Below are 71,090 nucleotides of genomic sequence, written 5' to 3'. Positions count from 1 at the left end.
ACCACTTTAGCTGCCAGGGCTATGGAATCCTGGGATTTGCAGTTTGGTGAGACATCTAACCTTTCTATCAGAGAGCCCGGGTGCGCCAACAAATTGCAAATCCTAGGATCCCATAGCATTGAGACATGGCAGTTAAAGCAGCACCGACTTACATTGTTTCTGCAGTGCAGATGCAGCCAAGGAGAGAGAAATTGGGACATTTATAAAGAGCTTAAAAAGAGGGACGATGAAAGATGAAGCCTTCAAATCGGAACAGTTGGAGGGTCTGCAAGTATAACAGGGTTCCAGGTAGTATTTCTTTACGTTTACCCTTGCATTGGATGTTGATAGAAACTCAGTATACCTGTGGGCAGCTTCCATTTGGTCTGATGCACCATTCAGTATTTCACATTTCCCTCGGTCATATTATTTTGTCAGTTTTAAGGATCATTTCCCGCGTTGAGCCCTTAGGATAGGGCAGATTAAGCATGTCATGGGGAGCTATAAATCCACCTTCTCCTGCTTGGATTGCACAAATGCATTCCCTATCACAGCCACTGTTTTCGCCTTTACGGCACACACTTTGTGGCTTGTGCGCCTCCTCTTTGCATGACCTGAGCATGCTACCAAGGCAACAAAACGGTGTTCGCTCGCAGCTGAGTTGTTCCAGGTTCTCTTGTGCATCCGACCGACTGATAAAGCCACATCTCCCTTGATCCGTCCTCTTAAAAGCAAAGTTGTTCGGCGCACCTCCTGGCCACCGTGGGTCAATGGTCTTTCTGCAGAAATGGGAGCAAGCAGCAAGCAAATCCCAACAGCAATTGTGCAGCGGCACAAACACACACAACACACATTTCCAAAGCATCTAATGCTAAAGGCGCAGTGCCGGATTGCAAAAATAGCAAGCCCCATGCTTCGCCTCCATGCTTCCAAAGGTCATTGCATGAAATACTGTTAGTGCACCACACTAGAGTAACTGTGTCCTATCCATCTGATGGAGACGGAAGCAGAGTTGTGCATGTGGGACGACTGCATGTTGTGTGGTAACGCAATAAAGTACACAGAGTAGCATGCAAACAGCTGTTCTGCGTGCCATGGTTAGCAAGCAAACATCTTGCGTACCGTGACACGAAAGGCATTGCATCCCATTCTCTCCAGACCAGACAATTATTCAGTAATGCAGTTTGATAATACTTGTAACTGCCATGGAATTCTGGGATTTGGGATTTGTCATTTGTTGTGGCACCAGAGCGCTCCAACAGGGAAGGCTAAATGTCTCACAAAATTACAAATCCCAGAATTCCATAGCATTGAGCCATGGCAGTGTCAAACTGTATGATTTCTGCAATGCAGAAGTAGCCACGTTTTTCTCCTCTGGTGTGATGGAAACTCTTTTGGCGGCCCATTGAAATACTCTTACCCCATACTAGACCTATATAGGAAAAGTAACTTTTTCAAGATCCTAGCTAAGGCCTACAGCTGTCAATTCAAAGGTCCAACTGTAGTTGGGAATCCCAAGGGAATCCACGGCATTTTCTATGGTACGAAGATCGGTCTTGCCATTACTTCTTGGGGGAATTCATTTTAGGGAACAACACCTCCCAGAATCCCCATCCAGAGGAGGAAGCAGGATTCTGGAAGTTATAGTCCAAGCATAATATTCTTGGGACTTTCTCTTAGGATAGATAAATGTGACTATGCCGATTATGTGCGTTTTGTTGTTCTTCCTTTACTGGGTTATAAAATGTTTTATATTTTTAATGAGGAAGCAGTTAAGCTTTGAATGATGGCTACATTTTTGCCCCCATTTAATGTCATCGCAACATCATTATTGTTGTTGCGAGGAATTGTTGTTTTTCTTTTCTTCTTAAAAAAAAGTACCCCCCTCTCCCCGAAATATGCGTGCAAATAAACGCCAATTCATTTATGGAGCGACATCAAATTAAACAGCTTGGTTAATGACTTAACACCGATTATCGCCGCCTCGCATAATATCCACTTAGACACACCACTTTGGGAATCAAAAGCGCAACGGAAAACAAAACGTCGCTTTCTGGGCCTTGCGGTGGAGCATCCTTGCCTTTCCCAATTGCAGACCCATTTTGGGAACCAAGTTTTTCTTTGCAAAAAATCCTTCCGCTGTTTTCATGCGTTTTAATCCTATTGTTAGTCCCGGTTATGGCTGCATCCGCACTGCAGATGTAACCCAGGTTGACATCGCTTTAACCACCATGGCTCAATGCTATGAGATTCTGGAAACCCGGGACTTTGGCATTTTATCTGTCAGTCCTGCTGGCATGCGCGCTCGCATGTTTAGCCGCAGCTATTTAACCAGTTTGGAAAGCTGCAAAAACAACACGGAGAGAGGTGCAAAATCATGCATTAGCAAGCGAGACCAAATTCCTCCATGAAGCCCAAGGGAAATGCTAGTAAAAGCACCAGCCAGACTCTTCTGCAGTCCTTTGCTTCTTCTAAAGAAGGAAATCCTACATTAGCATGGTTTCCTCTAGCATTGACATATATGACTTTATCACAGAATTGGAAGTATAAACAGGGAGTATCCTGTGAAAACCGCGCACCCGCAATTAAGATTTTCACACAACGTCCATCCTATACATGCTATACTATACTATAAAGTCCATCCTATACTTCTTGTGCAGGGTTCCCTTGCATTCAGCCATGGCAGTTAAAATGGTGCCAAACTGCGTTATTTCTGCAGTGCAGATGCAAGTGATGCTCAATGCCATAAAGCTTCTTGGGTTTTATACAGAGTCGGACAAATCCACTCCAATGGGTTTTATAACCCTGGCCATTTTCTACTTTCCTCTTTTCAGAACCTGTGAGTTTTATGGGTTGGAAGACCTTGCGGAGGTCAAGGAAATGGCAATGTCTATTATAGGAAGAAAGTTTACAACCGTGGAAGTTTACGGAGATGAAAAGCAAAGGCCAAACAACAAAGACTAGGAAATATCAGTCTTTTTTTTGGGGGGGGGACTGTGACTCCCAGAATCCCCCAGCCAGATGTGGTTGTATTTAAACACAGAACATGGGAAATATGCATCTTTTTATTAATTGCAACTCCCAGTATCCCCAGCCAACACCACCAAATGGGACGCCTTGATGTTTAAACACAGAATTGGCAATGTTTGTTGCTTCTGTTTTTCCATGGAGGCTCAGTTTTCTTCTCCATGTTTCTTCAGAGGAGGCTTGCTATGGCTTTAACCTGAGGCTGAGAGAGTGTGCCTTGGCCAAGGTCTCCCTATGGGTTTTTAGGATCGAGCGAGGAATCGATCCCTGGTCTCCAGAGTCATACATAGTTCAACTCTCCAACCATTATACCATACTTATATATTATACCATAATATATTATACAATGTATAGTATATATATATCTAATATATAAAATGTTATTATTTATTATTATTATTATTATTATTATTATTATTATTATTATTAAGCCCGCAGGAGGTGTACATTTGAGAATCAATCATTGCAAATTACAGCCGTCCGTCCTTATCCACTGATTTTTTTATCCACGGATTCAAACATCCACGGCTTGAAAATATTCAAAAGAAACATAAATTCCAAAGAGCAAACCTTGATTTCCCATTTTATATCAGGGACACTCTCCCATTACATTCAATGAGACTTGAGCATCCACGGATTTTGTTATCCTTGCAGGGATCCTGGAACCAAACCCAGCGGATAACAAGGGTCCACTGCAATACAATTTCAATTGAAATAATAACTATAAAACATTAGACAAAATCCCAAATAGGCTAGAATCAAGCACAGCTGTCCAATATACACAAGGTCAAAACTTGCAATGCAAAAGTCACAAAAGCAAAGCTTTGTCAATTCTTAAGGGGGACCGTCCATCTTTCCTGGCTGGGTTTCTCTTGGCTTTTTGCTCATTCATTTATTTCTGCCACCGCTTCTTGTTCTTTCTCTCTTTCCATTCTCCACTTCGCCTTCTTCTCTGCGTTCCTCTTTAACAAGGTGTCGTCTCTTTTCGCGGCCTGTTAGAGGAAAAGGAAAAGGTCATGTTTTTTAGCAACAGGAGTTTGCAAACATTTGTGGGTTGGATTACAAAGCCCAGCATCCCCCAGACAGTGGCCATGTTTGCTAAGGGGTTTGGGGACTTGTTTTAGAGGACATCTTTTGGGGGTCACTTTAACAGCCCACAGTTCAATCCTAGAAAAATGTCACAGTTTATAACTTGGTGGAACAACTGTGCATCTCTGCTCACAAAAACAATGCATCCTAGGATCCTCTAGGATGGTGCCACAGCAGTTCAAAGTGGTGCCAAGCAGCATTATTTCGACAGCGTAGATGCACCGACAGTCTGGGAAATGAAGGACGCCAACCTCGTACCCTTTTGCCGGAGACGACCATGGCCACGCATCCCAGCAGAGTCAGGGCGATCATGAAGTAGCAAACCCAGATCCGCAACTGGCTGTGAGCCGCCTTCAGCACTTCCACTCTGCAAAAGACATAAGGGCATAAACACCAGAACCAACGTTTAGGGAAATCCATGGTTTTGGACCACAGAAACAAGCATTCTAGGGATTTTGGGAGCTGTGATCCAAAACAAGATGTAAGATTTTTACCTAAGCTTTGCAACACTGGACAGAACACTGGTTTTATTCAGTCCCATACGGGGAAGGTTTGGTTTGATTGATGACCCAAAACACTGGAGATCATTTGGGAAGAGACCCAAAGGATAGTCATCTCAAATCTCTTCCAGAGCTGGTGGTGCACGGCTGTCCAAAAAAGTGGAAGGATGGTGATAAAATTGCCCCCAAGCAAGGTTGCGTCTGCATTGCAGAAATAATGCCACTTGCTTTTAACTCAGTGCTATGCAATCTTGGGATTTGTAGTTTAATGGCACCGGAGCTTTCTGAGAGAGGGCCGAAACACACTGCAGGAATAACCCAGTTTGAGACTGCTTTAACTGCCCCGGCTCAGTGCTAGAGAACCCTGGAAATTGTAGTTTATTTATCTGCCAGAGCTCTCTGACAGAGAAGGCTCACAAAACCACAAATCTCAAAATTTCACAGCATTGAGCCCTAGCATTTAAAGCATCAATTCTGCAGTGCAGATGCAGCCCAAGAAGCAGTAATAGGAGCAGCTGGGTATTAATGACCCAAAGAATTTGCAAAGCTTTGCTCCAAAGAAGCAGCACAGAGGGAAGGATTAATCTTTCCAGATTAGTTTGCTTTATTTTGGGGGGCAGAGAGACAATGTCCCACACCTACACACTTCACTTCTGATATCTCACAGCTCCGGCGAAGTTCCTGGGGAGAAATCCAGCTTGCCACTGAAATGTATTTCGGGTGACAAGGGGGGAATAACAGTTGTGTAGGTGGGCAGACAATTGCAAAGGAAGGAGGGAGACGCACAAAAAGAGAGAGAAAGTCAGGGAGGCGCTGGGTGTTTGGTTCCTTCCGGCCGGAGAGAAACAGGGACCCCGTTCCTATATCCCAATTGTACAGAGAAAAATGATAAAGATATCCAAAGGAGTGATGGGAAATGGTTCTGGCAAGTGTTGGGAAACCCTGACAAGGAGAACAACAACAGAGGGACAAAAACCTTCAAAGTTCACAACTTATTATCCATGGAGGGAAAATGCACATGGGGGTTTTGGGCAGCAAATGTGATTTTTCTGCAAAGAATATCTCTGAGCAGAAAGGCGCATCTGCGTTGCGCAAAGCAAATGGTCATTTCCACACTGGAAGTTAAAGCACTTCTCCAGGCAAAACCGTCCTCCATGGATATGTCTCTTGCGTGTTGTGTATGTCAACCAACACAATTTTGGCCTGTGTGCACAATGCTGCTCCCAGAACCTGAAATGTTGATGTTGCGTACTGGACAAAAGCGTTCAAACACTTCCATAGAGGAATGTAACCTATTTTAACAGTATTCTTTTTGAAACCAATAATGCTGTGAGCTGCTTTGTTTGGGAGCAAGGAAAGATATAAGATATGCCATAAAGAGGCAAAACATGGCTTCATTGAGTCTCCACTAAGCAAATACTAGTTCCGGATCTGCCGGTTTTCTGTCTTTCTTTCCAAAAGATCGAATTAAATGAGCGGCACACTTCCGCAAGGCTACTTACGACAAAAGCGGAGGGATGTCCTCTTCTTTTTGAAACCGTTTGGTCCAGAGCAGGATCTTTTTGTCAAACTCAGTTGGCCTCCTCTCATTTCGGAAGGCACGGTGTCCTTTAAAATGTAAACAGAGGTCAACTGCAGCAAGGCCTCGTTTTATCCAGGGCAGTTTGCATTAGTTCAAGAGGGGGGATGCATGCCATTGCACAGGCCACGGGACACAGGCTGCTGGGGGATTCTGGGTGTTATCATTCCAAAAAATAGCTTTCTCAACCTCTGATTGCTTCTGAGCGCTCCAGCCAAACACCCAACTGGGGGATTCTGGATGTTGTAGTTCCAAAAACATAACTTTCTCAACCTCTGATTGGCTCTGAGTGCTTCAACCAAACACTCAACTTGGGGATTATGGATATTGTAGTTCCAAAAAGATAACTGTCTCAACTTCTGATTGGCTCTGAACACTCCAGCCAAACACCCAACTGGGGGATTCTGGATGTTGTAGTCCCCAAAATATAACTTCTGATTGACTCCAAGCACTCCAACCAAACACCATATGAAACAGAAGCCTTGGAGTATCATTCAGGAGGAAGAGGAAATGCCAAGTTTATTTCAAAGTGAAATTATTATGATTTTCCCTCCTTTCCTGTAAACTTAAAGGTTGGTGGCAGAGTTCTTCCTTTCCAACCTTTTCCCTCCGATCACATTTTCTTTAAAGCAAAAACCTATCCCCAAATGGAAACGGCAAACATCTCGTCTCCCCGTAGTAATTCCCTTCCCCAAAATCAATAAAGCGCCTTGCTCTCCGAACAAACTTTGCAATGAAAATGGTCTCTAAATGATTTATCGTTTCTGGGCAGAAAGCACTGAGAATAAATTGCCGAGGCTGGAAGTTATAACAATGTTTCAGCAGCACCATAGACACCTTTAGGAAATAGATTATTTAAAAGCAAATACACAGACACAGACACACACCGACGCAAACACACAGAGGCCTTGCTCTCTCTTTCTGTCTCAGACTACTTTTTGCAAGGAGATCAGAGAAAAACCCACATGAAACCCTTTGAAATATTGTGTTGTAAAGGGCATTGCTTTTCAGAAGGCGTTAATAATTGCAGCTTGTAGTAAAACAGGGCAAATGTGGTATAAATTGCAGGCGGAAGGTAATCTGGACAAGCATTTGATGAATGACTATATAAGGTCCTTCTCATATAAGCAATGCACTGAATCAGGCTAATTCTATTATATGTGTGTGTGTATAATGATCTGACTTAATAAGAAATCATGCGCTCTGACACTGCTTTAACTGCCATGACTTAATGCTATGGAACCCTGGGATTTGTAGTTTGTAGTGCCACCAGAGATCTCTGACCAAGACGGCTACATATGTCACAAAAATCCAGATCCCAGGATCCTATAGCACTGAGCCAGGGCAGTTAAAGCAAGGTCAAACTGCATTAACTCTCCAGTGCAGATTAGACCCCAATTGTTTGGCAAGAGCAACGAAAAGCTTATAACGCAGGTTTGGGCAGGGAGACCTTTGCACTAAAATAAGACGGCGGTTTTGGTCATGCGCATTTTGCCTTTGACCACACCAATTTATGGAAAGTGGGCCCCAAAAGGAAATTTGACCCTGAAACCGAACAAAATTCCAGCCTTAGGGACGCCATGCCGAAACCAAAGCACAGAAATGCCACTTCTACCCACCGGAAAAAGCTCTCCAAACCGCAGAGTTGAGTTTCAGGTTTACAAAGCCCTTTTTCTTGGTGGAAGGTGTGATGAACTCAATGCAGGGCTTCCTATAATGGGCCACACAGACCCACTTTTCAGCCATGGGCCTGAAGTATCCAACCAGCCGTGGCAACATGGCACAATTTTGGATGCCCAGGTGCTCCTTTGTGAGTCCAGTCCTGGCAAAAGGTCACAGCTTGGCTTGCCAGCCACTCCTTCCAAAATGACGGAGGCAAAAAGAGAGAGGCGTGAGCCCATAAATTGTGGCCATTTCCTGTAGAAACACCAGCAAACATGGCATTATCACAAGCCACGCACCAATAAAACCTGCTACTGTACGTCTTTCCACTCCTTTCCTTAATCTCTCCTTTGTGCTTTCCCTTTGTCTCTTTGGCACTTTCGATTGCAACCCTTTTCCAAAAAGGAAAAGGAAAAGACTTTTAATACAGCCCTGGTTTTGCTTTTATTAGCCGCCTCGATCTTAATGGAGAGCCGGGGTAATAATAATAATAATAATAATAATAATAATAATAATAATAATAATAATTGCTGATATTATATTGTGCTGGTTCTTCTTCTTGTTGTTGTTATCTCAGTGTACTTTATCACACAGGGACCATTGGAAGTATAAACGGGGATTATCCTGCAAAAACCACACATTCGCAATTAGGATTTTTACACGGCGTAGCGATTAAATGGCCATTATCCTGGGAATATCACACACTTACGATAAAGCTTTTCACACGACGTTGCGTTGAAAAGCAATTAAAGTGCCATTAACCCATAAATAACCAGACAATAAACAGCAACTTTCTTGCTGTTTATTTCCTGGTTATTCCTGGGATAACGGCTCTTTTATTGCACTGTGTCTAAAAACCTTAATAGCAATTGCACAATTTTCATGGGATAAACCCTGTTTAAACATCCAATTTTCCTCCATGTGATAAAGTCCTTTAGTCTACCAGATGTAAATGTTTTGGACCAGTCAGTAGTTCGAATTCCATCCAAGGATTTTGGAATCAGTGAGACATTATTATTATTATTATTATTATTATTATTATTATTATTATTATTTTTTTTATATAGCGCTGATGTAGGCATGTGTATTTCATGCTATGCATGCAGGATGAATTACTTAAGATATATTCTGCTGAAGGCAGCAGAGGTTGAGCTGCGCATAGAGAAATGTTGTGTGTTGCACTCCTAGATTTTGGTTGTGCATTGCTGTTGCTGCGCATTGCCAGTGTGACCTAGTGGTTTGAGTGTTGGACTATGATTCTGGAGACCAGGGTTTGAGTCCTCACTTGACCATTGAAACCCAATGGATGAACTCCATTGAGTCACATCCTCTCAGCCCCAGAAAACCCCATGCCTTAGGGTTGCCATAAATTGGAAATGACCTGAAGGCACACAATAACAACCGGAACTAATTTTTAACCATAAAGACTTAGGCACTTATATTTTGTTATTGTACCACGGCGTATTGGTGGACAGTTAGGCTAGGACCCTGGGAGTCCAGGGTTCGAATCCCGGCTCAGCCATGGAAACTTACTGGGTGAACATGGGCAAAGCACACTCTCAGCCCCAAGGGAAGGCCATGGCAAACCTCCTCTGTGCAAACCTTGCCAAGAAAATCCCAGGATAGGTTTGCCTAAGGGTCGCCATAAGTCGGAAATGATTTGAAGGCACCCAAAATGGATTGGTGTGTTGAAGTTGCTCAGTTTGGACACTCCACCGAACTTTTCCAACTTTGTTTCCTGACAATAGGGCAAATGATGCAGCTAGCTCCATCTGTCCCTCAGTGTTTCCTTGAAGAGCATCCCCATTCTCATCACAATTCATTGTGTTCTTGTGCAATTCCCACTTCCTCCCACAAATGCCGACAGTGGCTTTGATTGTCTTTTTCACAGCAGCGGTGATTGCTTCTTGCAGTTCTTAAGGCTCTGCCTTGGAATGAAAAAGAAAAATCTCTTCCCTTTGAATGGGGATGTCAGCCCAGTGATGAGGGAGGAAAAGCGCTCTCTGTCTCTCTGTTTCAAACACACAACACGCACAACACAGAGACGCACCAGCCATGCACATCTAAACATCTTGATTTCCATGCTCCAAAAACCGTGTTGCATCCAGAGCCAAGAGGGAAATAGATCCATTCTATCAAACCAAGGCTTTCATGTTTCGGCGCAGAAATGTGCAAAGACAGAAAGGTAAGATCAAAACCTCTCAGATGTGAGTGGAAGGCCAGCATCTTTACAGGGTTTTCACACAAGTGTAACCAGGTGGGCAATTGATGTGGATCCATGCACCAAGTTTCTCCCCCAAGACTGTCCAAGAGCCTAAATATCTCCCAAATAAATAAATTGGTGCATTTGGGATGTTTCCGACTAATGGCAACCCTAAGGCAAGCCTATCATGGGGTTGTTTTTGTGGGTTTTTCAGGCTATGTGTCCATGTTCTGGAAGGGTTTCTCTGAAGATGCCAGCCACAGATGCTAGTGAAACGTCAGGAATAAACTCTTCCAGAACATGGCCACTTAGCCATAAAAACCCACAAGAAAACTATGGATGCCGGCCATGAAAGCCTTCAACTTCATATCATTGGGTTTCCTTGGCAAGAGTTGGTCAGAGAAGATTTGCTAATGCCTTCCCTGAGGCTGAGAGTGTGTGACTTGCCTAAGGTCTTGCCCAATGGGTTTCAGTGCTGAGCAGGGACTCGAACCCTGGTCTCCAAAATCATAGTCCAATGCTCAAACCAATATGCCACGTTGGTTCTATAGGACCTAAAAGGCTACCCAAAAATGCCACCACAAACCCAACTCCACACCCTAGAACGGATCCCAGGACTGGCTGGCATTGGCATCTTCATCATCATCATCATCATCATCATCATCATCATCATCATCATCACCACCACCACCACCACCACCACCATTATTATTATTATTATTATTATTATTATTATTATTATTATTTCTACTACTACTACTTTCAGCTCACAAAATCCTCCCCAGCCAACTTGGCCATTGGTGCAAAACATTAAACATACCTTTTCCAAGTTCTTGGCGGACATAAATTTCCATGTAGCCCCGAGATCACACCTGTCTCCACACTGCAGAATTAATGCACTTTGACTCCGCTTTAACTGTCATGGCTCCATCTTCTGGAATCCTGGGATTTGCAGTTTGTTGCGACACCAGAGCTCTCTGAGAAGGCCAAATATCTCACAAAACTGCAAATCCCAGGGTTTCATAGCCTTGAGCCACGGCAATTAAAGCAGTGTCAAAATGCATTAATTCTGCATTGCGGATGCTGAGTTGTGGCAATCTTGCATGGATAGGTTTATAGTAAGACTGAATCCAGATCGGGTATGGATCTATAGCTCTAGTTTATGAGTTTGCAACTGCAATACTCAATACCAGCCATTATCCTTTTCCTTCCATCAAGGTAAGCAAGCGAAGTTTTAAAAACTGAACTTATCAAAGGCATTTCCCACTTTTAGCCTGTAGAAATGTATATAATCCCAGGTAAACCCTTAATTGACCCAGAGATGCCACTAGGCATGTGCCTTGCAAAACCAGTCCAATCCCTCCTTGCAATAAACTGGGTTTTGAGCAATAGTTCCCCTTAAGAGACTTGTCATGCTTCGAATAAACCTCTGCCCTCTTGGAGACCCCTAAAAACTTCAGCGGCTTTCCCCCGTTTAACAGAAGCCGGGCTCCCGCTTTTAATTAATACGAGATGCTCGTTTGGAATCAAACTAATTGAACATTTTGAAGCGAAAGGTTTGCTTTGCAGACATCCATTAGCTGGCATTTTAGTCAAAGTGGAGCAAACTTGACCCGCAAAGAGCTGAGGTTTCCAGATGGATATACGCTCCACTCCAGAAATTCTGCTGAAGTCGATGCAGGAGATTAATGCAGTTAGGGAGCATATACGTCATTTCTTACTTTATTCTTGTTGGAAGAATTTGCATTTTCTTTCCTCCTCCTTAGATAGATAGGGATTTCCTGCATGCAAACTCCTCTCTCTCTCATTCAAAGGAACCATGTGAGTTAGGTCACTCTTCCTTCAGGACTAACATACATTCTCTCTCAAAGGAGTATATCACACTGAGCTTTGGGGGGGATATTCCGGCTCACTTCCGAAATGATTGCACTTCCAACGATGCGGTTTCACATCGTAAAGTGAAAGTGTTATCAGACACCATTGATTTCTATGGGAGCCCCTTGCGAATTGCTTCAGCAGTGTTTCTGAAGTCACCCCTCATTTTGGTTAAAGCGGGGGAAAAGTGGCTTCAGAGAATTCGCTTCCTGGCTGCCTTCGATTGCACTGCAATTTGGTCTGGTGTGGAAAAGCACTCCGATGCCACCCCCTTGGCCCCTGCGTCCTGCTCCGTCATTCCCCTCCTCCTCCTTCTTGCCATCTCCTCTCTGCCAACGAGCCAATCCCATCATCCCCTGCATCCCCTGCGTCTTCCTAGACCCTGATCTGCTCCCCTCCTTCAGCCTCCCACCAATCCCATCATCCTTGCCTTCTCCTAGACCTGGATGAAGGATGACAGCTAAGGAGAGGGCAGGGAAGGATGGCAGCATCCAGAGCCCCACTGAGCATGTGCAAAGGTGCCGATTCCAATAGTTGACCCCTCAAAGTATGCTCTGGCATGGTAATACAATGTGCACTCACCCCCCTTTGCTTGAATCCACATCACGTGAGTTGCTTGGAATCGAACTGACTTCGCTTCCCCCTCAATTCGAAAGGGCAACAGAAAGGCAACCAGGTGTGGAAAAACATCACATTTTAACCTTAATTCGCATTGCTAGACAGGAGTGACTCTGGATCTGGTGTGGAAAAACATCACACTTTGCTTTGCTAGAACAGGAGTGACTGCGGATCTGAGCTGCAACCCCCCCCAACCCATGTGTGATAAGGTCCAAAGATTCTCTCCTGAACCGTCGGTCCTCCATCGTCCTCTTCTCTCAACTTAATTTGAAAAGACGGTGCGATAAATATTTCTTCTCAACCTGAACTAGTTGCTCCCTAGATTAGGATATAGCTTTTATGTATATATATCAGCCCTCCTTATCCAAAGATTTTTAATCCATGGATTCAAGCATCCACGGCTTGGAAATATTCCAAAAAAGTATGAATTCCAAATGCAAACCTTGATTTTCCATTTTATATATGGGACACCATTTTGTTGCGCCGTTGGATTTAATGGGACTTGACCATCCATGGATTTCATTATCTTGGAACCAAACCCCAGCAGATAACAAGGTCCCACTGTATAGATGGATGGATGGATGGATGGATGGATGGATGGATGGATGGATGGACGGACAGATAGATAGATAGATAGATAGATAGATAGATAGATAGATAGATAGACAGACAGACAGATATTAGCACATAGCCCCTTATGTATATATAGATTAAAGCCATTAGTAAACTTTTGTTTGAACTACAAGCTACTTGCGTTGTTTTTGGAGCCAGTCTCAGTTCTTAGGGAAGCATAGCTAGACAAAGTTGGACATTTCTGCTACTCTGATTATTTAAAGCTAGACCCTAATAGGCTTGGCTTTGGTATTTTTGATATTTAAATATTTTTGTTTCCTTACCAAATGCTGAAGCTTTAGGGAACTTAAATTACTCTACAATTCTCCCTATAAGGAGAGTTGGGCTTGTGTTCCTTGCAGTCCTGTGCACTAGTGGAAATCCACATTTGCAACTTTTGTGGATGTGATTATTTGTGGATTTGGTTAATATCTCCTCTCTAGGAATCTCTAGATCCTCCTGTGCAACTCTGCTGGAAATCGACCATAGAGTTGTGCTGGAGGACCTAGAAGTTCCTAGAGAAAATACTTCTGTAGGCATTTGTGGCGCCTCCAGCATGATTCTATGGTCAGCCTCTGGCAGACGTTGACCATAGAGTTGCACCGGAGGACCTAGAGATTCCTAGAGATGTAAAAATACTGGGTTCTTTTTTTAATCTGTGGTTTTTCCACATTCGTGGGGGTCCTCTGCCCTGAACTCCAGTGAATGTGAAGGGAGCACTGTATTTCTGGGGGAAATGTCGCAAAAACATGCCAACAATCATTGCAAGGAATAAACCTTTTAAGCAGGGAAAAAAAGTCTGACATGATTTCCTCCCCGTCTTCGTTTAAATGTGAGAATGAAGCCAAAATTCCCATTTCTAAATTGAATGGGATAATTCTCCCGGGAGATCTGTGTTCGAATGCTAAGAAAGCATGAGAAAACAGCTGTAAGTGGAGGCTGCCCTCTAGTGGTCACTTGCAGCATTCCTTTGTCTTCAAGGAACAAGTTGGGACTGCCTTATCTGGAACAACTGGGATCAGAAGTGTATTGTTATTGTTGTTGTTATTATTATTATTGATTTTGGACTTTCCCCCCAGGTTTTGGAATATCTGCATATGCGTAATGGCATGTCTTGGAGATGGGACCCAAGTCTAAAAAGGAAATCCATTTATCTTGCACATGCCCCTTATAAACATATCTGGAAGGTAATGTTATAATAGTGTTTTTAGTAATTTTGTGCATGGAAGTTTGCGTCCACTGAACCATCGGAAAGCAAAAGTGTCACACTCTCAGCCACCGATGTGGGCAATTTTTGATTTTGGAGTGTTTCAGATTCAGGCTTCCAGATAAAGGAGACTCAACCTATATATATGTAGATGATATCTTGGGGATGAGGCCCACGTCTTGGCACAACATCCATGTATGTATCCTATACACCTTGAGATGGCCATCCAGCCTCTGTTTAAAGACTCCCAAAGAAGGAGAGTCAACCTGTACTACATTGGTGCAACTACTAATATTCCATTGGCACTCCATTCTGAAGTGTCACCCAACGTGGTCCATACCCCTTGCACACCCTTGCAAAAAGAAATACACACACAATTAAAAACTCCATGTTTTATTGATTTCGGAGAGCGGCATATTAATTTAAATAATAAACAAAACATCCCTGTATAAAAATTAGGTAGACAGGCACACCAGGGTCGCCCCCCCGTCACCAAGCATCCGAGACCCCCGTCTCTGCCATGGCAGCCATTTTGTGTGCAAGACAACGCACATTGCGGAATAATGGTCAGTGAGGTGGAAAGGTCTGTTCTCACTCATTGTGCTCCGCAATGCCCAAGCGCTCATTTGAGAAAGCTGGACTTCTGTGCCTTGCAACCTCTGTACGACGGAAAATTGTCAAGAGAGGCAAGGCACCTTTAGCTGAAGCAGCCATCCTCATCACTACTAGAACATGCACGTTGTAAGGGACCACTGGGAAATGTGGTTGTCGTAGCTTTTTTGTGGGTCTTTCAGGCTATGTGGCCATGCTCTGGAAGAGATTCTCTGAAGATGCCAAAGCCACAGATGCAGGCGAAACGTCAGGAATAAACTCTTCGAGAACATGGCTTCCTAGTCCGAAACACTCACAAAAATACTATGGATGCCAGTTGTGAAAGGCTTTGACTTCGCAGTGGTTTTCCTATCCTGCCAAGTCATAAGCAGAGGGATTTTATAAAACAGAACAAAAGATATACCTGCCTTTCATAAGAAATCTGGAAAGCAGACTATTTGTATGAAGGCGTTGTGTGAGGAGCTCATACGGTATTCCTCCAGAAGGATGGAATAATACTACGTACTTTCTTTCTCTTGTTTTGATGACTCAAAACTTTCCATAGGAGTTTATCACACAAAGGAGACCAGGAGTTTATCCCATGAATATTGAAGAAAAATCACCTAATGACGTGCAACGATTTCACATGACGTCGCACAAAACCTGCCGTCAAAGTGGTCAGAAAGAAGCATCAACGCGCATCTTTTTACTTTTGGGATTTCAGCAACAACGCATTTCCGATATCGCTTCATTTGCACAATTGCACGTGATAGTCATTCGCGCAGTTGCTTGCCATTTCTGCTTCATTTGCAGGATGCTTTAAATGTGCCTTAATCTCTCTGTAATGCCGAAACCAGTCCCAGTGTGATAAACTCCATAGACTCACAGCTCTGACCATCAGAAAGTTCTTCCTAAGGTTTCAGTGGGATCTTCTTTTCTCTTCATATAACTACAAGCCGGGGTTAAAATGAGAGTGTTTCCAGACTCCCAGCATCAAGTATCATCTGGCAGTTTTAGAAAACATGGCACCAAACCTTGCAAAGCAACAATTCCAAGGCCTAAACATCCCCAAAGACCTACTAAAAAGGCCAAAGAATGTGGACTCTAGCCAGCATTATCTGTGGGTTTCAAGGAGAAAACTGCATACTGAGTGCTGGCCCTTTGGGGCAATGCTTTTAAGAGGAGGAAACATCCCCCTTTCACCCATCAATCCTCCAGTTTTCTTGATGAAGCTGCAGTAATGGCAACAAAAGAGGAAGCTCTCTCTTGCAAGAACCTGTGGCCACCTTTGCCAAACTCATGCTAAGATGTACACAGAAATACAAAGTCAATGCAAGACTGAAGCATAGCAAAAGTTAGTTCTTGGCTGGCCAGCCAGCCACCCAGCACCTTTTAAGAATATGCTTATTAATTTTGTTAACATGTATATCTCCCTCCCTGTTTTCCAATGAATTCAAGGTGACAGACACATCTCTCCCTATCCTTACAGCAACCTTGCAAAGTAGGACAGGCTGAGAAAGAGTGCAACCAGTCCATGTTTCATGGCTCAGTCTAACATCATAACCATTACACTACACAGCCCAGATTCACAACAAAGATTCTTCAGAAATGAATTTTTAAAATAATAATAATAAAAAATCCAAGTTGTCCCTCCTTACGAAGACGAAGCTACTCCTGAGCAATGCCAGCTAACTTCTCCAAACAGTAGGATTTCCAGGGTTTCAGGCCCTTTGCCTTTTTCCCCAGAAGAGGAAATACAAAATAAATTATGCAATCTAAATTTTCCAACAAAGAACAGAAATAAATTATGCTTGATAAAATAAATCCACGGATGCAAAAGTATTCCCAAGCATGTCCGCTCAGGCCTGAGTCCCACTGAATTCGTCGATGCACAGAATCACAGCCTCACATGGTTTTTAATCACCCTCAAAGTATTCCTTGGAAGTGCATTACACATTGCAACACCCCTGCGAGGTAGGGCAGGACTCCTGGGGAGGTCCTTATTTTTCGAGGCAGAGAGTTAAAGCACTGACAGTGTGGGATGGAGGGAGGGTTTGCTCAGGTTCCTTTCTCTGAAGGGAACTTGGCTGAGCAAAGACTGTCCTAGAGACCGACTGGGAACTAAATTGGGAACCGAAGGTCTGGACATCCTCCATCCAATGCACACCTCAATTTTCCTTCATGCACAGCATGGATCTTGTTCAAGCACCATGGAAGAGGACAGGAGACGGACTGCACCTCACAGCATCCTGCAATGGTACAGGCTGATAGATCCGTGAGCATCTGGAGAACCTGTCTCCAGGATCCATGGAGAGCCATTGCTTTGTAGTGGAATGGTTCAAGGTTCTCAGAATAAATAGCGCGGCTTCCATTTACAAAGCCATTTCCCCCCCAAGGTTTCCCAATGGATAAGACTTCTTCTCGCTTGGCGTGGCTCTTCAGTCCATCTTGTGTACATAGCTATCCACGGTCGGGATCTCCATGTCCCGTTCCTTGACTGGATCGACCATGTCCTGGTACCTTTCACCACGATGGCAGGCCAAGGATGGACCCCAATTCGGCTGCGGTTTGCAACAGGTGACAAGGCGCTGAAAAGGGAACATATGTTCAGGTTTTATCAGAAAATGGAAAATAGGACACAGTTAAGAGGCACCAAAGTACAGTAGTTGGTTAAAGACTATATTGTTCAGGGAAGCATTTCCAGGTAGCGTGTGACTGTTTTTGTTTGACATCTGATATTTGGCCTGATGTCTGTCATCTGATGTTTTTAACCTGTTGTTTGCTTATTTTATTCTAGCTTGTATTACTATCTACTATTATATGCATTTGTTATTTTTTTTTAGATTGTATGCCACTGACAGGTTTTATTATTCTTATCGATTTTATCCATTCTGTGTACAGCACTGGGCAAATTTATAGCGCTTTATAAATAAAATGTAATAATAATAATAATAATAATAATAATAATAATAATAATAGGTCTGGTGTAACTCTGGGGTGATACAGACTGGCACTTTATGCTGGCCTGTACACACGGTAAGGGCTGAGCATCTGTACACTCAAAGCCCTTACCGTGCAGCCCGTCCACATAGTGCACACCATGATGACGCACGTCGGGCGCAATGCCCAAACGGCACTATGCGCAAGGGGGCTTTATGATGCCACGCCGCGGTGCTTATGACAGCCCTTCCAGGATGCAAAAAGAAGCCCCTTTTTGGGACTTCTTTTTGCTCCTTCCGGCAACTGTGCCATGTAGTTGCCATGGCCTCCATCCGGGGCTCGAAGGGGCGGTGTTGAGCCACCCGTCTGTAGAGGCCTTCTGTGCCACAAAGTGTGGTGGCAACAACCATAGATCAGTAATTCCCAAATTTGGTCCTCCTAGTGTTTTGGACTTCAACTCCCAGAAGCCACAGACTGGATGCCACCAATTGCCATGGGTGTTACACATTTTGATCAGGTCACACGCATGTTCCTTGGACACTTACCTGCCACAGGCTGCCTTGTGCTTTCACTATCTTGTAAACCGCAACCACGGGGATCCAAATGAGGCAGAACATGATCATGCACCAGCCGACCGCTGATCCCCAGCCGGGATACTTCACGCTGCCGTACATTGGAGGCGAAAAGGTGACCAAAGACCAAACCAAGATTGCCTGTTGGGGAGAGGGAAGAAGACACAAGAGCCAAGCTCAGACCAATGGGATGGCACAATGGGGACTAAGATATAGAAGGGATGCAGCGTAAGTAGACTCAGTCTGGTTTTGGTATCCAAAATCCCTCCACAATTGGGCCTTTCTTATTCCTGGACTGTACTCTTCATCTGCATCAACATCAACATTAAATATTTGAAGGGATGTCATACTGAGGAGAGAGCAAGCTTGTTTTCTGCTGCTCCAGAGAATAGGACCCAGTGGAACAATGGATGCAAACTACAGGGAAAGAGATTCCACTTAAATATTAGGAAGAAATTCCTGGTGGTCGGAGCTGTTTGACTTTGGAGGATGATTCCACCTTGGAGGGTGGTGGAGTCTCCTTCTTTGGAGTTTATCAACAGATACTGAATGGCCATTTGTTGGGAGTGCTTGGATTGTGCATTCCTGCATGGCAAAAGGTTGGACTGGATGGCCCTTGGGAGTCTCTTCCAACTCTAAGATTCTATGTATTAAAAATATTCACAATTTTTCTCATTTGACGGTTACTTCACAGTAGCAGCCAGCATCCTCCACGTTAGTGGGTTGGCGAGTCCATTCCAGGTTTTAATGCAAACTTTATGGGAACTATCCAAAAACGGGAATGTGTTCAACATGCAACTTCACTCCTCTGGAAAATAGTTGTGTCATGCTTTCTCTTTTGACTGGATCTTGCATGGCCAAGACGGTTTGCTACCGCCAAACCTGGCCAGATAGTGAACTGTGTCTCTATCTACGGAAATTGACATAATCTTGGAATCGCCTTTACAGGAAGAAAACTATAAATGCCAAGTCTTTTGTGCCAGGAAAGTCATAGGACTGGGTTTGGCTGGCTGAGAAGAAAACTCAGACTCCGTGTTCTAGGCCAACGTTTGCAGGGCAACAAGGAGACAATGTTTCGCTACCTTCACTGGCACATTCCTACCCAAACTGAATATCGATGTTCATTGTTTCCTCTACAGCGGCTGAGATAAAATGGAGTACATTAAAAGGAGAGGAATTTCCTAGCAGGTGGGCATGGAGTGAAAGGGGACTATTGACTGAATAGGGATTATTACACTCCATCTATTTTAGCTCCAAAAATGGCCACGAGGGCAACCTCTACTCTTGCTATTTGTCCAGCATCCAGTATTCAAAGCATCCAGTATTCATACTTCCTCTATGCATCAAGTTTCCTATTAGCAAACATGGCTAACAGGTTCACCCTGCAGCTATAGGCTATAAATGCGTGTTGTTGCCCCCAACATGGTTTGCAAATCTGGGTTTCTTAGCATGAAGAGAAAACACTGCTTGTGATCAGAAACCTCCTTGAGAGATCTTGGCTAGTACATGTATCCTGTTCATGACATGTCTGCACATAAACCTGCAGCTATGCATGTGTATGCTTCACTTTGGATGGGGCCCAAGAAGCTGTTTGCTACCTTCCTTTTGCAAACCTCCTTTTTACCCAGCAGCCGCCAAGCTCCATGGGGCCATTTTCATAGGCATTGACTGGCTGGGGGAGGTCTGCAGTCCTCAATGCAGGGAAGAAAAACCAGTAACTGTTATGCAATATTCATACCAATACTAATATCTCTCAGGGGGTTCCAAACGCTTGCAATGCAGGGTGCATCTACACTGTAGAAATAATGCACTTTGACACCACTTAAAGGGCTGCAGCACCATCCTATGGAATCCTGGGATTCATTGTTTTGCAAAGTCTTCAGCCTTCTCTGCCAAAGAGTGCCGGTGCCTCACAAAACTACAAATCCCGGCATTCTCTAGGATGGAGCTGCGGCAGTTAAAGTGGTGTCAAAATGCAGTTTCTGCAGTGTAGCCTCTAGTCCCATGCAGGGGTGCAATTCTTTACTAGTTTTCATCCCCAAGAAAGTAAAGAGTTGAAAGGAGCTACTTACAAGCAAGAGGCAAGGGGTGATGACAAACCAGCTAGCTCTCCACCAAAGCCAGAAGAGAAAGCTTTTCTTCCCGATCATCATTTCGATGTCTTCGATAAATCGGTTTCCTCCTGGAGAAAGGGGCCATGCACACAGCAGAATGAGAAATTGGTCCTTGCAGATAAATACGGATGCAGAATATCCTGCAATTGCAGATCCCCCAAGACCAGAGTATGGAAACCTTTGCTCATTTTGCTCTTGCTCAGAGGAAGGGAACACTAAGTTTTCTCTTAGTTAAGCATTCACCTTGAAGTAGCTGATGTAGAATTTGGGTGCTTATTTCTAGCATTTTTGAAATGTGTCCCTTTGTTTTAATCCAAGGTTCTAAATTTATCAAAAAGTGTTTAGATCATGATTAAAGATCCCAAAGGATCAGATATGATTATTGTTGGGAGAATGGTGAAGATAGGGACTTACCATAAATCCAGCAAATCCCTGCCAGCTCAAGGACGGCTGCAAAAAGGATTCCCCATCCAGCGCAGAAATGATCCACCAGGTTGACCCAGTAGATTCCTGCCTGTAGGAAAAGGACAGGGAACAGGTTAAAGTGCATCTCACACAGAGATCACAGAGTGTTTTCACCTGTTTATCCATGAAATTATAGGATGCCAGGGTTGATTCCGTAAGTAATGAGGCTGAAATCCTGTTGGTGTCTTATGCGTGCAAAAATTCACCTACGGAAGCACTGCCATTTTATGCATATATGGACATTTTACAGGCATGCACACATGCATTTCCCATCTATGCACATGGACAACTGGTTATGGGTTCAGTTGCTTATTGCATTTGATGCCTTGATTCAGGTTCATAAAGTTGTCTTTCAATACAAAGGCTTTGCAGTGCAATTAATGTGTAACTCTGTATATAGAGATTTAGGCAACCCCAATGTAGCATCTCAGCCAAGAAAAAGAAGAACCCACTTCATGCTGCAGCATTCCTCATTGTCTCATGGAGAAAAAGTCAAAATCAATGCCAGATTTTTGCATAAGCTCAGCATACTACAGTTTAGAGCCTTAGATTAGAAAGGGGAACGGGTCTTTAAATGCAAAAAGGAAAAAAAAAACAGTTCTAAAACTTCTGTTAGAAGAATACACATCTTTTGGCAAAACTGTGTGGTCTTGTCGGTGGATCTGGCCTTTGTTTTAGTTTGAATCTCAAAGGAGCCACCCGAGGCAGGGATCTTGTGGATGGGTTTTAGGTCCCTGAAAATTCAGCCTAGAATCCAGAGTGAATCCACCACCCCAATGACCTGGAGGCAACCAACCATCCCCGGCTGGACCTCTAAACCTTGGCACAGTTTAGTGACCTCCATTAATGGGTCCCTGGTTCAAATCCTACCTGGGTGACACAGACCAGCCCAAGCAGAAAGAGCAGCATACATAAACCGAGTGTCACTGGCATCCTCATTTTCTTCATCAATTTGGGGAAGCTGTCCTGGATGGTGGTTGTGATTGTCTCTGCAGGAGGAAGCAAGAAGATGGTGGATGGTGTCCCTCCTCTAAACCAGCGTTTGACTTAAGCCCTATGTCGGTCTCCCAGAAGCCCAAGGGAAGTCCAGTGAAGTGCAACTGCACTTCCGCAGTGACTCCACTGTCGGTTTTACAAGGACTACACTTGCGTTTACAGGAGCTATCTGATGTGCTGAAGCTAATTCAGGAACAAGATTCAGCACTATAGAACAGGAGTGGCTCCTGTAAAATCCAAAGTGGAGCCACCCACCCCAACCACCAACCGCTTCTAGTGGACCGATGTCCATGTGCCCCAGGAACACATTTCAATTAGTTTTCAAGGATCTATGAGTAGCATTGTCATAAGCACAAGTGAGGCCCTCTAAGTACTTTTGAACCATAATTCCCATCATCCCTGACTATCAGCTGTGCAGATTAGGGCTGATGGGCATTATCAGTAGAAAGGACCAGAAGACAATGGCATCGCTAGGGTTAGTGTCACCCGGTGCAAGGATGCAGTTGGCACCGGTCAATGGCCCTGTCCTGTTCCTTCTCTCTTCCTCACCTGCCCACCTGGCAAGCCACAGAAGGACATGGGAGGCTGGATAGGCAGGCAGGTAAGTCAGTGGATGGTCTCACCTTCCCTTTCTAGGAGGGACTCACCAGATGTTCGACCTCCTTTGGGGTTTCACCTGATGTGGCCCACACCCCTTGCACCCTTCTAGTGACACCTGGAAGGCAACATTTGGTCTCCTGCAATGGTATAGAGGGTCCAAATCCCACCTGACACCCAAATTTAATTTCAGAGAAGCACCAGATAAGCAGGACCATGGAATGGGCCACTGTTTATCTGCAGTGCATGTAACAGAGCCCTTCATCTTTGCATCAGCGGACGTGGTGCATGAAGCCCACCTGGAGACCTGTAAGAAGACTGAGGTGCCCAGTAGCTTAATTCAACCACTGCTTACCTATAGTAGCAAACTGGGAATCGAGGCCCAACAGCAGTAGCATGAAGAAGAACAAAAAGGACCAGAGAGGAGCCACTGGTAGCTTTGAGAGCGCCTCTGGGTAGGCAACAAATGCCAGGTCGAAGCCTGCAGGGAGCAGAATTGGTCGCAATGTTAGGAGGCATCTTATGGGCATAGACAACACAGGCCATGGTGCAAACCACTGGAAACTGAAGCTATGGTGTGAATGTTCATTACAGTCAAAGACCAGCACTGTATTTCAGACTATAAAGGTGTATACAATGATATGCCATAAGAGACAATCTTGGACAAGAGCACATAGTTAAAAGTCTCTCTCTCTTTCCATCCCTCTCTCTATCTCATAAAATTTAACAAAAAGAGTCTGATATATTAAATGGGAGCTGTCTGCAATTACTTTCCTACAAGCAACAGCAGATGCATGCAGTCTTGCCACTTTGTGCATAACCTGATAGTGCAGGTCTGGCAATAAATAATCCTCATATAATGTGTCAGATCTCCCTGGATGTTTCTGGAGAAATTGGGTTAATAATATCAGACACAAATAATAACAACATGGATGATGCCACAATATACAAGAGGCAATTTCCGCAGCACACACGTTGTGCAACCGAAAAGCAATGTCAGTTGAACCAGAGTCAGGACCTTTGAGAGACTAGAATTGCCATAATCCATAGCTAGAAAGACCAATGACCATGCTGGCTTGGGGGTTCTGGGAAGTGTAGTCCTCAAAGGTTAAGTTTTCCAAGCCTTATGACCTCTACATAAGGATACAGCATAATATATATATATATATAGATAGATAGATAGATAGATAGATAGAGATAGAGAGAGAGAGAGAGAGAGAGTGTGCTAGGTTCCGACTACTGACATAACTAAGTTTGCGCACTCCTCTCACCTGAATCAACGACCTCCGAGACTTTCTTGTCTGCCTTGAAGGCCATGTGTCCCAGGATGGAGAAGATGGCAAAGCCGGCAAAGACGCTGGTGAGGCAGTTGATCACACAGACGAAGATGGCGTCCGAGTAGCAGTTGTTGTGGAATTTGTTGTACGAGGAGAGGGCCACCAACCCACCCCATGCGACCGAGAGAGAGAAGAAAATCTGGGTTGCTGCATCTTTCCAGACCTTGGGAATGAGAGAGAGAGAAGCAATGCAGGTTGTTGCATTTAAAATGCCCTAGAACAGGAGATCTCAACCTTCTTAATGCTGCGGCCCTTTAATACAGTTCCTCATGTTGTGGTGACCCCCAACCATAACATTGCGGTGTCTAGGTTCCTAAGACCATTGGAAATATGTGTTTTCTGACGGTCTTAGGGGACCTCTTTGAAAGAGTCGTTCAACCCCCAAAGGGGTTGTGACCCACAAGTTGAAAACTGCTGCCCTAGAGGTTGAGATGTGTTTGTATGTATGTGAGACAGTATTTTAGTAATAAACTAAAAAGATGCACATGAGTGTATATCTTACACTGAGATTCCTCCCCCTAAGGACTGGGGCCAGATTCTGCATATGGGAATCCTACTTTTTGGGACGGGGGACACAAACATGGCAGTAGTTTATATTGTGTGTGTTGTGTGCCTTCAAGTCAATTCCAACTTATGGAATCCTATTGTGGGGTTTTCTTGGCAAGCTTCTTCTGAGGGGATTTGCATTGCTATTCTCTGGGTTCAGAGAATGGGACTTGCCCAAAGTTAGCCAGTAGGTTTCCAAGCCAGGATTCAAACCCTGGTATCCCAGTTTCCCAGTCTAACATCCAAACCATTACACCATGCTGCCTCCGAATGGGAGGTTTTAAATGATGGAAGATAGCAAGGTTTGACATGCAGGGACTTCTAAAATCCCAGGTGCTTTAAAGAGAGAGTGAAGAGAGGATGCTGGAATTTTCCAACAGAAAAGAGGATGCGCAATGTGGGATCCTCTGCAACCATTTGTATACAAAGTCCAAGGTGTAATGTTTGGTTCAGCCTGACATGCCACCTGCTGGGGTCCTACTCACCTCTGCTTCTGTGAGCTTGGTGAAGTTGGATTGGGTCCCAATGTAATACTCAATGCCTTCCCGGGCTCCTTCCAATGTGGCGCCGCGTACCAGCAATATGATGAGGACGATGTAAGGGAAAATGGCTGTGAAGTAGACAACCTGCGATAGGGAGAGGAAAGGAAGCCAGGACTGAGAGAGCTACATTGGCCTGAGAGGAGGGATATAGAGGAGAGAGAATGGCGGGGCAGATCCTTAGCAAAAGAGACGTTTCTATGCCAGCCATTGACCAACAAGGTCCTTGGTCTCACTGAATTCTGAAGGATCTTGTCATCCTTCAGTTCAATGTGGACTTGGCCTGGACAACTTTGTGCATAATGCATTCCCGCCTGACTGCCTCTGGCCACCTTCTGGACCTTTGGACCATCTTCAAAAAAAGTCCCATGGACAGGGCCTTGCAGTAGTCTGACTGAGACACTACTGGGCTATCATCCTTTCTTTAATCCTTTAATACAAATGCCCTGACAGATTTTGGAAACAGATTTTGTCATCCGCAGAAACCGTGACACATCGGCAAGCATTGTTTGCAATGTGTGTGTGTGTGTGCGTGCGCGCGCAGACGCTCCTCTTGGCAGCATGCCACAGGAATGTAACCGTTCCACAGGAATCCAAGGATCACCCCCAAGAGAGTTGCAACAATAATGTAAACCCATCCTAATGAACCAATTTCGTTCCTCCTACATACATGCCCACAGAATTCCTTTGGAAGCTTCCTGTAGGAGGGAGCAAATTGGCCTGGAGTTGGCGACAGTAAATGCTGGTCTTCACAGAACCACCCAGCAATGCAACCAAGGAAGGGAGTTGGCTCCTCCTTGCTTAGGATTAAGGGTTTCACCCAGCCAGTTGGGCTGGTTCGCCTGCCACAAACACGGCCGTCCGGTTTGCATCCACCATCACCATGCGCCAAAATCATCTGTGCAACTGGCAGAAGGTTTGCTCTTTTGGGCGCTTTCCAGCGGGCTCTTTCAACCCAAGGAAAGCCAGAAAATGAACCAAAGCCATTGAAAGAAAGTGGGTATTTGTGGCTTGCTACTAGCTGAGATGGGTAGGCTGATGGATCGACAACTCTTGCATATTTGGGTTGCCAGATCTCCTAGTTACATTGTCGGTTTAGGACCATCTCAAACCCTGAGATTTCCAATCCTAAACTTGACCCCTGGGCCAGCCAATCATTAAAGAGTATGTACCAATCAAGGTGAAATGAGGGCATTATTCCTTCCCACCTGCTTAAGGAGGTAAAGTAAATAATATTTTACCTAGCTTGGATTGCATCCATGCTGCTGAATGTATTGGGTGGATTGTGTACAGTACCTTAGATAGTGTATTTAACCTTTGGGAGAGGCGGGATATAAATAAAAATTATTGTTGTTGTTGTTGTTGTTGTTGTTGCCAGATGCTGCTGGACTGTGGCAAGAGCAAGTGGTCATTTCATGACTATGGATCCATTGACATCTATGGCATTGTAAGGACCTACTTCCCAGCCTCATGTCTGGGCCTTGAAACCTTGGGGAACTGGATGCTGTTGGCCAGTCAAGGGGTGCTATAGGAAACGGATCACGTTGCTTACCTTCCCAGAAGACTTGATCCCTTTGAATAAGGCCACGGCTACGATCAGCCAGGAGAGGAGAAGGCAGAGGGCCAAATACCACACAATCTCTCCAGTCTCGTCTAATCCGCTCGATCGCTGGAGGACCTTTTTGCTGGAAGACCGAGAGAAGCAAAAGCATCAGCAAGGTTACAACTTTGGAGCAGTTAGGATGGAAAAGAAGGTGCCCAGAGGGACTGAATTGAGCACCTTCTATTTCAGCCGAGGTTGGCTCTGAAGGCAGTGAAATGTTGCCCAAAAAGACATCACAGGGCAGTCCGTTTCTGTCTCTTTTGACCAAGCCTTGCATTGTTTGACATCCAATGCTAGTGGAGGCTGGTGACATCTTTGTCAGTCAAGAAGGGAATCTGCTCTGGGTTAGGTTCTGAACATATATGGGGAGATAGGGTTCAGACTCAAACCCAGAGCAGATGTATCGCCTTCTCCAACATGGAGTCCATCAGTGCCTAGTGTCTGATGGCCAGAGTGCAAGAGAGTTTGTGCCATTGTTATGGTCCTATCTAACCCTGTCTTGGCTGTATAACAGTGTTGTTGTCAAACCAAGATTCAGAAACTCAAAGTGCTGGGAGCTTTCAGATAAACAGGATGATGACCTTCTTTGCCATCTCCACTCCTTGGTGGAGCTTAGAGGCAACTCTCGCAGGAACTGGGCTGGAGGTGAGAATAGATGGTTGCCAATAGTCATCTATCAGCTGGGATCCTGTTCGTCATTTGCTTAGCTGTGAGTTTCCCCTCCCACACTTGTGCTGCGTTGTGCCATTGCACAAAAGGAATGTCAAGCTGGCCTGCCATCCCTGTTGCACCACTGCTTACAGTGAGGGACACATCCTGGCCAGGGTTGCCTATGTCATGCACACTCATAGAAAGCATGACAGCCTGCCAACTCTTTCAGAGGTGGAAGCACTTGTGCAACATTAAAACCCATTCTGGGAACCCCTTCCCTTGGTTCTGAAGAAGTACAACTGCTATGTAGGTTTTACAGTGTAGGTATACAACCCTATTCTGGCTATTGTTCTGAGAGGTACAGGTGTATGCGTTTGCATATGTGTGTGTAAAGGCACACACCTAAAGGCACTAGGCCCCATCTGATCTTGGATACGAAGCAGGTTCAGGTCTAGTTAGTACTTGGATGGGAGACCACCAACAAATACCAGGTTCTGTTTCAGAGGAAGGAACTGGCAAAACCACCTCCAAGGATTCCTTGCTTAAGAAAACCCTCTTAAATTCATGGGTTTTTCTTAAGAGGAGACTTAAAAGCATGTGCGTAAGTACAAACATAGTGACAATTTTAATTGGGATTGTTTTAAAATTGTGATGCTAGCTACCTTGAGCTTCATTAGTGGGAGAAAGGTGAGACATAAATGGGGAGAAAAATGCAACAATAAAATAATAAATAACCAGTTGTTTATTATTTTGAGTGACACCACTTGCATGGGAGGGAGGCAGCTATGGGAATTCCCCCGAGGACCTGCACTTCGAATTTTAATCCTTCCCATTGCTACGCAGTCCATTGCGTGCCGGCATCCGACCACAAACTAGCTTGCCAGGGTTTCCTCCTGACACCATGCGCCAATCCTTCTTGCTCACTTTGCAGCATTTATTCCTCGCAGCATGAGCTCGGCTTTTAAAGATGCCCAACAGGAAATGAAAAAGGTCATGTTTCTGCACATAAACAAGCCCCAGTGCGCCTCTCCTGATGTGCATTCTCACAGACACCCACACAAGTATGGGGTGTGCCTGGTTGGGGTGTGCCTGGTTGCTTCATCAATGCACACCCTGGCATGGTTTTTATTGATCAGCAGAGAGAAGCACCATGACCCACAACGCAACTTGTACCCAAGAGTCATGGGGCAGCCTACACACCTGGCAATTACAGGTTTGCAAGCATCATGGCATGTGCGAAAGACCAGTATCTGCAGAGTGCAGGATCCTGGGTTAATGGGTCTCTGGGCCTGATTTCCACTACCTTTTAAAGGTGGATCACAATTTGGTTTGAACCAATTGAAATGAACCTGGTTCCCATTTAAATTGGTTCGCTGAAGTGATTTGGAGATGCACCCGACCCATTTAACCCACGTCTCTTTGACGCTGACTTTTTCCCCGCGTCTTTTTCACCAAATTGATTTAACGCAAGTGTGAAGCACAAGTGGATCAGAATCAATTCAAATTTGCCCTTCAGCTGGCTGGAACCGAATCATTTCGAATCAATTCATTTGTGAATGCGTACCACAAGTGGGTTATTTTGATACCAGAAAATGACAGAAAATGTAATCGGGCCAAATGAAGTGGGAACCATGCTCCGATGTCGAATCGATTGATCAATTCAGATTGCACACCGATTTATCTGTAAGTGGGAATGAGGCCCTGAGAAGACCTTGGTCTAAACTGCAGTGTAGGAATAATGCAATTTGAGGCTGCTTTAACTGCCATGGCCCAATGCTATGAAATTCTAGGGTTTGGAGTTTTGCAAGTTATTTAGCCTTCTCTGCCAGAGAGCTATGGTGCTACAACGAACTACAAATCCCAGGACTGGTCATTTCACAAGGTGTTTGGCTTCCTCTGCAAAACAGAAGTGAAAAACTACAAATCCCAGGATTCTGTAGGATGGAGCCATGACAGTGAAAGTGGTGTAACGCTGCATTATTTCTACAGTGTAGATGCATCCCAAATAATTACTTTAATGCGCGTTAGCTCTGCGGAACTGGAAGGAATCTCTCCAAGCATTGGACAGGACTTTCTATATGGCAGCAGAGTTTCATCTCTGAGCTTCAGCCCTTCCTTCGACTCTCCCTTCCAGAAATAACATTTGCAGCTGAAAAAGTGTCCATTAAATAATGAAGAATACCCAGCACGGTACTCACTTCCAATATTGCTCGCTGGGCACCTGGGTTTTGGCAAAGACCATGGTGTCGTTGAGGCAAGTCAAATTCTGGTTGGTGACCCAAGTGTAATTGGCATGGATCACGGTGCCATCTTGCATTGTTGCATTGCATTCAGACACTGCAAACAAAGCCGTTATGAGAGTCAGAAGAAAGAAGGGAAAACTGCGGCAAGCCACTTTTAGAGGAACGTTGGCATATACATTTCAACCGATTTCCTTCTCAAAGGAAGCGACAAGTAATTTTAGCAATTTTCTTTCTGCCATGGGAAAGTCTTTGAAAACCACACCGTCTCCGAAGCTCATTTGCAATTCGGGACTGATTCCGTACAAAACTTGCACCTGGTTGCTATGTCTCTTTCTGTGTCTGTGCAATGCTAGGAATGTGGGCACTGCACAGAAAACGCTGTTCTCTGTGCAAAAAGCCAAGTGTGAATTTTGCACAAAACAAGTCTCCAACAACATAATTTTCGGTGAAAAAATAAATCTGTGCTGATGTATTTTTTGCACAGAAGAGGCTGTTTCCTGCACAAAAATGCTACGGTCATATATTTTTTGCACAAGTCCCTAACTGCAAAGAGTAGTTTAAAAGCAATGTTTAAAAAAGGGCCAGGCACAAAAGAAGGGTTTGCAGAGTATGCCTTACCTAAGGGCAACTTGCTGCAGGTATCGTCAGCCCACTCCGGGTCACAATCGGACCAAGGAAGAACACTTTGGAAGGAGGCAAACAAATAGTAAAGGCTGTAGCCAATGATGACGTTGTAGTAGATGGTCACAAACGTCGAGATGATCACCATCGTGATCCCCACCCCTAAAAGGGAAAGAGAGAAGACGTCTCATTTCAGGAATGGAACAGGCATGGTTTAGTTCATAAGTAACTTGACATTGTTTTTTGGGGGTTTTCGGGCCATGTGTCCATGTTCTAGAAGAGTTTGTTCCTGACATTTTGCCAGCATCTGTGGCTTTGGTATCTTCAGAGAATGCTGGCATGGAAGAGAGTGGGGCCTTCGACTTCACCTAGTTTGACATTGTTTTGCTTTGCTTCATCCTTTCGATCCCTTGCTATATGCCCCTAAATTTTACCCTGGATTTATCCATGGGTCATAGTGAAAATACATAACTTTGGCCACAAAACTTGCCCTTGACTTATACATGAGGTTAACTTACGGTATTTTAAAGCCGTGAATGCTTGAATCCATGGATATAAAAAAATCTGAGGATAAGGAGGGCTGAGTGTATATTCTACAGAGATGGAAACTACCTTGGCTTTGGTCTCTGGTATCTTCCAGGAGAAGCCTTCTCACAAAGTTCATCTTTCTATCCCCCCTATTTTCCGCCCCAGAAATCCACCGCGAACAATGCCCACCTTGTAAGAGGGGCAGGATCCTCCAAATGGAGACGGGTCCCAGGCTGGCAAACTGCCCGAGGGAGCATTCCAGGAAGAACAAAGGCAGGCCGGCCAAGGCCAGCATGATGGTGTACGGTATCAAGAAGGCCCCTGTCGAGAGAGGGACAAAACGCCGTTACGGGGATCCAGTTCCGCCACCCTTCTGTGGCTCCGCATGCAATGGCAACAACGCACAAGGCCTGGAGAGACAATGGCTTGCTCCAGGGGAAACAAAGGGATTAGCGGACCCAGTGTGCTTTGATGGGCACAGAGGCCATTGGCAAAACACACAGAAACAAGACATTAGGGAACTGGCATTGCACTCGCTTCTGTTGGCACAACATTGTGTCTGGCTTCAGAGCCCTAGATGGAGTCTAAGCCAGAGCTTCAGAAAAGGGAAAGAGACCAATATAACAGCAAGAACAATAATGTTCAGTATGACAGTCTGCATTTAATAGGGCAAGGTTGGCCCTATTGCAAAGTATAATAACATCCAAATTCCACAAAATAATGATACCTTTAATCAGCCAATTAACTGGAATAATAATAATAATAATAATGGTAATAGTAATATCTTACCCAGTCAGTGTAGAATCCCCCAGCACCAAATCTAAACTATCCCAGAATCCCGCAGCACCAAATCTAAACTGACCTAGAATCCCCCCAACGCCAAATCTGAACAATTCCAGAGTTGTTAAGGAAACCACACCGGAGCTCTGGTGCCACAACAAACTACAGTTCCCAGAATTCCATAGTACGGAGCTGTGGCAGACCAGATTATTTCTGCATTTATTTATTTTGGATGCAGCCAAAGTTCTGCTGATTTACCGAACTCATAGAAGTGAGCGGTTCTGACAATAACTGTCCTTCCCTCTTGCATTAGCAGACTGCTGCTTCTGACAGCTGGCCAAAGGACACACCTGGAAGTTCATAAGATTGCAAGTACACAACCACAATGGTGCGATGCTCCCTGTTTGTACAAGTTGCCAATAATGGAACCAGTTGTGACGTTGCCTTCATCGGTTTTGGCAGGGCGGGCACCCTCATTTCCTGAACTAAATTAATAGCATGAAATGACAGGTGGAATTAAAGGGACAATTAAAAATAAAAATAAAACAAAAAGCCAGGAGAAGGGAGGAAAGAAGAGCTTGTTTGTTTTGTTAAAGAGAACGGTTTGCATATTGCATCTTTCCAAGCAAAGGATGGAGAATGAGATGTTAGATGCTAGCTTTTCTAAGCCACCTTGGATGCATCTACATGGTAGAAATAGTGTGGTTTAGCGCCACTTTAAGTACTGTAGCTCCATCCAATGCAATCCAAGGATTGGTAGTTTTAACAAGGTCTTCAGCCTGTAAAGTCTTCAGCCTTCACCAAACTACAAATCCCAGGATTTGGTAGGATGGACTCATGGCAGTTAAAGTGGTGCCAAGCTACATTATTTCTAAAGTGCAGATGAACCCCTTGAGTTACAGACTGGGAAAACTGCAGGATGATGTTGTTATCGATGACAATAATAACAATTCGTTTACTGTCATTACAGTATTAGCAGAGCTTGGAGAAAAGTATTCTTTCAGATGATACATTGGACGATCTTGGAAGTTGTTGTCCAATACAGTATCTTCCCCAGGTTCTGCTAATACTGTACCAATAGTCAATGAATACCTATTGTTCCCTCATTTGCACAGAAAGGAGTTGGTTGGGAACCCCAAGAACCTCAGCATTGCCTTTTCCAAAAAAATAAAACCCAAGTATCTGTGGGTACAATACAAATTTGACCGTGCATCCCCTTGCTGAAGCCAGCCCAACTTTGGTGGGATTGCCAAGGGCCAGCAAGATAGGGAGGTGGCTAGTGTTTTGCGCCTACCATTCATGACTAACAAAAGCAGCTGAGATTATGGAGACAAGGATCAGCGGAGGCATGCAGGTCAGCACTGGAAATGAGTGCATGAAATTGTGGAGCCCACACAAAAATATTGCATGCCTCCTCTGTGAGTCACTTGTATCTTAAGGGTTGAATGGGGTGAGGAAGAAGCAAAGGTTAGAGAGATTGCTTCTTCTTCTTCTTCTTTTGGAACTACAACTCCTAGAATGCTACGGCAAGGATGGAGGATTCTGGGAGCTGCAGTGTTTGAAAAAGCTTTGGGAAGAGGAATCTTTGGTGGCATTCAACCCGCCCTACAAATAAATAAATTAGGAAATAAATCAAATAGTGGAAGTAATGGTCAGCACTTTGGTCAGCTCCTATGGAGTTCAACCTAGAAGACCCTGGTCCCACCAAGATGGAAGCCACAGCCCTGAGCTCCACTAGATGCTTCTGCACTTCCTACACATTGGAAAAGAAGAAGCCAAGGACCCAATCCTACCTCCACCGTTCTGGTAGGTCAGGTATGGAAAGCGCCAGACGTTGCCTAGGCCCACGGCGTAGCCCACCATGGACAGGAGGTAGTCCGTTTTGCTTGACCAGTTGCCCCGCTCCGTGTTCTCGTCATCCTTCTCGGCAATTTTCTCGGTGGACAAGGTGAACTCCTTGGGAAGGTGAGAAGAGTGGAGAGTGAGTCCTCCATGGATTTATTCACATCGTGGCCCCTCTATCTTAACAAAATCATAAGAATTGGAAGAGACCTCAAGGGCCATCCATTCCAATCCCATTCTGCCATCACAGTCCTCCTTGCGACAGATGTCCATCCGACCTCTGTTTAAAAAGGTGGACCTTCAAGGTGGCACTCAAAGGAGATAACATCCAAAGAGCCCAGGAGAACTGGTGCATGAAGAAGAACAACTACAACAACCAATAGCGACAACAATGTGAAATGATTCAGAGACATAGCCCTGTTTGTCTGCATTATTTATTTATTTATTTATTTTTATCCCACCTTTCTCCTAAAGTGGGACCCAAGGAGGCTAACAACATATATAAACACATTGAAACAACAATATTGGTACTGCAGCACCTTTGAGACTAACAGTGCAAACCAAATAGTAGCATGAGCTTTCATAGACTCATAGACTCGATAAGACTTGGTGCAGCAGCAACAACAACGTAATATGAATAATAGTTCATATAATGAATGATATGGATAATAAATGGGCACAGGAACAATAAGGATTGGTGCAACCACCACAACAACAAGAATAACGTAATGACTTTGCAGGCCCAATGCATCATTAAATGGTGGTTTCCACCACATGATGCGCTGGTCCTGGCATCCAAATAATTACTATTTTCAAGACGTAATTACTACTAGGGCTTCACGCGGGTGTTTTTCATGAGGAACGCACGCAATGAAAGCCATTATTTTCTGCAAAACTTTGGATCTCCCCCTCTCTCAGTTAGGACACCCAAAGGGCTTGGGCAAGAAGTCACACTCTCTCAGCCTCTGAACCCCCTCTGAACATAGCTTGCCAAGAAAACCCTAGGCTAGGTTTGCCTTAGGGTCGCCATAAGCCAGACAGGACTTGAAGGTGCACAACAGCTGATGTAGACACAACAGTCTTGGAAGTCACACTCTCTCAGCCTCAGAGGATGGCCATGGCAAACCCCCTCTGAAACAATATTGTCCAGAAAAGCCTAGGGCAGGTTTGCCTTAGGGTCACCAGAAGCCAGAAAGGACCTGAAGGTGCACAACAACAGTCTTAGAAGTCACACTCTCTCAGCCTCAGAGGACCATGGCAAAATCCCCTCTGAACCAATCTTGCCCAGAAAACCCTGTGATAGGGTCCTCTTAGGGTCCCCAGAAGCCAGAAAGGACTTGAAGGTGCAGAACAACGACCTTAAACACAGCAGTCTTAGAAGTCACACTTTCTCAGCCTCAGAGGAAGCCAAGGGCAAGTCCCCTCTGAACCAATCTTGCCAAGGAAACCCTAGGATAGGTTTGCTTTGGGGGTCTCCATAAGTCAGAAAGGACTTGAAGGCACCCAGCAACAGCCTTAGACACAACAGTCTTAGAAGTCACACTCTCTCAGCTTCAGGGGAAGGCAAGGGCAACACCCTCTGAACCCATCCTGCCCAGAAAACCCTAGGCTAGGTTTGCCTTGAGGTCTCCATAATGAATGGCACCCAAAATAACAGCATCAGCCCCTATGGCTCTCAGACTTTGGGGTCCTCCTTCTCCTTCTGCAAAGAGGAGATCTCCTTGAGGAGCAGCCCCTTTGCAAAGGCTGGCATCCTGGTGCCACTCACTCACTCACTCACTCACTCACTCACCTCCTTCTTGCCGCAACGCAGGCAAACTGGCCACCGGAGCCACCCCATGGCAAGCCCTGGCACTTGGACTCCTGCTAACTCTCTGCCTGCTGCTGCTGCTTTATGTGGCAGCCTTTATGGGGCAGCCTCCTGCCTCCTCCCCTTTGCTGCCTGGGGAAGCACCTGCCTGCCTGGGCTGCCAGAAGAGCAGGAGGAGGAGCTGGCACCTGAAGGAGTGGCCACTTGGCCCCCAATGGGCACCTCTCCCTCCACCTTGGCATCGCCTCCAGAAGGACAGGGGAGACTCTGCTCCAGCCAGACAGTGGTGCCATCTTAGACTGGCAGCTGCAGAGTTTGAAGCAGGTGATGCCCAGCATCTTCTGCATGGAGGCATTGGTGCACCTAGGCAATATTGCCAGCTCTGACCGGCAGCTGCAGGATTTGAAACTCAGGACTGGGACTGGCATCTTCTGCATGGAGGCATTGGAAACTGCCTTCCCACTGAGACAAATATTTGATGCATCCAAGCAATATTGCCAGCTCTGACTGCCAGCTGCAGGATGTGAAACCCAGGACTGGCATCTGCATGGAGTCACTGGAAGCCACTTTCCCCCTGAGACAGTCCCTTGGTCTGTCCAGCCAGTATTGCCAGCTCTGACTGGCAGTTGCAGCTAGCCAGGATTTGAAACAGATGCCTGGGACTGGCACCTTCTGCATGGAGTCATTAGAAACTGCTTTCCTGCTGAGATAAGTTTTTGGTGCACCCAGGCAATATTGCTAGTGCTAACTGGCAGCTGCAGGGTTTGAAACAAGAGATCTCCAGGACTGAGCCTGACATCTTCTGCATGGAGTCTTCAGACACTTTCTGCTTCATATGGAATAATGTGAACTGGTTTGGTCACCCTGGCGCACAAAATAAACTAGAGCTGGGGAAGGGGCAAGAAAAGGGCAACCCAAATGACCAAGGCAAGGAAATGGCCAAATGCATTGCAAAGGACCCTTGAGAAACCCAAGGCATTGCATTCCTGTGGGCATTCAGAAGGAACCAATGTATTCCTGCAGCCAATTTCCAATTATTAGTTGAAGTACTTCCCTGGGAGATGCTAAAGCCTTTGGGCCTTTTAATACAAACCATGCAGGTTCTGGAGAAAGTGGGGGATGGAAGTCATTTTATAACTGCAGAATGCCAGAGAAGCTGCCTAGTGATGGACAGCAAGTGGAAGAAAGCAATGCCTTGCAAATGCCCAACATGGAATTAGAGTGCGATTTGTAGCCACAAGATGTTATTTGTTGCAGACAGCAGCTCTGAGGGCTTTAAAAGGGAATTAGCTGAACCAAGACCATGCCAACCTGATGCCCTCCAGAAGCATTTGGTGCACCAGGTGCCAGAATCCTTATAGCATGAACAAACATCCCTCGGGGCTGTGTTGCAAACAAGAAGTGCCCCAAGATGGATGAGAAGGGATTGAAACCCTTGGCATTTGGGCTGGATGACTAGGAAGGCTCCTCCTAGATAATTTGTATTTACCAGGCAATGCCAAGCGCACATGCTTTGCGGTGACCTCCCTCCCTGTTTATTAGGATTAAAGTATATACTGTGATGTTATGAGGTTACACTTATTTTCCTCCCCTCTGGTTCTAAGGTGCAAAATCAACAACTTAGAGGTAGTAGGTTTTGATCGGCTCGGTTTCGGGGGAAAGTGGAGGGGCGAATATTTTTGGAATCTCCTTCCCACAAATTTGCAGACCACCAACTCTTTAGACTACTTTAAGTCTAAATGAAAGACTATTCTGTTCAGGGAAGCCTTCCAACTTTGGTCTTGATTTGATGACTCCACATTATTTGTATTTACGCTTTTATAGTATCGTTTCAACTTTGTCATAGTAACATAATATTAATTTTATAATCTTGTTGGTGGTTTTAGATGGTGCGCTGCAGGCAGGCTTTTGTTTCCAGTTTGGATTGTTGTTTTCTCTCCTTAGTAAAGCGCTATGTAAAGCCTATGGCGCTATACAAATAAATGTCATCATCATCATCATCGTCGTCGTCATCATCATCCAAAGATCCCTGCTCAGCCATGAAAAACCACTGGGTGAACTTGAGTAAGCCACATATTCTCAGCCTTTGGGAAATCCTGCAATAGGGTCTCCATTAAGTCAGAATTGACTTGAAGGCACCCAACAACAAATCCAAAAATGCAAAAATATACCTTTCTAAGTTCTGTCTGCAACTCGGCTCAGAACGTGCTCAGCAATAACTCTTTTCTCTTCTTCCATTAAAAGAATTCTGGTGACTTTTTCACCTTTTTCACGGAACCTGGGCTTTTAGTAAGAAAAACAACGTAAACCCAACCAGCGTGAAACCTGCCCAGCCTTGACCTACACACCGTTCTGGGCAGAAGGTCGACTTTGGACCCATGGGAAGTAGTTGGAAAGCTAACTGAAGTGTTGACTTTAGGGGCATAGCATCGCCTTCGGTGGTTCTCGGGAGGAGAAGCATTGGTTGCACCTTCATATTAGCAGAAGGCATTCAGGGATTGGAATAGTTCATAAGATGAAAGTGCAAAGGCAGGTCTGATGCTGAACATAAAGAAAACAAAAACAACGACCACAGAAGGAATACTCAAATCCAATCCAGACAATGAGGAAATTGAATAAAGAATTCCCATATCTAGGATCCAACATTGACCAAAACAGAGACTGCAGTCAAGTAATAATAAGAAGAAGGACAGCTATGAAAGAATTGGAAAAGATGCTGAGGAGCAAAGACATATAACTGAACATTAAAGTCAGAATGGTCCAGGCCATTGTATTCCCCATCATCCCCATTTACGGATGTTAGAGCTGGACAGTGAAGGAAGCAGACAGAAAGAAAATCAACTCCTTTGAGAAGAATCCTTAGGATGATCCCATGGAGAGCCAAGAAGACAAACCAATGGGTTCTTGAACAGATCAGACCAAGGCTCTCCTTGGAAGCAAAGATGGTCAAGTGGAGATTGTTGTACTTCGGCCACAGAATGAGAATGCATGGATCACTAGAAAAAAAAAAATAATGCTAGGAAAGGTAGAAGGTAGAAGAAAGAGAGGAAGGCCACAAACCGGATGGATAGACTCAGTCAAGGGGTTATTATGGGCAAGGGCTTATTGCAAGATCTGGGCAAGAATGCAGTGGAAGATAGGGATCCTTGGAGATGTCTCATCCAAAGGGTTGCCATGAGTTGGAACCGACTCAAAGGCAGCTAACAACAACAAAAGGGAAGGAACATTGGTTTCCAACATCTCTGGAAGTCATGCTGGCTTTCGCATGAGGCTGAGAATCTTAACCTGCTCAACTGGTAGATGAAGCAACCCCAGCTTGAGTTTGATTCATCGGTGGAAGCTAATCTCAGATTGGCGCTGTCATGAGTCAAGTGCGTACTTGCCTCTTTATGGCTTGCACTTATGTTATGGAGTGCTCTTGTAATAAATCATGAGGAAAGGGAAATTATTAATATGTCTTGTGGTTCCTTCTCCTAACTGATGATGGCTGTTGTTCATGGCATTGCAAGCAAGTTGTCCTTCCTCATTTTCTGACCAAAATGCAGAATTAATGCCATTTGGCACCACTTTAGCTGCCCTGGCTCCATCCTGTGGAATCCTGGGATTTGTAGTTTTATGACATTTTTAGCCTTTTAGCGCTGGTGTCTCACCAAACTACAGATCCCATGATTCTGTAGGATTGTGTCGTGGCCATTAAAGTTGTGTCAAGCTGTATTAATTCTGCAGTGCGGATACACTTCCTTGTCTCCGCTATATTGAAATGTTATAAACACCTGCATCAGCAGTTTCATTCTATGCAAACTTATTTAAATATAGTTGATTCACTGATGGCATCGTTGGTTGCAAAAGAGAGAACAATCCTGTAATCCTATGCATTTCTACTGGGAAGTAAGACCTGATGAGTACAACGGCGCTTACACCAGGTAAATGAGCATCGGATTGCAGCATGAAGCAATGATGCTTTCTTACTGCCTATCCCATGATCCACATGAGAACCAGTATGGTGTAGTGGTTAGACTATTTGACTAGGAGAACTTGCAAGATACAGTATTCAAACAAGACAGAAATGTTAGTCTGTTTCAGCATGTGCATCTCAGGTTGCAAACCACTCTAGGCAGATAAAACCTGCTGCGGGCCTGTGTTGGGATCCCTTGCCAGGGAACTATATAGAACCCTGTCTATAGGTTTCTGCCACATATGTGAAGCCTGAATCTAACCATCCACTTCCAATAGACAAAAGCATCCACCAGCACCTCTCTGGTTATTGCATCCAGAGCACGCATGGTTGTATTTGCACAGAGTTTCATTCCAATCAGCTCCATGGATCAGCTTTCAGGTAGCGGCTTGGCTTCTGCCCTGACTGTGGGCTGTAATGACTCCTGGTCTAATTATTTCCTTTTCCGCAATCATTTTTGCCATCCCATGGGGAATGCGCTCCGATCTTCTCAGGCACAGAATAAAGGGATGCAGAGGATACTGCGTTGTCCTTTGCAAATGCTGTTTGATCAGCGTCAGAGGTTTGTAGATACATCTAGAAAGCAAATTTGTTAAGCAGCAGAAAGGCTGGCAATTAAGATGCATGGATGGAGGGAGGGAGGGAGGGGATAGACAGACAGTATTAACAAATATTCTATCATTTGTGAAGTGGAAGGCTTTCATGGCTGGCATCCATAGTTTATTGTGGGTTTTTCTGGCTATGTTCTAGAAGAGTTAATTCCTGACATTTCACCAGCAGCATCTCTGGCTTTGGCATCGTCAGATAATTCCTTGGACTCATACTTGTTAGTCTCTGTATCTAACTTCATTTACCCTGAAGATGCCAGCTGCAGATGCTGGTGAAAGATCAGGAATAAACTGTTCTAGAACATGACCACTATCTATCTATCTATCTATCTATGAAACATTATTAAATAAATACATTTTTTAAAAAATCTATTAAAAAGATAATCAGTTGTATATATTTCCAAATGTCAACTCCACTTCATTGGTAAGGATTTGTTGCCTGGTAAGTGTGTTGAGAGGAGAGCCAGACTGGAGTAGTGGTTTCAATGTCAGACTATGATTCTGGAGACCAGGGTTCGAATTCCAGCCTGGCCAGCTAAACCCACTGGGTGGCTTTGGACAAGTGACACTCTCTCAGCCTCAGGGGATGGCGATGGCAAACCCCTTCTGAAGAAACTTGCCAAGAAAAGCCTATGATGGCTTCACCTTAGGATCACCAAAAGTTGGAAACAACCTGAAGGCTCACAGCTACAACAACAACAAATGCATTGAGGACTGCAAGCCTAGCTGTGGAATTTGGGCAGTGCAGTTCTTGTCCATATCTACTCAGGAGTCAGCCATGTTGAGGAATTAGGTTTATGCACACATTTGAGTGAGTTGAAGAGTTTAAAAGTCCAAGCACCATAAGAAACCTAAAGCAGACACCTTTTCCCACCTCTGAGCATAATGTAAAGTTTCTCTATGCAAAGTGCCCCCAAGGAGCCGATGGCTCAGTAATCATTTACTCAGACTTCCTCCTTAGAAAACATGAATAGGATCGAGTGTAGGATCTGGCCGTTTGTCCTTGCCAACTTTGACACTTTCTGTGCCAAGCCAGAAACCATAAGGTGGAGATAAAATCCTCGCTTTGCATTGCTCCAGAAAACTGGTCCAGACTCACTGGGATCTCTTATGGAATTAGTCGTCCAAAGACAGAGTGACATTTGGGATCCCCAGAAAGCAGAAGTATCGGCTTTTTATCTCTGATCTCGGTGGCCCTTGTGTTCCTGAAATTCTTTTTGCAATCCTGTTGTAAAATTTCCAGGATTGGCACACACATCCTGGGAGCATGGGGCCTTTTCCTCATTCCAGCCGCTTTCTCCAAACAGACATTTGCATCATGTCAAGACTCCACCAGAGGAAACTTTCTTTTGGATGATTCAGTCAGATATCATTTCAGCCCAATCGGCTTTGGGTTTCTAACATGTGTCCATTTCATTGCTTTCCCCTGAGGCTGAGAGCCTGTGACTTTCCCAAAGCCACCCAGTAGGGAATCAAACGCTGGTCTCCAGAGCCACAGTCCAATGTCCAAACCTCTAAGCCATGCTAGTGTTGGTTCCACATTGCAGCAATAATGCAGTTTGACACCACCTTAGCTGCCATGGCCTTACCCTACAATACCATCTTGGGATCTGTAGTTTTGGGAGGTATCAGACCTCTTTGGCAGAGAAGCCTAAAGACCTTGCAAGACTACAGATCCATCGGATGGAGCCACAGTACTCCAGGTAGTATCAAACTGTGTCATTTCTACAGTGTAGTCACTGGTTCTCAATCTTTGCTCCTCCAGATGTTTTGGACTTCCATTTCCTGAATTCTTGGTTGTTGACCAAACTGTTGGAGCTTCTGGGAACTGAAGTCCAAAACCCTGGAGAACAAAAATTTGGGAATCACTGGGTGCACCCCCTGACTCCTCTTGGATCCAGATATGTTGCCAAAGTCATCCGGATTTCATGGCTGCAGAAGGCTTGAGTGTCCATCTATGGTCCGCAAAGGCGGTTCATGATCTCGTCTTGCAAAGAGGCAATGCATATATTCATAAAATCAGTTTAATAGACTTTTCATCCATGGAGACCAGTGCCATCTACTCTGACTGGCAGAAGCTCTAGAGAAAGGGGAATTTCCCTTTGCCAGACAACCTCCTGAAGGTGCTCTCAAAGCATGAGACACCAGGGCTTGGATCCAGAGAGTTTTTGAGTATGTACACACCATGTCTTGAAACGCTTCCAATTTCCTTATTGCAACTCTCTGTTCCTCCTCTGGCATGAGCATTACGTGGAATTGTTTTTCTAGTGACAGAACCATTTTTAAAAAGATCATCCCAAACTTGAAGGGCTGGTCCTCTTTGCATGCAAATTAGTCCATCCTGCGAAGGCAATCCGAGTGTGGTAGAAACCGATGACAAAAGACAATGGACGCTTTATCCTGCCAGGTCACCCGCTGACACGAAGGTGGCCATTTACTTTCATGCAGAGACAGCCATCCTTCTCCTTGGCATCAATCTCACTTATGTAATGTATGGGAAAGGGATTTTCCCCCCTTCCTTGTACAAGAAAAGTATTCACCGAGTCTTATGAAATGATGACCAAGTGTAAGGGCTTGGTTGGTTGCTTGGTGAGCTTGGAAATAGAAATGTCTAATAAAATCCAACAGCCCACAAACCCAAGGGAGGCAAGTGTGCAAAGAATATATTAAAACTGCTCAGCAGTATCACCCAATATATATATATATATATATATATATATATATATATATATATATATAATATATATTAGTATAGTGATCCCATATATATTATATAATGTATATGTGTGTGTGTCATACCACTCCGCTCAGGAGGGATGCAGTGTCTTTGCAATGGCTTTGAACTGTTTGGACCTAGAAGACCAAAGTTTGGGCATCACCGGTGTAGATGGACCCTCGGTGCACCACCAACATGGGAGTTCTCCACGGAATCATCTCTTCAGAAACATTTTGTTCCAGTGGAAGGTATGAGATGTCAGATTCTTTGAATTCAGGTTTTGTTCTCCCAAAGGGCCGGCACACCGAAAGGGGGATTAGAAAATGAATCACCGTGATTTCCCAGCAAGATTAAACCAGGAACTGGACAGTTGCCACAGTGACTGTTGTGTGTTGTCTTAGTGCTGAGGGTTTTGCATCAAGTTTCAGAAGTCAAGGGAAGAAGGAAAAAAGATCTAGCCTGAAAGAGATATATGCTGCCTCTTCCGCGCCAGTGCCCTCAGGCATGGATGGCATGAATTTCATGGCCAAGTGGGGAATCGAACCCTGGTCTCCAGAATTGCAATCCAACACTCAGGTGAAAATTCCCCAAGAACTTTGCTGCAATCTGTGAGACAGTAATGGACCATGATGGAGAATGATCCATCCTCACAAGAGCAACCCTGCTGTATTTTGCAACCAGATGATGATCCATCTGCATTTCTGCAATCTCTCTTGTGTTTTGTGGTCATTTGGTCCAAAGACTCATGCCATCCATGTCTGAGGGCCTTGGCGCGGAAGGGGCAGCAGATATCTTTTAGACAGTTTGATGCCATTTTAATAGCGTCACCAGAGCTCTGGGAAATTATGCAGTCAAGTTTCCCGAATTTGGGGGAAATCTCAGGGTTCAGCACACCTAGAGTGCAATGGATGAGCCTCACAATGGGAAAACCACCTTCGTAAGCATGGTGTCTCCCCTGCACTCCTGTGCAGCTCTGTGCATGGGTTTGTGTGTCTATTTGATTTTCATGGGGCATCAAAACTGATACTCAGTCATTTGACTATGCCTGGATAAGGCGAGTGCGTGGCTCTAGTTTCAGCTCCAAGTTCAGCAACACAGGGAACATCGCAACTCCCTGAACCTCCACTGGGTTTTAACTTGGAAACAGGAGCTTCCAGGTTGCCATGCCAAGAGAGCCAGATTGGAATTGTGGTTTGAGCATTGGACTAGGACTCTAGAGCCCTAGGTTTGAATCCCGGCTCAGCCAAGAATGACCTTGGGCAAGTCACGCTCTCTCAGCCTCAGAGGATGGCAATGGTAAACCCTCTCTGAAGAAATCTGCCAAGTAAACCCCATGGTAGGGTTGCCTTAGGATCACCAAAAGTTGGAAATGATTTGAACGCACACAACAACAACAACAACAACAACAACAACAACAACATGCAAAGGTGGCTCCCCATTTTGTGGCTCAGGCTGCATCTCCCTATCATTTTCAGAGGGAAGTGGTGCCTATCTTGTCATCTCACTCCGACACAAAGCTGGCACAGGTGCCAAGGGGAACATTGTGTGCCCAACTGTAATTTGGCCACCTCCTAAGTGGCTCTGGCTTCAACAGAGCCAGTGAAAGAGCAGGAAGAACATGTTTCTCCACCACCGTTTGGTTGGAATACCTCCATCTCTCCTCAGCCTCACCTTCTTAATGATACACCAGCCTTGGCTCCTGCCAAAAGTTCGGGGAGGTGGAGAATACAGACTGGGATCCTCCATTGATAGAGAGAAGCATAAAGTCCTGCCAAGCATCCTTGTGGCCCTTTTCTCTCGCCCTGGGAGTGCCACTTTCCTTTTGGTTGGAAGATTTGTCCTCTGGCCATTTAGTATCCAGGGGAGGTCAGAGAGGAAGTCTGGCACATTTTCTGCTATTGAACATAGGAAGAGGACATCATCCTTCTAGATCTCTGAAGAAGGAGAGTCCTTTTGAGGATCATGGGCATCACTTGTGGGTGCAGACCACACTGGGTGACACCTCAAGATGGGTGAATGGGGCTGTTATTCTCATCTGTCTGAAGACCGCTACCCACTCCTCTCTGGCAGCCAGGGTACCTCTGCTGCTTATTGGATTCAGATACTGGTGGGGATGGGGTGCGTCTGCTGCCCAGGAGCCCTTTCCAGGACTGGCACCACTGCTGGGCAATGGGGAAAGTGCATTGCTTCCCTTTCTCACTCACCCAGCAGCCACACCAGACCCAGAATGGGATGCTGGTGTGAGAGCTGTTACACTAGGGTAGCACCAACTGTAGCGACACCATTGCCAAGGATGCCTGAGACATCTATGAGGATGCCTGGTCCTTCTCCCACTTGGCAGCTGGGTCACAGATGGATGCTGCCCAGCATCCTAAATCACATCATGATTTGCTAAATCACTCTAAGATCACTAAATGGTCACAGGGCCATTATACTCAAGGAAGTGGTGAGGGTAAGGAGCCATTACAGATGGAGATGCCAACTACAGTGGACTCTTGGGGTTGGTTTTAGGCCCCCCGCCCCATGGATACCAAAATATGTGGATACTCTAGTCCATTTATATACAACGGCATGGTAAAATGGTGTCCCCTTATATAAAATGGCAATATCAAGGTTGGCTTTTGGGGGTTTTAAAAAAATATTTTCAAGCCATGGATGGTTGGATTCATAAATGCAGAATCCATGGATAGGGAGGGTCGGCTGTACATCCATTGACGGCAACCAGAAAAGGACCGACATAGGTGCAATTTGCCATTACATCTGTGCATGTCACCCAGAAGAAAGCCAGTGTAGTGTAGTGGTTGGAGACTCTGAAAACCAGGGTTCGTATCCTTGCTTGGCTATGGAAACTCAATAGGTGATCCTGGACAAGTCATGCTCTCTCAGCCTCAGAGGAAGGCAAAGGCCAATATCAGAGCAAATCTTGCCAAGAAAACCCTGTGATCCTTAGGGCCACCATAAGCTGGAAGTGAGTTGAAGGCACACAACAACATCATCAACAACAACAACACCCATGAAACTCCAGTCATCAAGAGACCAGTCCTACCTGGTCTGATTCCCCATTTTCTGAAGCTGGAAAACTCTTCTCAACCTGGCAGCCTTGTCCTGAATCATCTTCCCATCTCCAGTGGCTGATTTTCTGGAGCAACAGTATACTTTTTGTCCACATCTTGTGAAGGGATCCCAAAGTACTCTTAGGAGCAAATGGAGAATGAGAACTGACGTGTCCCATGGTAAGGATTCTGGGTTCAAGTCACCAAAGTGCAACCTGGGAGAGATGACCCACTTAAGTGCCTAGCTGACCTATCATGGAAGCATCTGCTGTGTCTTCTACGTTCTAAATACGTGGCACTAAGATAGTTGGCAAACCCAAAACTATATATCTCTTAGTCCCTGGAACAGATTCAGGGGTTGGCCATGGCAGAGTGGGCTTCTTGGTGCATTGTTTTTAGAAAAGGACATGCAGAATGCAGCTAGATGCTGTCGCCATGGATGGTCCATTTCTTGCCGTGTGGACAACATCTGATTCAGGGCCTCTTTTAAATCCTGTCCTTCAAGGTGGTTTCTTTGCCCAGGCCTGGGATGCTTTATGACACTAACTTTGCCTCATTTGCTACCTCAAATCGAGCAAACAATGAAACCAGAGAAAGAGAGAGAGAGAGAGAGAGAGAGAGAGAGAGAGACCTCTTGGACACATGGCTCCCTAATTTTTCTTTCTGGTGCCAACCTCCTTGCACTTTGGGTTGCCATTTTGGGGGCAATTTCCAACCATTTCCAAACTTATTTGGAGGAAATTTCAGAGTATACAGAGGGATTTGAGGCATAATGTGCCACATCTGTGGCCAGCTTGGGAGTTACTTTGGCCCATTTGACTTTCCCAGGGTTACAGAGTGGGTTTTTTTATGCTCAAGCAGGGTTTGGGCCACAAAAATGAGACTTAGGGTCATGTGTGTCCCACAGGCTACACTGTCCCTGTCCCCATCTTAGTCTGTATTGATAGATGGGTAAAATGTAGCGTGCACTTGAGTGTAAAAGCCTTCGGCAGTGGAATAAGTTACCTAAGAAGAATGTGGGCTCCTCTTCATTAGAGTTTTTGAAAAGAAGTCTGGATGCCCATCTGTTTGAAATGCTTTAGTATTGGATTCCTGCATGGCAAGGAATTGGATTTGGTGGTCCTAGGTGCCTCTTCCAACTCTATAGTTCTCTGAGATGGGAAGAAGTGATCAACAAAGGGGTTTCATTCATAGAATCATAGAGTTGGAAGAGACTCCCAGGGACTATCCAGTCCAACTCCATTCTTCTGCCATGCAGGAACTCACAATCAAAGCACCCCCGACAGATGGCCATCCAGGCTCTGCTTAAAGATCGAAGGAGGCTTCCATCACTCTCTGCGGGAATATATTCCACTGTAGAACAGCCCTTACTGTCAAGAAGTTCCTCCCAATGTTGAGCTGGAATCTCTTTTCCTGGAACTTGCATCCATTGTTCTGGGTCCTGTTCTCTGGAGCAGCAGAAAACAAGCTTGCTCCATCATCAATATGAGATCCCTTCAAATACTTAAACAGGGCTATCACATCATCCCTTAACCTTCTCTTTTCCAGGCTAAATGTCCCCAGCTCCCTAAGCCTCTCCTCATAGGAATTCATGGTTTCCAGACCCTTCACCATTTTGACAGAATCCGCTTTTCCTCTCATTTGAATCCATTGCTCTGGAGCAGCAGAAAACAAGCTCAATATGACAGCCCTTCCAATACTTAAACAGGGCTATCATATCACCTCTCAACCTCCAATTGCTGCTATCAGTGTTTGGAAAGTTTCATTAGCTTTTGTTAACTTTCAGGGCCAGACGCTGAGATCTGGGAATATCCTCATCGGCGTTTTGAAACGTTGTGTTCAGTTCTAGCGCTTGGTTACGCCAGACATCTGAGAACATTTCCTTGGGATAAAGCATCTAGGGAAATCGCGGTGCAATTTGTAATCTCTGGTTTTGTGAAGGTCTTCTCCACTCTTTTTTATAATAATAATAATTATTATTAGTTCTCAGGATCCTCTTATCTAGCTCTCTGTCCTGGGTTATGCAAATCCTTATGCCAGCGGGAATGCCCAGAATTTTTCACACCCTCGGTTAGGTAAAAGGCACTTAATTCAGGAATGCTTCGATGAAGCAACTCGGTCCTCGCCGCATGTTCCTGTTCTCTGCCAGTTTCCAAAAACAAAAAAGCAAAATGTACCGAACTAACATTCCCTGGCACCTTCTTGGGCGCAAAAGAGAAAAGAAAAGGTGATTTATCTTCCCCAGAAAAAATGCTGGTTTAGTCACCAAGACGAGCGAACGGCAAGGTTTAATTTCCTCATCCATCTGTCCATCTATCCTCGCCTGCCTCACCTCATTGCATGTGCAGGAAAAAACCACACAATACAACCACACACCCTTCCACTCCTTTGTCACTTGTAATGGGTACAAGGAGTCCAAGGAGAGGCGGATCAGGACAAACGTCTTGGAGCTTAGCTGCCAAAAAGGAGAAAAAGTAGGACTGCTAGAGCACCAGCTTTGCATGTAAAAGGTCTCACAGTCTCTACTTTCCCTGTCATCCATGGTGTACTTAGTATTATTCGACACCTGGTGTGGTTCATTTTTTAAACACACATCTCTTTCTTCCCTAGCCTTTTCCAGCCTCTGACATGACATTTGTTGAGATTCGAACTCCTCGCACACCTCTAGTGATGCCTGGGAAAGACAGTTGACAAACCTGGGGGAGCCACTTCCAGTCAATGCACACAATGCTAAGCTCAAATACATGATTCAGGCTCAGGTTCAATATAAAACAACAGCGAAGCATAGCAGCATACCTTTGGGTTGGAATAAGCTTGTTAGCAAAATTATATCCTAAAGTTGAAGGCTTTCATGGTCTGCATCCATAGTTTTTTGTGTATGTTATTTATGTATTAATATGTTTTGTCAATTGTAGTTTGTATATTGTTATTTTATATGTCTTTAATAGATTTATTTTATAAAAATCATCCAAAAACAGATTTTGTAAGGGTACAAAAACCCTGATTTTTTTTGGGGGGGGATCCAAGATGGTCAAGAATTTTTATACATTGGGACTAGCTCTCTTTGAAAAACGGAGATGGTTTTCAGCACAGAAAAATTGAATTTTATATACTAAAGAAAAAAATTCTGCTTGGGGCTTGTATGCGCATGTGCCTTCGAGTCACCTGCCAACTTATGGAAATGCCATGAACTAGGTAAGGAATATTCAGAGATGGTTTTGCCAATTCCTTCCTCTGAAATATGCCCCACGGCCCTTGCTTTTCATTGGCAGCCTCCCATCCAAGTGCTAACCAGGGCTGACCCTGCTTAGCTTCTAAGATCAGAGAAGATCCAGGTTTTCAGGGTCTTTATAAATGCAAAATTGAATGGAGTAGATTGAGAATGAGAGCCAGCATGATTTAGTGATTTGAGCACTGGACAATTAAATTGGCAAAGATTGGACTTTACTCCTGGTAAAGGAGTAAAGGTAGTCACTCCAACTTAGAAACCGGAGCAGCGCCATCCATGAATCCAGTTTCCCTGGTAGTTTTGTTTTGTGTTTTTATATTGAAAAAGTAATAATAATTGTGTATCTCAATGGCTTAAAAACAAATGAATCACGGAAGGCTGGTCCTAAACCACAGATACTTATCTTCCCCGCACTTGGAGGTTCAGTTTAGGTAAATGTGCCGATGAGCAACCCCCAATTGCTGGGAAAACAAGGCTGTTGTTGCCTCTGCTGTTCAAGGCAAACAATGACTCAAGCCTTGATCCTGTTTAGAGTGAAGGATTATTCTGGTGCAAACAGAACCACCGGAGAGACACCTGTTTCCAGGAACTGCCCCGAGGGTTTTTGCAGGGACCAGGCCCATTTTGGGGCACTGCCATTCAAGAAGGGTATAGAGAAGACGGAGTGTGTCCCAAAGGAGGGCCACCAAAATGGTGAAAGGTCTGGAAACCTCCAAACCCTATGAGGAGCATCTTGGGGAGCTGGGTATGTTCAGCCTGGAGAAGAGACAGTTAGGAGGCGACATGGTACCCATGTTTAAATATTGGAAGGTATACCATGTTAAGGATGGAGCAAGCTTCTTTTCTGCAGCTCCAGAGACTATGACATGGAGCAATGGATCAAAACTACAGGCAAAGAGCATCCCCCTCAATGTTAGGAAGAACTTCTTGATGGTAAGAGCCATTCAACATACCAAAATGAAAAATATAGTAGTTCAATTAGCAACAAAACTAAAAAAAAAACCCAGAAAATATAAATAGTACCACAAAGCAACCTTTTCTGGAGATGCTCTCAGTAGTCCCCAAACTTTGGTTTGACAGATGTTTCAGACTTCAGATCCCAGAATTCATGACTGTTGGCCAAGCCAGTCAAGGCTTCTGGGAATTTAATAGAGTTTAAAATACCTGAAGGACTAAAATTTGGGAATCACTGTGTTTAGCAGGAGGTTGGAATTGATGGCCTCTGGGAGCGTCTTCCAACTCTAGGACTCTTATGAGAAATGTCTAATAAACCTTTGTGGCTGAAAGTGGAGTATAAATACAGTAAATAAATACAGTAAATAAATAAATAAATAGTCTCTTCCCCCCAGAACTGTCAACCTCCAAAGGCTTACCGAAATTAAAAGGTCTTTGCTCACCTAGAAAAGGATAGCCGGGGAAGGTGCCAGGATCCGAATGCTTGCACAACCACGGAAACCCACTGGGTGCCCTTGGGCAAGTCACACTTTCTCAGCCTCAGAAGAAGGCAAGGGACAAATTCTGCCAAGAAAACCCATGATAAGTTTGTGTTAGGGTCACCCTAAATCAGAGGTGACTTGAAGGCACGCAGCAACAACAACTAGCACCTTGAATTGAGCTTCGAAGCAAACTGGAAGCCAGGGCAATTCTTGAAAAACTGGTGTCGCATCGCATGGTCTCTAAAATGCACGATTTACACTCGCCTGGCTTCTGCATTTTGCAGTAACTATAGCCTCCCAACACTTTTCAAGGGCAGCCCCACATAGCATGCATTACAGTAGTCTAAGCACTCGATTAACTCATCAGCAATGCAGAAATAATGCAGTTTGACACCACTTTCATTGCCAAGGTAGACTCTTTCCCTTCCCTGTTGGCTCAGGCAAAAGCAAACAGCTGCAGCCTCTCCTAGCCTGTCTGTATCCTTGCTCATTCATAACTTTGGCCACCTTGACCACACTCTGACCATCCTTGGACATAAATGTCCAAGTTTCTATCTGTTGGAGACCATGGAGTTGCCATATTGCCTGGTTTCCTGGGTTTTGCCTGGGTTCGTGGCCTATTTATGCAGATTGTCTCTCCAGAAACATTCCCACCATCAGCTGGTTGGGAATCTGGCGCTTGTTGAAAGGTAAATGTTTGCTGATGCTCTTGAAGACTAAACAGAAGATCCTTTGGGCCTGATCCAGTAAAGTAGTTTCTATGTCCATATGTTTACTTTCAGTTGAATCAGTGCTGGCATGGAGATGCGAAACTCTTTGTACGGTGTTATTACCCATAAAAGAAGAGTGACTTACTCTGGCGTTAGAGTCTTCTTGGAAGGTGAAATCGGAGGAAGGTGTGAGATCATGGGAACCAGCCTCTGGGATTGCAAACACACTCAGGAAAAGAGAGGTTTGCTTCACAAGCTTCTGTAAAACCCAAACCAGTTCACCTGTAACTTCCTACACTTTTAAAGGTGAGTAACTAGGAAACTGAGATCCAGAATTGCATGGTGGCTTGAATGTTGGACTAGGACACTGGGAGACCAGGGTTCGAATCCCCGCTCAGCCATGGAAACGCACTGGGAAACCTTGGGCAAGTCACACTCTCTCAGTCTCAGAGGAAGGCAAGGGAAAGCCTTTCCCATCCTTTCCCAACAGGCCCATTTGGGGTTCCCCTTTCCCCCCAAGCTTTCCTAAACTCCATATACGAATTACACGATTTCTCAGCTTAAAATAGTACGTAGTTTTGTGTGTCTTTCCTCATTAATAACTCATGTCTTCTTGTTGCGTGTCCACACTCTTTTGACACACTGATGTGGCTCAGCCATATGGGTCTTGGTTGTCGTCTATGAAATATTGGAGGGCATGGACCAAGCAGCAGGGGCTGCATTGTTCACTAGAGAGAGAGAGAGAGAGAGAGAGAGAGAGAGGAAGAGGAATGACAAATATGAGGTTGCATCAATAACTGGGAGAAAAAGAAGAGCCTCACTCTCTCCAGAATGGCAACATCCTCGTTCCAAAACCAGGAACTTGTTGTGAACTTTCAGCGCAAGGAAGAATGAATCAACCGCATCGTTGGTTTGATGACGTCAGCCTGTTTCCATCCTAGGAACCTCCAAATTTAGTAACATGGGGTGAGAAATTGTCCATGTGCCAAGGTGCCATGATGGACAGTCATGAAGCAAGACCTTTGCCTTTTGTAAGTGAAGATGGATCACATCCAAAGTCACCAACTTTGTGATGACTTCATTGGCCGTGACAACTCAGTGGACTTCCTCCTGCTTCTTTCTTTCCTCCTACATGTTCATCACACACACATCAAACCACCAAATCCAGGTTGCTCCTCAAAGGGACACATCAGCAAGGAAGGGCAAGGAGTTTCAAGACACTTAGTCATTGCTCCATGGTGCTAAGTCTGGATGGGCTGCGTCTGGCGTAGTTTTGGAGACCATGATCTCAGCCTTGCACACAGTGTCTCACGATTGTGGGATTTCCCTCCTCTTTTTTCATCCCTTGCTTTTCTGTTTGGCACTTATTTGCTCTCTGCTTTATCGCCGTTTGGTTCTGATTCGCATGGATCCATACAGGCTCACTGGATCATGCAAGACTTGGCAACAGAGAGATCATGCAAGACTTGGCAACAGAGAGAGCAGAGTGGATGAATCGTTTGAGAAGATGGGCAAAAGCTAAGCTGATGCGAGGTGAAGAAGCACAACGGTTTTGTTGGAGAAAGGAGAGGCGAAACTGATGTGGATGAAAGGAGCTGGTGGTCTTCTTTGGAGGTCTTTAAGCGGATGCTGGATGGCCATCTGTCGGGAATGCTTTGATTGTGAGTTCCTGCATGGCAGAATGGGGTTGGACTGGATCAGGGCCCCTGGGGTCTCTTCCAATGCTATGATTCATTGGTGAAAACTGGTCAGGGATCCAGCAGTGCTATTAGATCAGTGGTCCTCAACCTTCCAAATGCCGCAACCTTTTAATACAGTTCCTCATGTTGTGGTGACCCCCAACCATAAAATTATTTCTAAGACCATCGGAAATATGTGTTTTCCAAAGGACTTATATTGCAGGACAGGATTGCCCCTGTGAAAGGGTCATTCGACCCCCAAAGGGGTTGTGACACACAGGTTGAGAACCGTTGTATTAGACGTTGTTGATGTTGTTGTGTGCCTTCAAGTCAAAAACAGAGGCAATGTACAGTGAGGGTTGAGGGGATATGGGATAGAATTGCAGAATATATGGTTCTATGATTCAAAGAGCCCATCCAATCCAACCTCATACTGTCATGTAGGAAGACACCATGAAACCATTCCCAACAGTTGGCCATCCAACCTCCAAAGAATGAGACCACATTCCCAGGTAGCGTCTTCCATTGTTGAACATCTCTTACCATCAGGAGGTTCTTACTAAACTTTAGGTGAAATCTCTTTTCCTATAGGTTGTTTCTATTGCTCTGTCTCCTAGTCTCCGGAGCAGCAGAAAACAAGATAGCTCCATCCTCAATGTGACACCCCTTCAAATATTTAAACAGGGCTATCATGCCTCCACCTTAATCTTCTCTTTCCCCGACTAAACATACCCGAAGCAGCTCCTTATAGGGCTTGGTGGTTTCCAGATCTTCCACCATTTTGGCCGCTCTTCTCTGGACACGCTTCAATTGTGTTGACCAGAACTGGACACAGGTGAGGTCAAGATGAGTATGCTGGCGAACGTGTTGCAACCAAAGGCCCACGACGTTGAGTAATGGCAATGAAATACCCGATGGACACTACAAAGAGCAATATAAACACATTGTTTTTTTAAAACGTAACACCCTGAGCTTTGAGGAGGACTAAAGGATTACTGGAGAATGTGGGCATTTCCAACCGGATGGAAGAAAATTTATAGCAGTGGAATCCCTGGTTTTGTGCATGTCAAGCAACGTCCCAAAAGGAAGAAGATTTACATGGCTGAAAAAGTTTGTGGTATTTTTAAATGCAGTTTTGCAAACTGGGAAAAAGTTCTTAGGATTAAAGATTAGGATACTGTCAGACCACAAATAAATTCCTGCAACTGAGCACCACCTTTACTGATAAAAGGATGCAGAATTTTGTTGCCATTTCAAAATCGTCTCAGAAAAGCGAGACGTTGAAATGCTGTCGTATCTGAAAATGGACCCTCTCCTGTCACCTTACTGTCCTTAACGTTCCCAAACAGATTTACAAAACCCACTGGTTGATCTTGGGCAAGTCACACTCTCTCAGCCTCAGGAAAAGGCAATGGCAAACCTCCTCTGAACAAACCTTGCCAAGGAAACCCTATAATAGGTTTGTTTTAGGGTCACCATAAGTTGGAAGTGACTCGAAGGCACACAAAAAACAACTACAAGCTGTCTTGTGTCACATTATTGGACAGAAAAGACATAATATAAAATAAAAGTAATATTAATTTAAATAGACAGCTCCCTATATGAGAACTGAAATGGTGGATCTTCATTCTGGGGAAGAGAAACGGAGCTATTTCTAGGGGTCTTTCCACCTGTATGGTTTGACTGGGGCAAATAAAGAGGGATCCTTTGCTGTGAATCTCCTAGATCCCCAAAATGCTTTTCAAATACTAAATGCACAATGGCATAATTGGCTAGGATGCTTGTTTGCTTCTTGAGAAAAGTCCCACATGCCAAAATATTATTTACAAGCAACGGCTGTAATTAAGATGCCGCAAACCACAGTTCCTGGCTCCCTCCCATCCCTGCCAGAAGACTGAAGATTGAAACAAACATTTTGACGATGATGACGATGATGACGATGATGATGCCAATGAGGAGGAAGCTGCCATGAGGTTTTCGCCCCTTGTAATGTTGTCTCCCTTTCTCAGAAAGCATGAATGCTCTCTTGGTCTTTGGAACTTATTCAAGAGGTTCTTTCGTTCCTGGGCAGATTAGATTAGATTAAATTTAGGTATTGCAGAAGTGTAAAGAAAAATCCCTGAATAGAGCACAGTGTGGGACAGAGGAAATAAAGGGTGTTTTCTTTTTCAAGGAAATTGCCCTAATGGTTAAATCCTTCCTTTGTTACATGTGTCGTGCGTCGTTTCCAACCTATGGTGACCCTAAGGAGAACCGGTCATGGGTTCTTGAACAGATCAGACCAGGGCTCTCCTTGGAAGCAAAGATGGTCAAGTTGAGGCTATCATACTTGGGCCACATCATGAGAGGGCATGGGTCACTAGGAAAAACAATAATGCTAGGAAAGGTAGAAGGTAGAAGATAGAGAAGAAGACCACAAACCAGATGGATAGACTCAATCAGGGGGTTATTATGGGCAAGGGCTTATTGCAAGATCTGGGCAAGACTGCAGTGGAAGATAGGGATCCTTGGAGATCTCTCATCCAAAGGGTCGCCATGAGTCAGAACCGACTCGAGGGCAGCTAACAACAACAAAACCTGAAGAACCCTTGAGGGTTTGAAAGAGCTGGCACAAAGAGCTGAGCCGATCCCTGGACTGACCCCCTGGGGAAGAAAGAGAAGGAGGCCAATGCCAACTTGTCTGTGAGCTGCCAACTCTGGCCTTGTTTGGAGGGCTGTGCAAGGCAAGGTCAGATGGGAAGACATTCCAGTGTCGGGCTGAGGAGGGATGGAGGGGCCAGAGCTCTTTGGCAAGAGACATTCCTCGCATGCAGAAGGCCCCGGGGGGACATGCCTCTTGCTTTCTTGGAGAACAGAGCTGGGGAAAGAGGACTGCTGGAAACTCTGGAGAGACACTGCTGTTCAAATTGGGCTGGGAATTGACTATATTTTTTTTGGAGAGGGGACTACAACTCCCCAAAAAGTAAATTTCCCAGCCCACTTTGAATGGCAGCACCTCTCCAGGGTTTCCTGCAAAACTCACTTTTCCCAGCCTGGGTAAGTGATTTTTGAGACCAGCTCTCAGAGGTCTTCTGAGAGATGAAGCCCACATAAGTGACTTTCCCAAACTCTGCAAATGTGCAAATATTAAATCTAATTCCCAGAATCCCCTACACCAGGGATGGACAAAGTGCAGCCTGCAGAGTGCATGATGTGGCCCCTGGGCTTCTCTGATCTGGCCTTTGGCTCCTCCATTAGTCCTTCAAAGCCTCTGGATTTGTTAAAAATGTATATATTCAGTGTGATTTTGGGTTTCTTTCATCAAAATGCAGAAAGACTCACCAAACACAAAAACACATCCCAGAGACAACTCCCCCCGAACCCTCTTATGTCTCTATTTTCATTGGAGGCCTTCTCAAAATGGCAATGGGAAGTCCTAGTATTACCTCTGGTTGCCATTTTGAGAAGGTCTCCAATGAAAACAGTGATATTTGGGAGCATTGCTGGTGGTAGCAGGCCATGGGAGGGGAAAACTGGTCTCTGCCCCCTAAGGCTACTGCCCACCCTTGCTTTAGGCAATGCTTGCTGGGGATATATGTCCTCTAGTGGGTCCTCCAGTATGATGTTATGATAAGCTTCTGCCTGGCATTGACCATAGAATTGTGCTGGAGGACCTAGAGATTCCTAGAGAGAACGCATCATCGCTCATTTCAGGTAAGAGAAATAGAGTGAAAATCGTATTATGTGAAAGGTCCCAAAACGATTTCTTTGTGCAATATGCAAGCTCCCTATATTGCTGATTTGTTGGTATCCAACTTTCTGGGAGTGAGAAGGCTAAGGACTTGGCTGCTCTCTAGTGGCTGAAGGGAAGAGACACAGACCTGAATCCTGTTGGGAGTCTTATCCAGAGGAGGCCTATGGAACCAATTGTTTAATGATGGACTAACGCTTCTGTAAACCCCATTGATTCAATGGGTCTACTCTAGCTGAGTCACACAATAGGATTAAGAATTTGGCATTCATCTGGTGGAGTGACTTTTAAGGACCGCAGCTAGCTGGATCCTGACTTTGACTCTAAGAGCAAGAGCTTATGGACTTGAGCAGAATCCTTCTTGACCAGATCCAAGGACAACTAAATCCAATGCATTTGCAAGCCTTAAAGGCTCCATAACTAGATCTTGGGAAACTCACTTTTAGACTGATGCCTTTCAGGTGGACACAAAGACTATGGGAGTTGGGGAGACTCTTCCAAAAGTAACTCTTCCAAATGTTGGGGTCCATAATTTTCTTGTGTTCCCTCGTTGGAAAAAAAAAGCATAGATACTTGTAACCCCAAAGTACATACAGATATGTCGCCAAGGAGTCACAATAGTATAGTGGTTTGAATGTTGGACTAGGACACTGAGAATCCCCAGTTTGCAATGGAAACCCACTGGGTGAACTTGGGCAAGTCACACTCTCTCAGCTTCAGAGGAAAACAATTGTGGCAAACTGAAGAAATCTTGCCAAGAAGACCCCATGATAGCTTCACGTTAGGGTCTCCATAAGTCAAATATGACTTGAAGGCTAACAACAACAACGTCAACTACAGGATTCAAGCCATTGTTTCTAAGGAAAATCCATCTCCATCTCCATCTCCATTGGAGCCCTGCTGTGACCTCCTTCCAGATGCATCTCAGGAAGTAGACTTCAGTCTAGGAAAGCTCATACTCCCAACTTTGCTTTCAGTGGTAGTCTCAAAGGTGCCACAAAGTCTCTCTACATACTCCTTCCAGAAGGTCTACCCATATTTCCCTTGCTTTGGCCTCCCTTGATGTGCACCCTTGCCCTGAACCCTGTGTATTTATCACAAATCTTTCACCCTTTTTAAAACTGAACCCTGGCGTTGTGTTTACATTCCTGGAGGCCCAGTGTGAGGCCTGGGAAGTCCTGCAGCAATGTCACTTGCTGCTCCCAACGAACGTGAGAGCTATGAAACCGTTATTTATTTAAGGAGGCCATCCAGCTGGGAAGGGCTGAGCCTTGAGGGAGCTTTTCAACTGAGTCACTAACAAGCTAGAAAGAGCTAGCACTCAAGAAAGAGAGCAATTTTGCTTCCAAATGAGATGGAAATGCACATTGCCTCTCCATGAAATTAAGAACCCAGGCCTCCCACTCTGACCTTGTACGCAAAATAAAGAATACAGAAGTATATTTGTATTCTCTCCTGCCCTCCCTCTTCCTCCTTCTCTTTATTTTATATCCCACCGTTTCCCCCAGTTTGAGGCAGCTTGCAACAGCCTGAAAACAAAACCAAATGCAAAAGTGATTAAACTAGCAACAAAATTAAAACCAGGTAGAAACTAGCAACAAAATTGAGTCACTTTGACTCAAAATCCACAGTAGTCTCTTCCAACGCTAGGATTCTTAATGTCTTACTGTTTGGTTGGATTGTGAGTGTGTTTGTGTCAATGTAGGGCTACTCCATCATTCCTGATTGTTGGCCAAGTTGGCTGGGGCTTCAGGGATCTGGATTCCAAAATGAATGGCAGACCAAAGGTTGGGAACCACTGGAAAGTTTAAATTGTGGGGAGAGGAGCAAGAAACATGGATGTCTGAACACAAAACAAGTCAGATGTTTGAGCCATGAGATTTGCAGATTTATGCGTGGGATGGGAGTGTGCTGTGGATTCATCTGGTGGCCGCCATGTCAGCTCTGGGTTTCAGCCTGAATTAAGGGAGATGCCCAAGCCTATATTAGGGACGGGGACTCACTCTGAGGGACAAGGCATGCAAAGACTTGGCTTGGAAGCCTGGAAGTATAACTTGATCCGCATCTTAGAATCATAAGGTTGCATTTATTCAGTTTGCATTTATTCCTGAGCCACACAGGCTTTGCAACTTCCTGCCAGGGTTGCTCAGCTCCTTCACAGTTCAGACTTAAACCCAGAGTGGATTCACCACTCCACTAAGATGGGCCCAGAAGCAATAGTTACTAACTAGCTGGAGCCAGAACCAACAGTTATTTCCAACCCATTGCTAACTAGCCGTTGAGCGCCACCATGGCATAGTGGTTTGAATGTTGGACTATGAATCTGGAGGCCAGGATTTGACTCCCAGCTTGGCCATGAAACCCACTGGGTGACATTTGGTAAGTCACACTCTCTCAGCCTCAGAGGATGGCAATGGCAAACCTCCTCTGAACAAATCCTGCCAAGAAAACGCCATGATAGATTCGTCTTAGGGTCTCCCTAAGTCAGAAACAACTTGAAGGCACACAACAACAGACAAACAACTAACTAGCTGGAATGCTACTAAGACAGTCCATTTTTGGGCTGATGGGAAAGAAGGATCAGGTGCATTTGCGGCTATTGACATTTGCTTCCCTCTGAGTTCATGCTTTCTTTATAGCAAGGCCAAAGGGGATGCTCTGCAAGTGTGTGTTTGTGTTTGTGTGTGCTGTGTCTGTCCAGTTGCTGTGAGAACCATTGCAACACCGAACATTAATTCTCTTCTCCAAGAGCTGGGTTTTTTCCCCTTGGGGTGGAACCTAGACTTCGTGTTAGAAACCCCACCCAGGTCCAGATGCAAACTGGATCATTCCTGGGAGAAAGAACCGACGGAGATGTATGATCACAGAGAAGCGCCAGCTGTCTTTCCCCCAAGAGATGCTCTTTGAGGCCCCAAAATGATTCACTTGAAAGCGGAAAACCATGCGTCTTATGAGCAGCAAAACTCTTTCAGCAATGGCCCACTAACCTTGATTTGGAGAGCTGGGAAGAGGCCAAATTCCTGAGCAACCATCAGAAAAAACAGAGAGAGGGAGGCCAAAACCCGCTAGAGAAGGTTTCTGCAATAGCCAAGAATGGTTGTCTATTAAGAAAAAGACCAGCAAATATCTGTCTGTGAGAAAGAGACGGATGGGCTGAGAGGGAAGGAGGGGTGCAGCGGATCAAAAGAGAGAGACAGACGGAGTGAGAGAAAGCATGAGAGATTGCTGGGTCTGGTTATTTTGTGAGAGACAAAGGCTTCACACAAGTCTGTCTCGGGGATGCAAATCCATCCCAATCTGCTTCCCACATGGGAGACCAAGAAATAGCATTTTCTTCTTTCCTGGGTGGGACTATAGGTGACTTAAGGCAAGTCACACTCTCAGCTTAGAAGAAGCAAAGGCAAACACCCTTGGAATAAACCTAGCAAGGAAAACCCTCTGATAGGTTTGCAGCAGGGTCACCATAAGTTGGAAATAACCTGAAATTGCTTCCAGGTCTCCAGACCTATGAACCACTACACCACACAAGTTCTTTAAGAAGCCATAAAAGTCCTCACTGTGCCAACATTTGGAGATTTGCTGCTTTGTGGGGTAAGCAACTGCCAAGGTCACTTCCCAGAAGCAAAACCAAATTGCCGACCGACATCCCTTCCTTCCTTCGCAAGACTTGCTCCCACGTTTTCTAGGAGATGTCATGCATCAAGATTCTGGGGATGCTTAAGGAACAGGACAGGAGACAAAGAGGATGTGGTGTTTTGGAAAGAATGCAGCTTCTGAGCAACTCTGTTCCCATTTGTTTTTGTGGTTTGAAGAACAAGAGTCAGGCCTTGCAGCTGCAGCCATCATGTATGGAAAAACTTGTGAGAAGTTGAGGTCTTTCACAGCCAGCACCCATAGCTTTTGTGGGGTTTTTTGGGCTATGAGGCCATGCTCTAGAAGAGTTTGAAGATGCCAGCCACAGATGCTGGTGAAACGTCAGGGAAAAAATCTTCTAGCCACACAGCCCCAAAAACCGCAAAAAATTGGGGTGAGATTGCCAATGCCAGGGTCATATTTTCAGAAAGACTAACTCTCATTGGAAACCAAGATGACTAAATTGAGACTAATAACATCCAAAATCCACCAAACAGGGATTCTTTTATTGGGCCAACCAAAATGCGCAATATACATGTTGCAAGCTTTTGAGCTTTGGTAAAGCTTGCAACATGTTTATTGCACAGTTTGTTTGGTCCAATAAAGGTATAAAGATTTACAAGCTTTGAAAGTTTGCAACAGGTATATTGTGCATTTTGGTTAGTCCAGAAAAGGTATCACTGTTTGGTGGATTTTGGATGTTATTGGACTTTGCTATACGGTCCACATGGTCACCCCTGGATACATTAAACTGAGACTGTCATGCTTCAGACACATCATGAGAAGGCATGACTCACTAGAAAAGACAATGATGCTGCGAAAAGTGGAAGGTAATAGAAAGAGAGGAAGACCACATACCAGACGGATGGACTCGATTGAGAAGATCGTGGCCATCTCCAAGACTTGGAGATGTGGAGTCTACATGAGTCAAAGTCAACTCGAAGGCAGCTAACAACAAGAACAACAATAACAACCCTGGTCCCTTGGAACGTTTCTTGCAACGCAAAACACAATGGGGGCAGGAAGACTTTTAAGATCTTTATGTGGATTTCCACCCTTTTTTCTATCTCCCCTCCTTGTCCTCCTTTGTTTTGGGGTTGGGTGGGATAGAGGGAGTGACATGCTGACAAAGAGATCTGAGGTTCCCTAAAATTTGCACGGGTTTGTTTTTTGGGTTTTTTTGGGCCAGCCTGGTGAAGGCATTGCGATGCTATCCATTGTGGATTTTGAAATGTGGACATCCTTAATTCCAGGGAGGAGGAGAGGAGAGGTCCAGCTGGCCCCAGCTGCGTGGCACAAGTCCACATTTCCCCACTCCATAAATCAAGAGGCAGTCTTAGTGGAGCCAAGAGAGGTTGCAGCAACTGCATGGGAGGAGAGCGTGTGTGTGTCTTTGGGGGGAGATGGAACTTGTTGTCCCCAAACCATGTTTACTCATGGTATGCACTGCAGATAAACAAGGCCCATCTTCTTTGCTGACCATGCAAAACCTTCCCTGCCAAGAGCAGATTGTTGGCCTCGACCTTCTCATCTGGGCATCCACTTCTGAAGGGCCAAGAGTGAAACAAACTCGCAGGGATTTACACGGCGCCTGCACCTTGAGAGGGATGCAAAGGTTTGTAAATTTTGTTCTTCTAAGGAGGAAGGAATAATTTTGCCAGTTTTCTTCCTCCTGAGCTGGATTCCTCAAGAGCTTCGCCCCAAGCTCAAGGGCTCTTTGTGGTTGGGACTTGGGGTTTTGTTTTGTTATTTCACAACAAGGCAAAACAACATGAAAACACCACACAATATTTGCAGAGAATATGATGTTTTCTGCCCAGCAATTTTTTTTTCTGGTGCTGAAAATCATGTTCTCTGTGCAAGAAACCCATGTGCATTGTTCATGAAGAATAACTGCAAAGATTATTGCTCCTCCACTTCTCTCTTCATTGGAGTTTTTTGTGCCTTACTTGAACATTTTCAAAATAATTTCCATTGCAACTCACCCCGATATCTTCCTTAACTCACTTGATAGTTATGAGTATAGTACAAGCCACACAGAAAACATCATATTCTCTGCAAACATGTATCCTCTGGACCTATATCCATGGGTTCACTTACCTACATCTGACAAAAATATGTTACCTCTAGGCATTTTCTAGGTCTTCCAGCACAATTATATGGTACACTTCCAGCAAAGGCTGACCATAGAGTTATTCTAGGGGAACCTAGAAATGCCTAGAGAGATGTTCTTGCTAGGGATCTCTAGATCTTCCAGCATGACTCTATGTTCAACTTCTGCTGGAAGTCATTCACTTTAATAGGGCTTGCTATTATCCATGGTTTTGCATTTTCATGGTAAGTCCAAGAACTTGCAGATACTGTATTTTCAGTTAGGAACGTCTCACCTTCTGCTGTGCTAGAAATTTGGGGACTGAAGGAAGGTTTAATCATAGTGGGGGCCCACAATTCCTATTTAGAAAGGCAATGTCCTCATTTTGCATCCCACAATAGCTACACCCTTGAAGTAGCAGGTGCTTGGAAGATACTGTGCAACTCTCCCATATTAAGAGTTAGGAAAAAATAGCAGAAGCAACAACAAAAATAAATAAATCCCAAACCCACAAAGGAGGTTTATAAACTGAGGACAACCTTGTGTGAAGCCCTTGTAAAATTCAATGGATACGGCGGGGTGGTGGCCTGAAACGTCTCTGAAATCCTTGTATTTCTTATAACTTGGGCTAACTTGAGCTGCCAAGAATTCCCACCACGCTTTGTCCCAGACAGACTTTTAATGCAACAAAAGTTAAGAGGGCCTCATTTAGCTGGAAAGTGTCCTCATACGTGTCTCGAATCCCAGGCTTTTCCCCCAGTGGCAATAAAAACAGCGCAACTCTCTTCGTCCCAGAAAGTGGCTGGGTTCCTAACGTCCTTCAGTTGTTTACGGAAGATGGATTATTGCATCCCTGGTTATTTATTTTAGAATGACACCATTAAAGTATATGACAGCTCTTTTCAAAGAAAGAGAATCCCTCCTCCCCCTTTCACCAAGAAATTAAAAACAAGAGTTTCCGCTGGACAGTTTGTACTTTTGAAGATATGTAGATGGAAGATCAGGGGAAAAACAGGAGAGGCACGTAGAAAAGAGAGCAGGACATCCTCTGAATTGTTTCCACATGCAGTTCAAGGGACCCATAACGGGTCGGTTTGAGGCCTTTCGGCATCTCCGCCATGTTCGGCATCCACAAGAGACTCGGCGGTTTTGACCGAACTCGTTTTGCCAGAGCAAAAGATTTCCCGGTTGCTGTTAAACTGGAAGAGGCTCAGTTTGAGCAGATGCGGGAGTCTGTCCTGGAACTGCCTGCCGATGAAATAGTACAGCAAAGGGTTGATGCAGCTGTTAGCGAACCCCATCAAGAGTCCAAAAGGCAAGGCAGCATCAATGGAGGATGTGACCCGGCAGTCGCTAACCACGCCCATCCAGAACAGGGCATCCAGGAAAGTCAAGATGTGGAAGGGGAGCCAGCAGATCAAGAAGGCCACCACCACGGCAGCCACCAGCTTCAAGACGTGGTCCCTCATCCGCTTGGTTTTCCGGAAACCTCGGCTCTTCGTCAAGTGGACCCTGATGGAGATGTAGCAGACGGTGATGATGGAGAGAGGGATGAGGAAGCCGAGCGTGTTTTTCGCCAAAGCTGTTCCGGCCGACCACTTGGCGTATCTCTCCAGCGGATAGGCCATGATGCAAGCGGTCACGTTCAACTCCTGGACGTGTTTGGTCTCCCGGAAATAGAAGGTGGGCAGGGAAGCCAAGGCGGCCAGTCCCCACACGAAGAGGACCATGACGGATGCCTGGCGGGGTGTCCCTCGCTGGGACTTAAAGGGGTGGACGATGGCCTGGTAGCGGTTCACGCTCATGCAGGTGATGAAAAAGATGCTGGCAAACATGGTCAGGGAGAGGAGCGAGCCAGAGATTTTGCACATCACCGAGCCAAAGAGCCAGTTGTATCCATAAGCATAGTAAGCAGCCCAGAACGGGACTGTGGCCAGAGCCAGGAGATCGGCTACTGCCAAGTTGACAATGTAGACGTTGGCCACCGTCTTTGGGCTCCGTCGCCAACACAGCACCGCAACAACGATGCTATTCCCCACCAGTCCAAGGATGAAGATAGCACAGAAGAGGGTTGGGATGACCACAAACTGGTAGTTGGAGAGGAGGACATGACAAGGGGAAGGCCAGGTGGAGACGTTGGTTGGGGACGAGGGCAGATCCCATGGAGTCTCTTCCGTGGCGACAGTCGTGGAGGAGTTACCAGAATGCATGATGGCGTCCGAAGAAGAGATGCGGTTGCTGTGAGTTCTCAGGCATGGGAGAGTTTGCTCGACGCTATCCAAATGCTAAGGCTTTCTTGTTCTTAAAGAGAGAGAAAAGATAACGGAATCATGAACTGCACACTTGCAAAGTGCATTGCCATTCTCAGAACTTAGGAAAAGTTATGCTAAAATTCCCCAGCCAGCATGAGAAAAGATAATGGAGTTGTGCGTTGCGCACTTGCAAAGTACATTGCTCTTGTCAGAACTTGGGGAAAGTTACCTTTTTGGGGCTGCTCAAACTCTCCAGTCAGCATGGTCATGGCCCATCTTGGCTGGGAAAATGTGGGAGTTGTAGTGCAAAAAAGTAACTTTTCTAAGATCTGGTAATTTGCCTATGAAGGACATAATCACTGCTCTGATATAAAAGCTAAACTCCTAGACAGCACAGCTTTTAATGCCTAAGGTTTATGTGTTTGTGAGCATCTGTGTAACGTTTATAATGCTTTTTCGCAAAATGATTCTGTTTGTTTTGTGATTTTAAGCCCCAAACTTCATCCAGAAGGATTTCCATTAATCAATCCCCTTATCATTGCAATTTGTAGTGATGGCAATACTTAGCAGAAGAAAATTGGAAAGAACCTATGGGATAGGCAGGATCAAAATAAAAAAATTATTATTATTATTATTATTATTATTATTATTACTACTACACTTGGTGAAGCATAAGATTCTTCCTGAACCATACCTCTGTGCAAATTATTTAGGGTCACTCTTGAAATGATTTATCTTATTAAGTATATAGGAAGGGAGAGTCAATAAAAGCTAAAATCTAGGACATTTACTAGTCGGATAATAGGGAAAAGTTAAAATTTAACTCCTATATACGCCAAATAAGGGATCAAGAAGAGCTAGAATTACGACGAAAGAAAGGTTTAGCGTCTATTTATGCTAGAATGAAACTTCCACATTAGAGAGGAATCTTCCAATTAGCGCTGCTGATTTCTTTGAGTGATTCGATATAAGGATATCTATAGTCCAATAATAAAAATCTAATTGCAGGGAAGAAAAACTGCTCATTAAAGCGCTGATACGATCCAGATGTTCCTCTACACTGCGCATAGCAGTTTATGTTAACGCCGAACAATGCTCTCCATTGAAGGAGCAAAAATCCTATACAAATAAAACTCAGGCAGGAGTTGAAGGAAAAGAAGTGGGCATTTACCTTGGAAACATACCTTGCTAATGGGTTCGGGTCCAAATTGCGTCCAACGAAAACACCGCCACAATCTCTCCAGTCTGTGGATCCATTGCCACCGGAAGACACTTTCTGCTCAAGGAGAGACCAGATGCCTATTTGTTTTTACTTCCAAAGCTTGCAAAAAGCAACTCAGAATGCCAGAATGAGAGAGCCGAGGTCTCAGTTCTGTGGGAAGGCAGCAAAATGTGCTCTTGCCTCTGTGAGCATAAGTTATGGCATCCTCAGGCAAATGTAGGGCCAAGTTTGCAGCTTCGGGGAGGCAGGACCAACAGAGTCGTGACATCCATTGCAGTCCATGGCCAATGAGAGAGAAAAGCCTGGGAGGCGGATGACAGACAGACCCTTTTCCAAGTGCAGCTCATTGGAAGGAGACCGAGAAGAATGCCTCTTGCAGCTTGCCTCTTGCACCACTTTTCAGCGTTTCCACTCCCTCCTCCTCCTCCTCTTCCTCCTCCTCCTTTCTGTCTCACAGTCTGCATCCACACCGCAACAATAATGCAACTTGACACCGCTTTAACAGCCGTGGCTCCATGCTATAGAGTTCTGGGAATAGCAATAGCACCTATATTTCTATACCTCTTCATAATAGTGAACTATACACTCTCTATGCGGTTTACAATCTGTATGCCAATTGCCCCCAACAAGCTGGGGACTCAGAGGCTATACAGACCAACCATTAAGGCCAGCCTGGGGATGGAGTCGGCATGTGGCATCCACACGACGCATGCCCTGACTCCACCTCTACACCGGCATGATGCTGCACACTGCACCACATGATGGGCAATGTCACAGTGCTCCTTTGTCTTGATGATGCAGCGCCAAAAGAGCACCGAAAAGCTGTGGGGCTGGTGGCTGTGGTGCCCTTTCCATAGCATAGAAAACCCACAAGGTTAAAGCAATAAACAGTTTTGTGGCTACTTTTTGTGCTGTGGAAAGGCGAGATCAGGGCCACGGCGTGCCATTGCCACAACCCTGATCTGGCGCTAAAAGGGGTGACCTATACAGCCCCTCATTTTACCTATGAAAGGATGGAAGGCTAACACACTTATATTTTTTAATTATAATTATTTAATTTTAGCACAAGGGAACAAGATAAACCCCAGGCATGTTGGGATGGAAAAGAAAACCCCGAGAAGCATAACCTGGGATGACTTTAGAATAAGGCTCTTGGTGTTTTTCCTCTAATCTTCTTCTTACTTATCAGGACTCTAAGCCTTGAGAGCTCCCACTTCTCCAGATTATCCTTCCTAACTTTGTGCGCTGTTCCAGGCAAGCTTTGCAAGTTTTGCATTCAATTCATTCCTCCTTTCCGAGAAAACCAACCTCCCCAGTTCCCCTGCCTCTTGTAGGAAACCTCGGTGCACATTGCCTTTGCAAATAACGCAAGGAGAATTGATGCCACCATTGGCATCTAAAGTGGAATCGTTGTGCTGTTATTATATAGTGCAAATGTAAAGAGCAATAGGAAGAAAAATGAGAATGAGGAGGAGGAGACTGTAAAACTGAGACATTGCAATAACAATAACACTATATAGTGATATATCTATAATAGAAAAATAACGGGAAAGAAGCTTTCTGAACGCTGACTTGCTCTCCACTGCAAAGCCCATCTGGCTGCTTTAAAAGCAACCCATAGGTCTCGGTTAGATACTGGTTTCTGCATTTTTTGCCTGGCTAGAAGTGGCTTTTGTTTTTCGTGGAATATTCCAAACACTTGTACAATATTTCAAAATGTTCTGGCGAAAGAGCATCCGCTCATATTTTGGAGCAAAAGGCCTCCTTGCGGTGCCAAGGACTCAGCCTGGGATCCAACTGCAGCAAGCATTTGCCAGTCCCATTTCCCTTGTCTTCAAGGGAAAATATTCAGGGGAGAAGCAGCATTAAAAACTCCTCTGACCATTGCCCCAGAAAATCAATAAAGCTTGGAGAAAACATGCCGTTTGGAGGACAGTTCTTAGAAATGGCAGCCAATCTGGCCATGCACCAGCCAGGATTGGGTCCAGATTGGCTGGGGATTCTGGGAGCTGTAGTCTGGTTTCTTTTCTTTTTTTAAAGAGTAACATTTCCAAGTTGCAAATGGAGATCATTGGCTCATTTGGGGAGCAGGCAGTTTTCAGGTTGTGTCCGCATTGCAGAAATAATCCAGTTGGACACCGCTTGAACTACTGCAGCTGAATGCAATGGAAACCTGGAAATGGTAGTTTCTTGTGGCACCAAGCAGAGAAAGCTAAATGTTTCCCAAAACTATATATCCCAGCATTCCATAGGATTGAGCCATGGCAATTCAAGTGGTGCCCAACTGGATTATTTCTGCAGTGTGGACATCGCACCAGAAATGTCCAAAGTCACAAGAAGGGGTAGCTGTGTTGGCCCTATGGCAAATTCAAACAAAACCGCACCAAACAGTGATACCTTTATGGTCTAACCGAAATGCACCATATACTTGTTGCAAGCTTTTGGAGCTCCGTTGGCTTTTTCTTCATCAGGCAAGATGCTATAAACCAAACAGGAGGAAAAAATTAGAGATGTTAGTAAGATGCCTGCATTTTATGGTTTCTGTCCTTAGTTTAGATGGTATGGGGCGGGTATCTTGTGTGATATAAAATCAATCAATAAGTGAATAAATGGATTGATAGGTCTTTGGTCTGCCTCTTTTGTTTATGTGTTAATGATGTGTAAATGGACACGTCTGAGCTAGACCTAAAGAATTTAGCAGGAGATTATAGAGCCAAGAAATCTCTATCTTTCTCTGTCTCTCTCTCATTGGATGGAGACAAGCAGAGCCCTTATCTCCAAGAAAGAAGATATGGACTCTTATAGCGGGAGAACACTCCAGGGTTAGAAAAATAAGAATGCAAGTGACCTTAACAGGGGTGACACTATATATAGGGGATGCGGTGGGTTCAAATCATGATTTGCCCTCAATTGCATTAGAGAACACTGGCAAACTTCTCTGAAGATGCCAGCCACAGATGCTGGCGAAAAGACAGGAATAAACTCTTCTAGACCATGGCTGCATAGCCAAAAAACCCACAAAAAAATATGGATGCCGGCCATGAAAGCCTTTGACTTTACATTTTACAAAGGTCTTCCTTGTTTGTCCAAAGCGGTGGTGGAGCAGCCCTTTCCTGACATAATCTTCCTTTGCTTTTGCTGTCCGTCCTGTTACTTTCTCTCCTTCCCTGTGATTGACAGGGCATTTGACCCAACAATTCTGTTCTTGGACACACAGCGAGGGGATTAGTAGCCCTCATTTGACTAAGCCCTTCTGCCTCCTTGGCTGGCCTGTGGCTGGCATAAGCCTCCTAGGTCTCATTTCTTTTATCCAGCACCTTGCCCTTCGCCCGGCCGATCTCCCATCTGCCGTTCCTCCTTGCCCAGTGCCACCCGTGCTCTTTGCCCTATGCCAAGGATATGCGTGTCTCCCTTCTCCTTCTCCTCCTTTTTCCTCTCATGACTGGTCCTTTAGGGTCTGGAGGGGCCATGTCCCGCCTGCCATGCCCTTCCTCCTGTAAATGCTCACCCGACGCCATCATCTCCTGCGACGGAGCCGGGCTCAGACACCTCCCCAAGGATATCGCAGCATCCACCATTTCACTCAACCTCTCCAACAACTTCCTCCGGCTCCTGACCGCTGATGCCTTCAGCAACCTGACCTACCTCAACAGCCTGTCGCTGACCCGCAACAACCTGACCTTCCTGTATCCCGGAGCCTTTAAGTCCCTCTGCAACCTGAGGGTGCTGCACCTTAGCAGGAACCCTCGGCTGACTTACCTCCATGCCAACACCTTCGAAGGCCTGAAGAACCTCATCAGCTTGGACCTCTCCCACTGCAACCTCTTTGAGATCCACCCTTTTGTCTTCTCCCACTTGCCTTCTTTGGAAGCACTGGTCCTGGCCTCCAACAACATGCGCTACGTTCCGGAGGCTTTCCGGAGCTTGACGCGGCTCACGAGGCTCTCCCTGGAGAGCAACCGCATTGAAGCTGTTGGGAGGGACTCCCTGAAAGACATGGTGGCCCTGAAGGACTTGAACCTCCGGAAGAACCGCATCTGGACTATCCAGGAGGACACGTTCCGCCAACTGGGCAGGTTGACCGTGTTAAATTTAGGACACAACTATCTCTCCGATTTGCCTAATCCGCTCTTCGGTGGATTAACGCGGCTCAGGACCATGCACCTGGAGGCAAACCAGCTTACCAGGATCAGCTGCCCCTTTGACAGCTTGCACAACTTGAGGAAGCTCTACCTCAACAACAACCGCATCGCGTCCGTCGCCAGCTCCGCGTTCTCCTCCTTGAAGGAGCTGGATTTCCTGCACTTGAACAGGAACAACCTGAGCCACCTCTCCAGCCACCTCTTTGCAGACCTCCCCAAGCTGAGATACATCTTCTTGTCTCACAACCCCTGGGAGTGCGACTGCGCCATGTTGTGGTTTGCCACCTGGCTCCTCACCTACCAAGGGGTGATCGAAGGCCTCCACTGTGCCTTGCCGGCTGTCAATGACACGTCTCTGCTTGGCCACCGTGCCCGGGAGGCCTTCGCCAACTGCCCACCACCACCAAAGCTACTGAAAGAAGAAGAGGGCTGCGATGGGCACCGCCAAAATGGCGCGCCCCATCTGCCTGCTGTTTCTGAGAAACTACTCTGCGTCTTGCTCACCTGGTGGTGCTCCGCAGCTTTCTCCAATCTCCTTTTCTTCCTGTAGATGTTTCAGAGGACATTCCCTTGTTTTTGGCAATCTGTGCCAATTGAAAAGGGGGGAAGGGGGCATTTGTTGGCAAAATGCTCTATGCGCCTGTTGCAAGAAGCTTCCCTTTAAGAATGGGTCGGCTCTGCCATGCTCAATTAGCCCGAAGTGCAATTAATGCAACCAGCAAGCGCACAGTAAGCTAATGTGACCATTGTTTGGCTGGGATGGAGGTGGACAGGGCTGCTTAAGGGGGTCAGAAGTTCAGGGCTTAAAAAATCTCTAATGGTGCTGCTTTTTACAAGGTGCCCTTTCATACTATGCAATTGGTGTGCTAAAATACCATGCTACAAAATCTTGGGCTTTGCCATGTAGGGAGAGTACTTAGATGTCTCAGCTGTAGAGTTCCAAACTGCAAATCCCAGGATTTCATGACTATTAAAGAGGGAACCGCGATTCTATTACTGTGCTGTATGAATGGGCCCTTAAATAATTGCAAAAGGGTGCTTGGATGTGGACGTTTGCAAGCTGCATAGCACCCGAAGGTGCCCACTTGAATGCCTGGTCCCTGCCAGTCTGACTGGGTTGCCAGAGTTCAGGGCACCAGGAAACCACCGTGCCTCTCCAGACTTCCAGGCAAGGAGACCAAATCTGTGTATATTTGTGAACAGAAGCTGGAGCATAATGGTATGGGGGGCAATTCTCTTCCACCTGTGGGACCCACATCTGGTGCCACTGTTGCACCCAGGAACACCAGAAGTAGCATCACTCTGTTGTCACTTTCAGCTGAATTACAGCCGAGATTTCCAGCATGTCCAGAAGACGGATGGAGATTGCAGAGCAATTCCAAAGGTCAGAAATGCACCCTTAGCTTCAGTTGGTACTGAAGGAATGTGCTGAAAAAGCTGAACAACCTGCGATAAGATTTGGAAAGAGAATGTGAGTCACACACCAAACCCAGCTGTGTTGCAACCG

At 45.2% G+C, this 71,090-nt stretch overlaps 4 protein-coding genes, 1 long non-coding RNA gene and 1 pseudogene across 6 annotated transcripts in view; 2 read left to right on the top strand and 4 right to left on the bottom strand.

Annotated features, from left to right (window-relative positions):
- Positions 1-3,440: 3,440 nt before the first annotated feature.
- Positions 3,441-6,252, bottom strand: LOC121937138 (protein FAM162A-like; the record flags this gene model as incomplete). Its single annotated transcript, XM_042480071.1, has 3 exons — positions 3,441-3,998; positions 4,354-4,462; positions 6,098-6,252. Coding segments are annotated over 3 exons (372 nt in total), but the record flags the coding sequence as incomplete, so codon positions are not given.
- Positions 6,253-14,766: 8,514 nt separating this feature from the next.
- On the bottom strand, positions 14,767-35,162 carry SLC6A14 (solute carrier family 6 member 14). The gene is made up of 14 exons (XM_042477722.1): positions 35,109-35,162; positions 33,268-33,430; positions 30,884-31,015; positions 30,164-30,328; positions 29,501-29,639; positions 26,601-26,733; positions 24,995-25,135; positions 23,898-24,126; positions 22,982-23,107; positions 21,904-22,022; positions 20,983-21,082; positions 20,527-20,636; positions 18,428-18,595; positions 14,767-17,530 (listed from the first exon to the last, which is right to left on the bottom strand). Exons 1-14 carry the CDS (start codon positions 35,154-35,156, stop codon positions 17,381-17,383), a joined length of 1,923 nt encoding a protein of 640 aa, XP_042333656.1. The 5' UTR covers positions 35,157-35,162; the 3' UTR covers positions 14,767-17,380.
- Positions 35,163-43,231: 8,069 nt separating this feature from the next.
- LOC121937404 lies at positions 43,232-43,364 on the bottom strand (annotated as a pseudogene).
- Positions 43,365-61,241: 17,877 nt separating this feature from the next.
- Positions 61,242-71,090, top strand: part of LOC121936185 — a 25,724-nt gene continuing 15,875 nt past the window's right edge. Inside the window, exon 1 of the long non-coding RNA XR_006104933.1 lies at positions 61,242-61,490. This is a non-coding gene — a long non-coding RNA (uncharacterized LOC121936185). The remainder of the gene's footprint in view (positions 61,491-71,090) is intronic.
- On the bottom strand, positions 62,627-65,542 carry AGTR2 (angiotensin II receptor type 2). Of its 2 annotated transcripts, none has more exons than XM_042478114.1 (2): positions 65,404-65,542; positions 62,627-64,268 (listed from the first exon to the last, which is right to left on the bottom strand). In XM_042478114.1, exon 2 carries the CDS (start codon positions 64,175-64,177, stop codon positions 63,038-63,040), a length of 1,140 nt encoding a protein of 379 aa, XP_042334048.1. In that variant the 5' UTR covers positions 64,178-64,268; positions 65,404-65,542; the 3' UTR covers positions 62,627-63,037. The 2 variants fall into 2 exon arrangements, with proteins under 2 accessions (XP_042334048.1, XP_042334049.1); XM_042478115.1 differs by having other exon boundaries at positions 65,391-65,529.
- Positions 65,928-71,090, top strand: part of LOC121936183 (nyctalopin-like) — a 5,607-nt gene continuing 444 nt past the window's right edge. The window contains exon 1 of the mRNA XM_042478113.1: positions 65,928-71,090. This exon is cut by the window's right edge and continues 444 nt beyond it. Within this exon, the coding sequence (XP_042334047.1) occupies positions 68,841-70,133 (1,293 nt within the window). The 5' untranslated portion in view covers positions 65,928-68,840 and the 3' untranslated portion in view covers positions 70,134-71,090.

Source organism: Sceloporus undulatus, chromosome 7 (genome assembly GCF_019175285.1).
Source record: "Sceloporus undulatus isolate JIND9_A2432 ecotype Alabama chromosome 7, SceUnd_v1.1, whole genome shotgun sequence".
Classification (NCBI taxonomy): Eukaryota; Metazoa; Chordata; class Lepidosauria; order Squamata; family Phrynosomatidae; genus Sceloporus; species Sceloporus undulatus.
This window is presented reverse-complemented; position numbering and strand designations above follow the sequence as displayed.

Coding starts and splice junctions, on each gene's coding strand:
- AGTR2 (XM_042478114.1), bottom strand. CDS start 64,177: ATGCATTCTGGTAACTCCTCCACGACTGTCGCCACGGAAGAGACTCCA.
- SLC6A14 (XM_042477722.1), bottom strand. CDS start 35,156: ATGGGGTGGCTCCGGTGGCCAGTTTGCCTGCGTTGCGGCAAGAAGGAG. Junction 25,136..26,600: donor GGATCAAGTCTTCTGGGAAG/GTAAGCAACGTG, acceptor TCCCTATCGCAG/GTTGTCTACTTCACAGCCAT. Junction 17,531..18,427: donor CACAAGGCAGCCTGTGGCAG/GTAAGTGTCCAA, acceptor TTCCCTTTTCAG/CGCCTTGTCACCTGTTGCAA.